Source organism: Phyllobates terribilis, unplaced genomic scaffold (assembly GCF_046119375.1).
Source record: "Phyllobates terribilis strain yellow unplaced genomic scaffold, ASM4611937v1 Scaffold_1__5_contigs__length_1240528914, whole genome shotgun sequence".
In the NCBI taxonomy this organism is placed as follows: domain Eukaryota; kingdom Metazoa; phylum Chordata; class Amphibia; order Anura; family Dendrobatidae; genus Phyllobates; species Phyllobates terribilis.
The window spans coordinates 740,526,457-740,598,545 of NW_027362761.1; the positions used below are offsets into that span (position 1 = coordinate 740,526,457).

General features: G+C 43.7%; 2 protein-coding genes across 2 annotated transcripts; one reads left to right on the top strand and one right to left on the bottom strand.

Moving 5' to 3' along the window:
- Positions 1-9,989: 9,989 nt before the first annotated feature.
- Positions 9,990-20,520, bottom strand: PLEKHJ1 (pleckstrin homology domain containing J1). Its single transcript, XM_073686396.1, has 6 exons — positions 20,299-20,520; positions 17,410-17,477; positions 15,278-15,344; positions 14,949-15,039; positions 11,113-11,176; positions 9,990-11,036 (listed from the first exon to the last, which is right to left on the bottom strand). Exons 1-6 carry the CDS (start codon positions 20,390-20,392, stop codon positions 10,971-10,973), a joined length of 450 nt encoding a protein of 149 aa, XP_073542497.1. The 5' UTR covers positions 20,393-20,520; the 3' UTR covers positions 9,990-10,970.
- Positions 20,508-36,255, top strand: SF3A2 (splicing factor 3a subunit 2). The gene is made up of 9 exons (XM_073686395.1): positions 20,508-20,585; positions 26,057-26,217; positions 27,206-27,277; positions 27,654-27,700; positions 27,798-27,907; positions 27,996-28,045; positions 30,931-31,071; positions 33,407-33,475; positions 35,606-36,255. The coding sequence occupies exons 2-9, from the start codon at positions 26,092-26,094 to the stop codon at positions 36,158-36,160; spliced, it is 1,170 nt and encodes a 389-aa protein (XP_073542496.1). The 5' UTR covers positions 20,508-20,585; positions 26,057-26,091; the 3' UTR covers positions 36,161-36,255.
- Positions 36,256-72,089: the final 35,834 nt, after the last annotated feature.

The following is a 72,089-nucleotide window of genomic DNA, read 5'->3' on the forward strand; positions in this document are numbered from 1 at the left end:
ATCCATATGTTTAACCCCTTCTGCTCTGATCTGCTTTCCTCCTGGTATTCTGATCTACGTAACGTTACCTGGCTACGCCTTTGACTTCGGACTCCTTGACTATCCCATCTCAAGGCCTGGCTGTGAAAAGTGACTCGGCGTCACAATTCCTATACGGATTTATTGGCCAAAAGGTAATTGAGTATGGAATAGCCTATTGGACTTCTTTCATAAATATAATTTCCATAGAAATGTTTCTTACACGATCCAATCTATTAAACAGATACCGTATTAGCTCGTGTAAGATAGCGCCTTCCAATGGCATTCATCTCAGCCATCCATTGCAGTGGGCTTTCATAATAGAATGTTACAACGGAGGCCATTGTGGCCTATGGGTGACAGATACAGAACATCTGTCACCCATCAATTATAATGGCCTCTGTTTAACAGATACAAAATGTGGCTGGTAAACGGATCCTATATTTTGTCTATAGTTGACAGATGCCACAGTTTAAAGGATAGCTTATAATGCAACAAGCTTCTTCTAGGGCAGACATTCTCAATGTGATTAACTTGCACAGCTTGTTCCCAGAGAAAAATGGAAAATCACTATGTAGGACATGGTCAGTGTTCATTTAACTACGTCAAGTGAAAAACTAGCTGTATTGCTTGGTATATGTGTAGACACATCAGCTGATTGTCAAGGGCTGGGCAATTGTTGCATTTAGTGCATTTATGAAAGGCCTTTGCAGATAATCATGGAACTGCTTTATCTATAATGTCTAATATAGAGGGAAGGGAAACCACCTCTCACTCATAAGAAGCATCTGAAGCAACGGATACTGGAAGCCTGTGCTAGCATTTCTTCTGCGGTGTTGCTATCAGTGTGTCAAGAGTGGGAGAAGAGGGTTGCATTGACAATCCAACACAATAGGCAGCACTTTGAACACATTTTATAAGTGGTCATAAACTTGTAAAAAAAACTCATGAAAGAATAAACATACGTAAAACCAAGCACACCATTGTTTTTCTTATGAAATTCTCAATAAGTTTAATGTGTCACATGACCCTCTTCCCATTGAAAAAAATAAAGTTGAATCCAAAATGGCCAATTTCAAAATGGCCACCATGGTCACCACCCATCTGGAAAAGTTTTCCCCCTCCCATATACTAATGTGCCACAAAAAGGAAGTTGATATTGCCAACCATTCCCATTTAATTTAGGTGTATCCATATAAATGGCCCACCCTGTATTAATAAACATTGTGTGAACCTGAACCACCAGGTAATGAATTGACAGCCATGCTATAACTGCCAATGAAACACCCCAGATAATTAAGCATCAAACTTGATTCCAGAGCCATCTTACCAGACTTTCATACAAAGAAACGACCAGTGTAACATAGTCAATGTAAACTACGGCAAGTTGCAGGTTGCTTTTAAACCACAGAATGTACTAATGTATCTCTAAGATACAGTAGATACTGTAAACTGGCCAGAAGTCAGGTAACTGTCACAAGCTTCTCTCCAGACAGGAATAAGCCTATCACTGATATATCAGGTGTTTAACCCTTTCAAGGCCTGCCAGTATTCCACTTTTGTTTATTTTAAGAGCCATAACTTTATTTTTATTCCCACTGACATAGCCATATGTTTGCTTGTTTTTTTTGTGGGGGACAAGATGAAGTCTTAAATGACACCATTAATTTTACTATAAAATGTGCTGAAATACAGGGGAAAAAAATATCAAATATTTTTTTTTTTTTTTAAACTAACAACCTTTTTGCAATAAAAATGACCTGGCAATATGATGCTCCAGATCAGTATAATCACAGCGGTAGAAGAACAATTTAAGATGTATCTTAGTTGTTAAAAAAATAATAATTTGGGAACCATGTAAAAGATCCTAGTTACTTATCGGTAGCGGGATTTTACAGAGCCCATGACAGCACCACCTGAGAGAGGGTATCCGCCCACCAAGGGCAGGAACATACTGAATAAAAAAGGCGGTACTTCTCTTCCGCATCAGTTTTTGTTTCAGAGAATGAGCGGGCCTCTGAAAAATAGGTTAGTACATAACTACCACCAAAACATTTCTTTATAAAACACCCTTATAAGTGCACACCATTAAAGTGATAGAGGGGAGGGAATGAATAGGGTGCTGTCATGGGCTCTGTAAAATCCTGTTACCGGTAAGTAACTAGGATCTTTTCCCCTTCTCTCATGACAGCACCACCGGAGAGTTTTAGAGAGATCAGACACCAGAGGGAGGGATCACCGCTTGCAACACCTTTCTCCCAAAGGACAGATCAGTAGAAGAGGAAAGGTCAAGACGGTAATGCTTGTAGAATATAGAGGGGGATGACCAAGTTGCCGCCTTACATATGATGTCAATGGGCACATCCGCCTTCTCAGCCCAGGAAGCAGCTACACCCCCACTGTTGGAGTGGACCTTCAGGTTCTCTGGAACTGGCAGATTGCTAGAGGAGTACGCTAAACCAATGGAGTCCCTGACCCACCTAGCTATGGTCCCCCTCATAACCTTAAGCCCTTTCCTAGCCCCCTGAACCGAGATGAATAAGGCGTCACTTTTCCTCCAGGCCTTCGTCACCTCCAAATACCAGACTAATACCCTCTTTACATCTAAAGTGTGAAGCCTTTGTTCCTCGGAATTTCTAGGATCCAGATAGAAGGAAGGGAGAGTAATTACTTGTGTCCTATGGAATTTGGAGGCTACTTTTGGAAGATAGGCCGGGTCTGGTCTTAAGGTTACTCTATCCATAGACACGAGTGAACGGATGGTTTACTGTCAGCGCGTGCAGATAACTAACCCTATGAGCTGACCTTAGTGCTACCAGCATGACTGTTTTTAAGGTGAGAACTTTCTCCGAAACCTTCTCTAAGGGCTCAAAGGGAGGCTTTTTTAGCGCCTCCAGAACCAGATTAAGGTTCCAAGGAGGCATCCTTGGAGTAGGGATGGGTCTAGATCTACTGCAAGCTTTAATGAATCTGATGATCCACCTATTTGCTGCCAAGTCGCAATTATATAGTGCCCCCAGAGCTGGATACTTGTACCTTAAGGGTACTGGTGGCTAACCCCATGATTAAGCCCTTTTGAAGGAACTCCAGGATGGCCCCAATAGGAACCCTCTCTTTGGCGGACTGACCCGAGGTAGACAGAAATTTAGCCCAGGTTCTGCCATAGATTCTAGTAGTGACCGGCTTCCTACTTGCCAGTAGAGTAGTGACTAGACCTGGAGAAAACTCCTCCTGTGTTAGAAGTGACCTTTCAAAATCCAGGCCGTCAAATGCAGGCCCGATCTCTGGGGATGGAAGACCTGGGCCCTGCCTGAGGAGGAGATCTGGGGTGTCCGGAAGGACCCATGGATCCGCTTGGGACATTCTCTTCATCCAAGTGAACCATGGTCTCTTGGGCCAAAAAGGGGCGAATAATATAACCCTCACCTGTTCTTCTCGGATCTTCCTCAGGATAGTAGGAATCAGCATTAGAGGGGGAATTGCATAGGGTAAAGTTCCAAGGAATTCGCAGCGCGTCCACAGCAAAAGGCTTCTCCTTTGGATTTAGAGAGCAAAAGATTTTGGTTTTCCGATTGCATTTGTTTGCAAACAGATCTATCTGAGGTTGCCCCCATGGGCCGACAATCTGCTGGAATATCGCTGGATTCAATTCCCATTCTCCTTGTTTCAAAATGTGCCGACTTAGAAAATCGGCTCTTACGTTCTCTTCTCCTCTTATATGCAGCGCCGAGAGCGTAAATAGATGATTCTCCGCAAAATGAAGGATCTGTTCTGTCACCACCTGACGATTGAACGTTGTTCGGTTGTCCGACATTATCCGGATGTGTTGACCCTGAAGTTGAGAACTGAACTCTACTACCGCGTTTCTGACTGCCAACAGCTCCCTCATGTTGGAGGAGAGACCCGTCTTGCTGTCTGGCCAGAGGCCCTGTATTGAATGATCTCTCAGGTGAGCTCCCCAGCCTTCTGCGCTTGCGTCTGTTGTAATCGTATCTAACACCTGGAATGACCAAGGAACCCTAGAGACGGATTGGTGGATGAATCCGGTAAATCTAGGGAGTTGATTACCGAACTTGAAAGGAATATTCTTCCATCCAGGTGACCTCTGAGCTGTCTGTCTGCTGTCAGGATCTCCTGCTGTAGACGTCTGGAATGAAACTGGGCCCACTGTACTGCTGGGATACAAGATGTCATCGTACCCAATAGAGACATTGCATTTCTCAGGGTCATGGATGGATTGTTGATTACGTGTGAGATGAGGGAATTGATCCTCAATTTCTTGTCCTCTGGCAGAAGACAAGTCTAGTTCTCTGAGTCTAAAATGAGACCCAAAAAGGACTGAACCTTTTTTGGTTCTAGTCTCGATTTTTCTAAATTTAAAATCCATCCCAAACCATTTAGACTTAGCCATGACTTCCGCCAGAGCCAGTGCAGAGAGTTGTTTTGATCTGCCCACCACCAAAAAATCGTCCAGGTAAGGGATGACTAGGATATCCTTCTCCCTTAGATGTGCCGTGACATCCGGGATAATCTTTGTGAAAACCCTTCGAGCCATGGAAATACCAAAGGGAAGAGCTGCAAACTGAAAATGCTTTATGTGCTTGCTGAAATGTACAGCTACCCTCAGATACTGTTGTTGTGCAGGAAAGATTGAGACGTAGTAGTAAGCGTCCTTCAAATCGAGGACGCACATGTAACACTCTGGAAACAACATCTTTATGGCCGATTTTATTGACTCCATCTTGAATGGCCTGTAAATTAAATGGTCGTTCAGCTTCTTCAAGTTGACAATGGTTCTGAAGGAGCCATCCGGTTTCTTTATTAGGAAGAGAGTTGAGTAAAACACTCTCCCTTGCTCGGGTACCGGTGTTTCTACTAGAACCCCCCTCACAACCAGAGTGAGTACTTCCTGCTGCAGGGCCATCTGTTCTCTTAGGCCTCTGGGGGCTGAAATTCTGACGGTGTCTCTAGGAATGGTTTTGAATTCCAACTTCAGCCCCTTCCCGATTATCCCTAAAATCCAGGCGCTGGATGAGATCTTTTCCCAGGCGGGAAGGAAGTGGGACAACCTTCCTCCTACCTGGGGAGGCCCATCACTTAGGGGCTTTTTTACTCTCGGAGGATGGACCCCCGAACACGAAGCCTCTGTTATTCGGCTTCCTGTCTCTTCAACCACTTTGGTCTCGGAAAAATTTGCTCCGATTATATTTCCTTTTCCGAAAGGAGGTCTTATACCGGGGAACAGATACAGTAGGAAACTCGTGTTTCTTGTCCGCGGCCTTATCCAGGATGTCATCTAAGGCCTTTCCGAAAAGAAAGTCTCCTTCACATGGGATTGAGCAGAGTTTTGATTTTGACTGCACATCTCCTGGCCAGCTCTTGAGCCATAATGCCCTATGGGCTGCATTGGAAAGGTTTGGTGACCTGCCAGGCAGCCAGCCTAACTGAATCTGCCGATGCATCCGCAAGGAATGCAGCCGCCCCCTGAGGAAGACCCGACAGAATTTTATCCCTAGGGACATTCCCTTTGATCTGGTCCTCCAACTGCTGTAGCCAGATCATCATAGACCTGGCAATGCAGGTGGCCGCCACTGCCGGTGTCAGAGCCCCTGCTGAGGACTCCCAGGCCTGTTTTAGAAAAGACTCCGCTTTTTTATCGAGCAGATTTTTGAGGGCCCCCAATCCTCAAAAGGCAGTGTGGATCTTTTTGAGGATTTCAAGATGGCCACATCAATTTTAGGGGTTTTGTCCCACTTAGCTGCGTCCTCCTCTTCAAAAGGGTACCTCCGCTTAGAAGAAGGCAGCTGGCCCTTCCTCTGTTTTTTTCCACTCCTTATCTATAAGAGTCTTGATCCTCTCATTAACTGGGAATGTGAGTCTCTTCTTCTGATCTAAGCCACCCGAACATGACATCCTGAACTGTTCTGGGAGCCTTGGCATCGGTAATACCCATGGTTACTCTAATAGCCTTAACTTAATAGGTGTAATACTGAAAGATTAGTTATCTCTTGACCAGAATATAGTACCAAAAGGGAGAGATTTGTATCCAGAATATTAACTGTATTCGTAGTTAGCACAAATATCCAAAAGAGTAGTCACAGAAAAATCTCTTCTAGAATAATAAACGTATATTTTTCATTAAGTAGAACAACCGTAAAAAATTACATTACATTAATGGTGTCTAGTGTGAGAAGAACGACCAGGTTAGGCAGATGAAAAGACCAAGTGAAGGAGACCATGTCCCCCATGGAAAAAACACTGCAATATTCGCAAATAAATATATATAACACCAGTATATATCTAAAAAAAGATTACAAGGAGAGTGATAATCAAATATTATCAGACTATCTCATTCATATCAATTTGACCATATACTATAGTATGGTCAGGATATATCATCATTTATACAGGGTGAACCTAAGTTTATAGCAGAGCCTGCAAGTAAGCAGGCATATATATTCTGCTGATCAAATGTCTGCAACTAGGTCCCTTTCTATAGCCAGGATGGAAACCATTCAAAACGAGCAATCAGTGAAAAGTTATTATGTGGTGCATGTTCAATGCATGTGCTAAAACCACATAACTCTAGTGCTGTTCATAAATATGACAATAACATTTTACCTTGTGACATGTTGTATGCAGTGTGCAGGCTCTGCCAGGAGGGAGCTGATGGCGCGCCTCAATCTTTCAGTATTGTCAACCAAAAAACATGGCCTACCCCCTCCACCATAATCATCCGAAGACTCTGATGAAGACGATGACAAGAGGTCAGAGGAAGGAGATTCCTTCGCGATAAGGGACTCTACTGATTTCTTCAGAGTCTGAGGTAACCCGTTTCTGCTTTCTCTTGTTACATGAGGTCAAGTTCTTTAACCCCTTTCCAACCCATGACGTCTTAGTACGCACATTTGCGTACCACCGGTTCAGTGAGGGCTGCTGCGCTGAGCCCTCACTGAACGGAGCACGTCAGCTGATTCTTACAACTGACATGTGCCCGCAACAGCCGCGGGTGGAATCGCGATCCACCCGCGGCTGTTAACATGTTAAATGCCGCTGTCAATCTGCGACAGCGGCATTTAACGCGCGCTTCCGGGTTGCGCGTCATAAGCCCCGCCCATCGGCGACCCCGTCATGTGATCGCGGGTCACCGATGGGTGGGCATGACAACCCAGGGTCTGCAGCAGACGCCTGTGGTTGTCATGATCTCGTCGCTATGAGCGCCACCTAGTGGTCGGCGCTCATAGCACAGGACCATTTCTGCTATATGCAGGGGATCTGCTGATCATCTGTATGTAGCAGAACCGATCAGACAACTGCTGCTTCTAGTCTCCTATGGAGACTATTGAAGCATGCAGCAAGTGAAAAAAAAATGTTTTTAAAAATATAAAAAAAAAAATATAAAAGTTTAAATCACCCCCCTTTTTGTCCCATTCAAAATAAAATATAAAAAAAAACAAAACCCACATACACATATTTGGTATCGCCGCGTTCAGAATCGCCCCATCTATCAATATAAAAAAAGAATTAATCCGATCGGTAAACGGTGTAACGTGAAAAAAATTCTAAACGCCAGAATTACGTTTTTTGGTCGTCGCAAAATTGCAATAAAATGCAATAACGGGCGATCAAAACATCGGATCTACCCCAAAATGTTATCAATAAAAATGTCAACCCGGCGCGCAAAAAATAAGCCCTCACCCAGCCCCAGATCCCGAAAAATGGAGATGCTACAGGTCTCGGAAAATGGCGCTATTTTTTTTTTCGTTTTTTTTTTACCAAATTTTGGAATTTTTTTTCACCACTTAAATATAAAATAACCTATACATATTTGGTGTCTAGGAACTCGTAATGACCTGGAGAATAAGAATGGCAGGTCAGTTTTAGCATTCAGTGAACGTGGTAAAATAAATAAATAAAAAACAACTGTGGTATTGCACTTTCTTTGCAATTTTACCGCGCTTGGAATTTTTTTCCCGTTTTCCCATACACTATATTTTTAAAACTAGTAATGGCATTGAAAAGTACAACTTGTCCCGCAAAAAATAAGCCCTCACACGGCCATATTGCCCAAAAAATAAAGACGCTATGGCTCTGGGAACAAGGGGAGCAAAAAACGAAAAAGCAAAAACGACAAAACCCAAGGTTGCGAAGGGGTTGGAATCCCTGACCTCCATCTGGATTAAGGTTTTTAAATCCATAGAAAAGCTAGAGGACTCCTCAGCTATGGTTTTCTGGATACAGTCAGAGCACAAGTTCTTAGCGTAGGAGCTGGGAAGGCTAACTTTACATAATGCACATTCTTTACTCTTAGAACTACTCTTTTTTTAGGTTCCTACCAACCAGAAAGAAACAAAAAGAGAAAAAACAGAGAAGAGCACATTACTAAGGTAAACTTCAACGATGATCACTCACCACACTGCCATTCAGACTAGGGTACCGGAGGCGGTGGTTGCCGTTCACATGAACGCGCCCATCTGCCAGAGGTGGACTCTCGAGATGATTTCTTCTGACCGATACTCGTACGGCCCCCACTGCTGTGGCTCTGATGATGGGAAAACTCCCGTTGCTCCGGTTGTCTTACATTCTGCTTGAGCTGTTTACACTGGTTAGGCGGCTGTGGCTGCTGCTGTTCCTCCTGCAGCGGCAGTGACAGCTGCTGACCAGGTGACTGGGGCTCCTCCCTCATGATGAAGAGGATGCAGACACCACCATCTTGTCCGCTTCCCATCTCTATAAAGCATATGGGGGCTTCACCTCCTTTGGGCCCCTCCCCTTCCAGCAGCAGCATGCTCTCTCCCTCTTTTTTGTGTATGGAAAAAAAAGTGGTCTGTGGAGCGCTAGAGTTATCACTCTAGCGCACCACAGACCGCTTTTTTCCATACTCAGCTTTCCTTTCCCTCTTTGAGGGTTAGAGGCAGGAGCAGCTTTGTGGATCAAGTGCTTAGCTATCCTTGCAATTCCTTCCCCACTCGTCAATCGAGGACCTGCGGTGACGCGCATCAGGTCCTGAGTCACGTGGTCCACAACCAGGAATCTGGAAATGGAGGACACAGCCAGCGGTCCGTAGCACACAGCACGTGGCAATCCCATCGACCTGCACCACGCAGTGAGACTCATCCTCTCCCCACCCAGTGGCAGTCACCGGGGTTCTGCAGAGGTGCACAACTCCAGCAGGTGAGTGGCCTCGTTTCTAAATCATACTGGTCCTTCACACAGCGCGCTTTTTCTCCCCTCTTTTTCTTCTTTTTTTATTATTATACATACACACATATACACACACACACACACACACACACACACACACACACACACACACACTCCCGGAGCGCTTGCGAATGGGAATGCGTCATGTTGAATCGCACCCCGTGCATGCACAGACCCGGGCTTCCAGCGCACTACGTGATCCTGCCGGCGCGCTCAGAAACGGACCTCCGTGCGTGAGCAGCCCCAGCCGCAGGACCCGGCGCACGTGGAAGAGGACCGTGGAAGGCCCCCCCACCCCCAGGTACCAGCAAGATGGAGCTGAGAAGAGAGGTCCCATCTGCTGCGTCTTCCCGGCCTCCAGGCCGCATCGATCCCGGGATCCACGTTCCAGACACCACGATCAGGTGTGCGAGGCACCACATAGAGAGGCTCCCATCAAGGACTGGAACCAAAACTGATGCGGAAGACAGGTACCGCTTTTTTATTCAGTAGGTTCCTGTCCTTGGTGGGCGGATACCCTCTCTCAGGTGGTGCTGTCATGGGAGAAGTGGAAAATATAATTTTTGTTTGTATTGCCAATTTGTGATCCGTAACACTTATTTTTCTGGTGATGTAGCTGTATGAATGCTGTTTTTTTGGCATGTTGAGCTGCATTTTTTTTTTTTTAATACCATTTTGGTGTATGTGAAGATTTCATTGCTTCAGGTTAAGTTCCTACAATGAGTTTTGGACGTTGCATATTTTCGTTGACCAAAAAAAAAGCGTCGTACAGTTCCAGCACAGTAGACTTACAGAAATCTCATGCCCACTGTGCTTTTTATTTTACTCAGCATGAACTGACTTACAGCATATTTCAAATCCACAACATTTTATCTTGTGGATACACAGAGTTGTGGGTGAATTTCCCCATAGAATTGTATAAGAAGCAGAAAATCCACAGCTAAAATAAAAAATGCATGTAGTTCACATGATTGTATCAAAAGTTTTGTCACAGGAAGATCAACAAAGCAGTCTTAGAGGCCTTAAGCAGGTCCCTGGCTGCCACGTTACCCCATGAGCACCCCATAATCTCGAGACAAGCAGGCCATTTGAATTCTGTCAGTATTTGACATCATCATTTAGATGCTGGCTGTAAAACACAGCCGTTGCCTGCAGTGTGGCGTGGGCTCAGCTCTCGCTCTATACACTCCGCACACAGCCTGTGAAACAAATGTGTATTACAGGCTATTAAGGGTTTCTATTCAAAATGACTAATCCTGCCCTCTCCCAGCATGAGCAGTTTTGGAGAGAGTCACACCGCCTCATACACCGCAGATAGACGATATTGGCAGTTTCAGCTGACTTAAGTTATTTGTGTGGGCTATAGAAAGAATTCACATTATTCACTTTTTAGTTCCATCATTATACAATACAACCAAATGTAGCGGACAGTAGTGGAAATGCCAGTGCCAAAACCTGTAGAAATGAAGTGTACATGCACCTTTAAATTAAGACTTTCATACAAAAATTAAAAACTACATTCAACCATCGTAGAGGCAAAAAAAGGGATGAAACCAACTGAAAGTTCTCCCATCTAATATGCACTGATGTGGTCAGTCCTTCATTCTGGAATATTGAGTTTCTGCATCACTAAGCGTGGGCTAGTGATCATCCAGTTTGAAGCATGATGACATATAGTCCATTACAGATTTTTCATCCTGAAGCAAACAGAGAGTGGAGTAGCTTGAATACAGGAAAAATAGACGACATCAGATGCTTGAGGGCTCCAGCTGAAACCGTGATTCCTCAGATATCCCATACTGCTCCAAAGGGTCCTGCACGGATAAGCCATGTAAGTATCTCATCAAACAGAAGCCCCAAGGAATGGTCAAATCAACCCCCACTACTCACCTTCCCACTAATCTTCAGAATTTCGTTCCTATAAAACAGGAGACTTTTCCTCATGAACTCGTAGCTGAAACACAACCAAAAATAAAAGACCTGCTCGTGACATTTGTTTTTAATTTGCAGCTTTCCGTTGTAATGGGCATTGATAGGAGCATTGGCTGCAGGTGATTACAGCTCCTTGGTGAAGCTGATCTGAGCTCTATGGAGGGCACCTGGGGATCACAGGGTCCAATAAAGAAAGTGGCATTGCACTTGCCTCTAGTCACTGCATGCTACTTATTAACTACCATATGGCTTTCAAATAGAAAGATAGAAGCTTAGATTATAAACCACATACAGGTGCATCTCACTAAATTAAATTAACTTTTTGATGATATTCTATTTCAGTTCTTCAATACAAGAAGTGAAACTCATATTATATAGAGTCATTACACACAGAGTGATCTATTTCAAGTGTTTATTTCTGTTAATATTGATGATTATGACTTACAGCCAATGAAAACACAAGTCATTATCTCAGTAAATTAGAATACATTTTTCAAGCTGTTATAAAGTCCGAAATGTACAGTACAGACCAAAAGTTTGGACACATCTTCTCATTTAAAGATTTTTCTGTATTTTCATGACTATGAAAATTGTACATTCACACTGAAGGCATCAAAACTATGAATTAACACATGTGGAATTATATACTTAACAAAAAAGTGTGAAACAACTGAAAATATGTCTTATATTCTAGGTTCTTCAAAGTAGCCACCTTTTGCTTTGATGACTGCTTTGCACTCTCTTGGCATTCTCTTGATGAGCTTCAAGAGGTAGTCACCGGAAATGGTTTTCACTTCACAGTTGTGCCCTGTCAGGTTTAATAAGTGGGATTTCTTGCCTTATAAATGGGGTTGGGACCATCAGTTGTGTTGTGCAGAAGTCTGGTGGATACACAGCTGATAGTCCTACTGAATAGACTGTTAGAATTTGTATTATGGCAAGAAAAAAGCAGCTAAGTAAAGAAAAACGAGTGGCCATCATTACTTTAAGAAATGAAGGTCAGTCAGTCCGAAAAATTGGGAAAACTTTGAAAGTGTCCCCAAGTGCAGTTGCAAAAACCATCAAGCGCTACAAAGAAACTTGCTCACATGAGGACCGTCCCAGAAAAGGAAGACCAAGAGTCACCTCTCCTTCTGAGGATAAGTTTATCCGAGTCACCAGCCTCAGAAATCGCAGGTTAACAGCAGCTCAGATTAGAGACCAGGTCAATGCCACACAGAGTTCTAGCAGCAGACACATCTCTTCAACAACTGTTAAGAGGAGACTTTGTTCAGCAGGCCTTCATGGTAAAATAGTTGCTAGGAAACCACTGCTAAGGACAGGCAACAAGTAGAAGAGACTTGTTTGGACTAAAGAACACAAGGAATGGACATTAGATCAGTGGAAATCTGTGCTTTGGTCTGATGAGTCCAAATTTGAGATATTTGGTTCCAACCACCGTGTCTTTGTGCGACGCAGAAAAGGTGAACGGATGGACTCTACATGCCTGGTTCCCACCGTGAAGCATGGACGAGGAGGTGTGATGGTGTGGGGGTGCTTTGCTGGTGACACTGTTGGGGATTTATTCAAAATTGAAGGCATACTGAACCAGCATGGCTACCACAGCATCTTGCAGCGGCATGCTATTCCATCCGGTTTGCGTTTAGTTGGACCATCCTTTATTTTTCAAAAGGACAATGACCCCAAACACACCTCCAGGCTGTGTAAGGGCTATCTGACCAAGAAGGAGAGTGATGGGGTGCTAAGCCAGATGACCTGGCCTCCACAGTCACCAGACCTGAACAAAATCGAGATGGTTTGGGGTGAGCTGGACCGCAGAGTGAAGGCAAAAGGGCCAACAAGTGCTAAGCATCTCTGGGAACTCCTTCAAGATTGTTGGGAGACCATTTCCAGTGACTACCTCTTGAAGCTCATCAAGAGAATTGCCAAGAGTGTGCAAAGCAGTCATCAAAGCAAAAGGTGGCTACTTTGAAGAACCTAGAATATAAGACATATTTTCAGTTGTTTCACACTTTTTTGTTAAGTATATAATTCCACATGTGTTAATTCATAGTTTTGATGCCTTCAGTGTGAATGTACAATTTTCATAGTCATGAAAATACAGAAAAATCTTTAAATGAGAAGATGTGTCCAAACTTTTGGTCTGTACTGTATGTCCAGTAAATGCACTCAATACTTGGTCGGGGCTCTTTTTGAATCAATTACTGCATCAATGTGGCGTGGCATGGAGGCGATCAGCCTGTGGCACTGCTGAGGTGTTATGGAAGCCCAGGTTGCTTTGATACCAGCCTTCACCTCATCTGCATTGTTGGGTCTGGCGTCTCATCTTCCTCTTGACAAAATCCCATATTCTCTATGGGGTTAAGGTCAGGCGAGTTTGCTGGCCAATTAAGTACAGTGATACTGTTGTGTGTAAACCAGGTATTGGTACTTTTGGCAGTGTGGACAGGTGCCAAGTCCTGCTGGAGAATGAAATTTCCATCTCCAAAAAGCTTGTCGGCAGAGGGAAGCATGAAGTGCTCTAAAATTTCCTGGTAGACGGCTGCGCTGACTTTGGTCTTGATAAAACACAGTGGACCTACACCAGCAGATGACATGGCTCCCCAAACCATCACCGATTGTGGAAACTTCATACTAGACCTCAAGCAGCTTGGATTGTGTGCCTCTCCACTCTTCCTCCAGACTCAGGGACCTTGATTTACAAATGAAGATTGGAACCCTGGGACCTTGTGGAGTGTGTCAATGACTGCCTTCTGGACATTATTCAGGTCAGCAGTCTTCCCCATGATTGTGGAGCCTACTGAAACAGACTAAGGGACCTTTTTAAATGCTTAGGAAGCCTTTGCATGTGTTTTTTGTTAATTATTTTACATTTACTGAGATAATGATTTGTGTTTTTATTGGCTGTAAGTCATAACCATCAACATTAACAGAAATAAACACTTGAAATAGATCACTCTGTTTGTAATGACTCTATATAATGAGTTTCACTGTTTGTATTGAAGAACTGAAAGAAATTAACTTTTTGATGATATTCTAGTTTAGAGAGATGCACCTGTATCTTCTCCCCAATCTGCCGCTGCAAACTTGCTGAAGCAATGCAAAAATTGCTGCAGATTTGGGACCTGTAATATCTGCTGTCAGGAGACTGCGGGTGGTCCTTAAAAGCATTTATCACCATTGATGTCCCAACAATCACCAGAACAGTGATCCCAGGCCTTTGTTCTAGAGGAGTATGAGTGGAGCTGTGCTCATGCATGTGGACTATGCTCCATTCACTCTCTGAGGCACAGAGAGATAACGGAGTGCAGTACCCTACCCTCTCTATCAGTCCCATAAACACGGACAGTGAGCGAGAGGCACCCCCAGCAATAATATATCACCTAATGTGAATAAGAAATTACTATTTTGGAATAGATAACACCTTCAAATCTGGTATTCCATAATCCAGAAAATCCAACAATCTAGCAAAATAATCTGGATGTTAAGCAGAAGAGAAATCAAAAATGACCTTTTTTGTACGACTTTCAAACTTTTTACAGTTCTGCCTAAACCCTCCACAGAAGCTCTAGGGTAGTCAATAGTAAAGACAAAAAACACTTGTTTTCTAAATGTTAATTAGAAATTGGGAGTCAGTCTGAGGCTACTAGGAGTTCCATCGTAAGCAACATGTTCTATTCAAAATTGCTTGCAGGAAATAGAGGTAGCAATTTATGATAGTTCCTAATACTTAAGTTACTATTTTAAATATAGCCAAGAGGTTTTCCTAATTCATCCACCTATTCAGTTCTCACCTGGCATTGGTCAGTGCTTCTACCCATTCGTCACGCTGTTCCTGACTGATGCATTCAAACGTGTACCTTCTGTCCGGCTCATCGATGAAGGCTAGAGAGCAAGACAAATGTAAGAACTAAGAAGCTGAAGATGGTTACGGACAGAAGATTGATAGCCGATCATGCTGACAGTCTGAGCCCTAACATCTGCTACATAGGTGTAGGAACAGGGATGGATCATTTATAACCTGTCAGATCATTGTGGTGTTCTATGGATATAATGCACCCATTCATATGTCGAATGTCTATGGTCAGCTGCAATCAGTCGATGACGACAATGTATTACTCACATATTAAGAAGATTTTCTCCTCTTCCTTCTTCACTATACAATGTTCTAAAAGCAGTGCTCCAATGGGCTGTAGTAATAGAAGAAACATTTCTGCTCCGTAAGGATGAGGTTACAATTTATAAGCATACTCTAAGCATGATCTACACCCTGGGCTTGGAGTATAGCACAGAAAGCAGAAGGACTCAATGACCGACTCCCTTCGTCACCCACCCCCCAGGCCCTTCAATCAGCGTTCTATAGTGTATCAGCAGTGCTCAGGGTGTTCCTTCAGAGTGTTGCTAGAAACACTAAAGGTGCCGATTCATCAAAGCGATTAGGCCAGAATACTGCTGTACATAGTATAGAAAAGTCTCTACATATTCACGCACTGCAGAGTTACTTAAAAATTTTAGACTTAAAAAGAAAAAGCTCAAAATTAGGGGGGGCGGGGGCTATTTTATGAAGAATATATTTAGAAAAAAACAAACTTAAGGCAACTTTCTAAAAAAAAAATATAATAATTAAATGCTCAGTGATGTTTTCCATACATCATAAAATATAACACGCCGTATCATCTCCCGCCTCGATTACTGCAACCTCCTGCTCTGTGGCCTCCCTTCCAATCTATCCAAAACTCTGCTGCCCAACTAATCCACCTGTCCTCCCGCTATTCCCCAGCTTCTCCCCTCTGTCAATCCCTTCACTGGCTCCCCACTGGCCAGAGACTCCAGTTCAAAACCCTAACCATGACATACAAAGCCATCCACAACCTCTCTCCTCCATACATCTGTGACCTAGTCTCCCGATAGTTACCTACACGCAACCTCCGATCCTCACAAGATCTCCTTCTCTACTCCCCTCAATCGCATACAAGATTTCTCCCGTGCATCCCCCCTACTCTGGAACACTTTACCCCAACATATCAGACTCTCGCCTACCGTGGAAACCTTCAAAAGGCACCTGAAGACCCACCTCTTCAGACAAGCCTACAACCTGCAGTAATCCTCGCTCCACCGTACCGCTGCACGACTAGCTGTACCCTTACCTTATGTATCCTCACCCATCCCTTGTAAACTGTGAGCCCTCTCAGGAAGGGTCCTCTCTCCTCCTGTACCAGTCGCTGTCACGTTTTGTTCAAGATTGTAATTGTTTTTGTAATTATATCCCTTTTTCACATGTAAAGCGCCATGGAATAAATGGTGCTATAATAACGTGTAAAGGAATATTGGGAGTGAAAAATTGGTGTACAGTCAAGAGGTATTTATACACCTAAATGGGCTGAAGAAATGACGATACACAGATAACACCAGCACAGCCACAAGATTAATGGAAGTATAGCTAAACAGGAGGTTGTCACCCTGAAGTGTACGACAACGGCATCCCATCTCAACCAGGTTTTTAGGGATTTTTTTTTCTCCTAATTCTGTTCTTCGTAACATTTTTTTAGATTTCTAGTATTTTCCCACCAAGATGGGTGGATCTGGGGTAGGACAGGGACGTGAAGCCACAGCTTGTCTAATTCGTGATGAGTAGTGTTGAGCGAGTATGTTCTGTTCCGAGTATGCTCGGGCCGAGCTCCGAGTATTTACAGCTGCTCGGTGATATGTTTGAATCACTCCCGTGTGCATGATTTGCAACTGTTTGACAGCTTTATTACATGTGAGGAATGTGTAAGAAATAGACATTCCTCACATGTATTAAAACTGTCAAACAGTCGCAAATCATGCACACGGGAGCGATTCAAACATATCACCGAGCAGCTATAAATACTCGGAGCTCGGCTCGAGCATACTCGGAACAGAACATACTCGCTCAACCCTAGTGATGAGCTGTGTGTTCCTTACACCACAAATCCTACTCCAGTCACCGACTGGATTAAGATTTGTGGTGAGGTGCACACAAGAGACATACATCACTTTTCAGGCACACCGTATTCAATAAGGTGCACCGTGCACCTCTTAAAGTCAGACACCTCTGACTGAATCATAATGGCCAGTGTGAAGAACACCGATCTTGATTAATTGAGGCTTAAGAATCTCAGAAAATGAACATGTAGCAATCATAGAAATGCTCCACCAACTCAGACTTCAAAGGGATGTACACAAATACAAAAGACACAAAATAGGAGAAAGCAGTTGACTCCATTTACCCACCTCCTCTTCATCTGCCCGGAAGTAAAACAGAAAATTCACCACCAATTTCACCAGACGCTTCTTCAGTACTGAATAAAGAAAAACTTTGTTTAAACAAAACAAGTAAAAAATATTATATTATAATATATATATATATATATATATATATATATATATATATATATATATATATATATATATATATATATATATATATATATACACATACATACAGGGTGGTCCAAAAGTAGGTGGACAGAAAGTGTAATAAGGTTATGAAGGGGGAGATTTATCAAACATGGTGTAAAGTGAAAGTGGCTCAGTTGCCCTTTTGCCCTTAGCAACCAATCAGATTCCACTTTTCATTCTTCACAGACTCTTTGGAAAATGAAAGGTGGAATCTTGATTGGTTGCTAAGGGCAACTGAGCCAGTTTCACAGATCTAGTTTTCACAGATAGATCTCACCCAAATCTGTTTTCTTTTCAGATAATTCAGATAACACATAATGGCAAATAATTTAAATACAGATCAAAGAAAATGGATTTTAACAGAGTATTGGAAATCTCAAAATGCTGAAATCGGTAGAGCAAATTGGGTTGAAACATTTGGTACTCAAGCCCCAAAGAGAAACTATTTACCGCATTCGTGACAAATTCAATGCCACTGGCTCAATCCTTAATGCTCCAAAAACTGGTCGACCCAAAACAGTCTGTACAGAAGATAATGAACAACTTGTTGTTGAAACATTTGTTCAAAGTCCAAAAAAGTCCACAGAAGAGCCTCTTTGGAATTGGGAATTTCACGAGCTTCTATCATGCGAATCCTGAAATCTATTGGGTGGAAAGCTTATCGGCCACGTCTAATTCATGGTTTATTGGAGGATGATCCAGACAGGCGGCTGCAATTTAGTGTTTGATAAATCTCCCCCTCCATAACCTTATTACACTTTCTGTCCACCTACTTTTGGACCACCGCGTATATATATATATATATATATATATATATATATATATATATATATATATATATATATATATATATATATATATATATATTTTACACACACAGTACAAGTTTGGACACACCTCATTTAAAAAAATTTCTGTATTTTCATGACTATGAAAATTTTACATTCACACTGAAGGCATCAAAACTATGAATTAACACATGTGGAATTATATACTTAACAAAAAAGTGTAAAACAACTGAAAATATGTCTTGAAGCTCATCAAGAGAATGCCAAGAGTGTGCAAAGCAGTCATCAAAGCAAAAGGTGGCTACTTTGAAGAACCTAGAATATAAGACATATTTTCAGTTCTATCCCAGTATATAGTAGGTATAATATTAGCAAATCCCTCCAAAATGTGCCTCAATAATAGAACAAGGCTACATTATCTTATAAGCCAGTGTTATGGAATTCCGGTTATTCCCCCTAGAAATGTATAAATGGACCACTGTGTGTCTTGCCCCCACAAACTGACCATGTCCAATCAGTGACAACCCTGCAGGGACACACCCTGGAAACACTGCAGTTGGCAACACATTTAAAACAGCTCCAGGTGGAATAACAGAGGAACTTCTCTACAGTCTTCAAGGAGATGATTATCCATAATGTTTTTAATAAAAAACAAACATTAGAACTGGCAAATACTCTGAAATTAGGGAATCTGTCAGTAGAATCAATGCTGCTAGTAAGTCTACATAGACATGCAGGTCATAAGAAGCTGAACACAATGATACCTCAATATCTGCGAGCCGATGTCTTATTGCAGAGACTTGGGCAACCCCTTAATCACTATGTTCCCCCTTATCAAATAATAACAGCATAACATTGCACCCTTTAGTGCCTTGCATGTGGAGCTTATTGTACAGCTTTGTATGAAGCTAATAAATAAAAAAAAAAAACTACATGGGGTTCCCTCCAGTTTTTGTAACAAGCAAAGGTAAAGCAGCGAGCTGATATTATTAGTCTTGTAAGGTCCATGGTTATTGTGGCCTTCCCAGCCTAAAACATACCAGCCCTTAGCCACACAGAAGTGGTGAATCACATGAGATGTTCCAATTCTGGTGCTGTTCTCGACTCTTCCCGTTTATCCTAGTGGGTGGCCCTGACGATTGGGGTTGATGTCAGCTGTGAAGTGTCAAAAAACCCAGCTGACATCAAGCCCTGGTGCTGGAAATGGAGTTGTCCATCATTACTAATCCAGTAAGAATGTATGTAAAGCGCAGTGGAATATGTTGGCATTGTATAAAAATAAAGATTATAAATAAAAAAAATACTTTGAAAAACACTCCCCGAAACTTTCCCTCATTCACCAATTAATTAACAAAAAAACCTCCCAAACGGGTCCAACGTAGTTGATCGAATCCAAAGTACAAAGCCTATGGAGCATCAGAACAAGGCTCCATAGGCTTTGTACACAGGATTCGGTGAACTACATTGGACCTGCTTGGGAATTTTTGGGTTAATAAATTGGTGAATGAGGGAAAGTGTCAGGGAGGGCTTATCTCAATTATGTGTTGTTTTTTTTGGTTTTCTATGGGTCAGTGATGGGAGTGTCCAATAGACGCCTCTCCATTACTAGCACCAGGGTTTGATGTCAGCTGTGAATTGTCCAAAACCACAGCTGACATCAACCCCAACTACCATTACCCTGATTGCCAACGCACCGGGAAGAGCCAAGAATGTGAAGCGCCACTTCTGGGGTGGCTGAGGCCTGGTATTATCAGGCTGGGAAGTGCCCAATAATCAGAGACCTTCCCAGCCTGATAATAACAGCCCACTGCTGGCTGCTTTACATCTGCTGGTTGTTTCCATTACTTATCAGTTTCATACAGAGCTGTGCAATAAGCTCTTAGCTGGGAACTATCGCAAGCAGCGTCTCCTGGTGGCCCCTCCCGGTACTCACCGCTGCCTTTCTTAGGGCCCCTCATATTCAGCTCTGCCGCCTGCTCCGCTCTCTGCCTGGAGAGGGACAGCAGCTCCTTCTCATTGTATCGCATCCTGAGACCATGGCCCGGAGCCGTCCAGACACCGAGCACAGCACACCGAGCTTCACCTGCCGCCCATATTTACATTACACGCCGGGCAGAGCCTGGAGCCGGAAGTGTACGTTCTGTTATGTGAAGGTGACGTCATATCCGGTAGCTGAGCCACACTTCCGGGGGAGAGCGAGGGAGCCACGAAAGTGGGGAGGTAAGAGAGTGATCCAGGCTGTATTACACTCTGTACGTGTAGTGCCCAGTCCTGTGTGTGCCGTGTACTACAGAGGTGCCAGCATACATAGGGGCAGCCATGGGGTGAAGTGCTCGCCCCTGTAGTGCCCAGTCCTGTGTGTGCCGTGTACTACAGAGGTGGCAGCATACATAGGGGCAGCCATGGGGTGAAGTGCTCGCCCCTGTAGTGCCCAGTCCTGTGTGTGCCGTGTACTACAGAGGTGGCAGCATACATAGGGGCAGCCATGGGGTGAAGTGCTCGCCCCTGTAGTGCCCAGTCCTGTGTGTGCCGTGTACTACAGAGGTGCCAGCATACATAGGGGCAGCCATGGGGTGAAGTGCTCGCCCCTGTAGTGCCCAGTCCTGTGTGTGCCGTGTACTACAGAGGTGGCAGCATACATAGGGGCAGCCATGGGGTGAAGTGCTCGCCCCTGTAGTGCCCAGTCCTGTGTGTGCCGTGTACTACAGAGGTGCCAGCATACATAGGGGCAGCCATGGGGTGAAGTGCTCGCCCCTGTAGTGCCCAGTCCTGTGTGTGCCGTGTACTACAGAGGTGGCAGCATACATAGGGGCAGCCATGGGGTGAAGTGCTCGCCCCTGTAGTGCCCAGTCCTGTGTGTGCCGTGTACTACAGAGGTGGCAGCATACATAGGGGCAGCCATGGAGGTGAGACGCTCGCCCCTGTAGTGCCCAGTCCTGTGTGTGCCGTGTACTACAGAGGTGCCAGCATACATAGGGGTAGCCATGGGGTGAAGTGCTCGCCCCTGTAGTGCCCAGTCCTGTGTGTGCCCTGTATTACAGAGGTGCCAGCATACATAGGGGCAGCCATGGAGGTGAGACGCTCGCCCCTGTAGTGCCCAGTCCTGTGTGTGCCCTGTATTACAGAGGTGCCAGCATGCATAGAGGCAGCCATGGAGGTGAGACGGTCGTCCCTGTAGTGCCTAGTCCTGTGTGTGCCCTGTATTACAGAGGTGCCAGCATACATAGGGGCAGCCATGGAGGTGAGACGCTCGCCCCTGTAGTGCCCAGTCCTGTGTGTGCCCTGTATTACAGAGGTGCCAGCATACATAGGGGCAGCCATGGAGGTGAGATGCTCGCCCCTGTAGTGCCCAGTCCTGTGTGTGCCGTGTACTACAGAGGTGCCAGCATACATAGGGGTAGCCATGGGGTGAAGTGCTCGCCCCTGTAGTGCCCAGTCCTGTGTGTGCCCTGTACCATAGAGGTGCCAGCATACATAGGGGCAGCCATGGAGGTATGACGCTCGCCCCGGTAGTGCCCAGTCCTGTGTGTGCCCTGTACTACAGAGGTGCCAGCATACATAGGGGTAGCCATGGGATGAAGTGCTCACCCCTGTAGTGCTCAGTCCTGTGTGTGCCCTGCACTATAGAGGTGCCAGCATACATAGGGGCAGCCATGGGGTGAGACGCTCGTCCCTGTAGTGCTCAGTCCTATGTGTGTCCTGTACTACAGAGGTGCCAGCATACATAGGGGCTGCCATGGGGTGAGACGCTTGCCCCTGTAGGGCCCCTAATCCTTGTGCTGTGGTCACTTGACTGCATATTGCAGCAGGTTTTTCCGGTGTCTGTGGAGCTGGTGGAAAGGGATTGAGCAGCTCCGTTTATGGCCCTATTGTTTATATAGGTGATTCTGCCCATAACCTTCTCTGGCATAGACCCTGGTTACCTGTTAGGTGTGAGTCATCAGAATAAAGCCCTCCATGCACAGTAGATGTCCACTGAGCCATGGTTCGTCCAGCAGCTCTCGTTCCACACTTCCCCATAAGTAGTAATGCTCAACTTGGCTGAGCGCGCCTTTGTTCTCTCAGAGATGTGCCAGACTCCCCTGATGGTGGTTTATCTTCCCCGCCATCTGCCAGGAAAGAGTCTGGAGGCCCCCATACACATTATACTGTTAGCCGATATCGGCAGGCTCAGACACTGTCAGACGAGTCCAATGGCAGCTTACTCCACTCTCTCCGTACAAGGCACATGAATTTTTGGCCAGACTGAACATGAATATATGCATATTGGTGTGTAAATTCAAGCTGCTAATTTACAAATAAAATATGAGCACCTTTTAGAAGGTGAGCTTGAAGGGTTACCCTGGCATATGAAATTGATGTCCTCTCTTTAGAATGATGATGGCCAACATGTATCGCACCCACCAATCAGCTGTTATTGGCTTCACCGGCAGCCGGATGTCAAGAGTGTACTGTAGATCATCTCTTATTTTTTTAAATAGCATCTCATCTGCAGTACCTGGCAGTGGCCACGTCATTGCTGGAGATAATCACAGCTAATTTGTGAGGTTGCCTGGTCAGTGGGAGATATGGATGCGATTCCTACCGTGTGTGGGAGAGTGTGGATGGATGTCAGGAAACACTTGGTCAGACCTTGCAGCCCTCTGACGCCCCCTTATCCTGCTGGTCAAACACGGTATTGACCGAGGATAAGTCACAGGGCGCAGCTGCTCTCATTTATGTCGACTGTTGTGGCACGTGAGGTGACAGGACGTATATATACCACCAGTTCCTTCCAGGAACGTATATATACCTCAATCCAGCCACCCTCAACCACAATATCACATAAATACACAGTATGCTGCCACCACCGATCTCTTAACAGGTGGATCGGGTACCCGTTAGGTAACGTGAAATTAGCGGGTGAGGAACGTGTTTGCTTGACATAGGACAAGAAGAACGAAGCTGGTAAATAATAAGAATTTACTCCCGAAAGTTGGCAGTGTTTACAAAAGATATACAAGATATTATAAAAGAGACAATTTACATATATGCATAAAACAGTTATTAAAATAAAAGGGATAAGTAATAGCAAAACCTGCTCCACGAGGTGATGGTCTCAGATTCTGTGGGGGGGGGGGGCTCCCCGGAAATTAGGTGTGATTCCTCCACGCAGCGAGGAGTGCTTGCGTCTGACGTCCCTGGTTGGAATGAGCCAAGATGGACGTTTTGGTTTTCAGTAAGGAGGCAAAACACTAGGACACACCATGTTGTTTACCTCACACGGGGGCTCGGTTTTGTGAACCCACCCAGCTGCACAAGACATAAAAATCCTTCATCTTCCATATCTTGGTATGGGGGGGGGGGGCCGCATCCAAGATGGATACATCATGTTTGCCGTCACCAATATTCATGGAGATTGATATCAAATATGATATTTCTATGACGTTCAGAAGCTCAGAACCCATTTCCTAGATTTCTGGTTGTTTCCCAGTTATGAAAGATACACCATCATAACTGGAAAAAGGTGAACATCCCAAAAATGTGGTCCACATGTTTGTGACAGTCATCGGCATTATTAAACTCGACATTAAAAGTTTGTTCAGTTACACAATAGGGCTTTGGAGGGAAAATCCAGGGTAGACCAGTATGCTTGCTGACGTTTTATGGCGGTTATAAAAATTCCTTGTTTGAGGGGAAGCAAGAGTAGTTTCTATGGAGGTCTCTTCCAAACGAACAGGGGGCGGAGATTTAAGACATCTCTGGCTGCCCTTTCAACATTTTTAAAACTAGGACAAAAATACATTTTGCCTGACAATGGACTTTTGCAGTGGGTGCGGGGGAGAGGCGTGGGTGGACTTTTGTAGTGGGCGCGCGGGAAGGGCGCGGGTGGACTTTTGCAGTGGGGGAGGGGCGCGGGTGGACTTTTGCAGTGGGCGTGGGGGAGGGGCGCGGGTGGACTTTTGCAGTGGGCGTGGGGGAGGGGCGCGGGTGGACTTTTGCAGTGGGCGTGGGGGAGGGGCGCGGGTGGACTTTTGCAGTGGGCGTGGGGGAGGGGCGCGAGTGGACTTTTGCAGTGGGCGTGGGGGAGGGGCGCGGGTGGACTTTTGCAGCGGGGGAGGGGCGCGGGTGGACTTTTGCAGCGGGGGAGGGGCGCGGGTGGACTTTTGCAGCGGGGGAGGGGCGCGGGTGGACTTTTGCAGCGGGGGAGGGGCGCAGGTGGACTTTTGCAGCGGGGGAGGGGCGCGGGTGGACTTTTGGTGCGGGGGAGGGGCGCGGGTAGACTTTTGGTGCGGGGGAGGGGTGCGGGTAGACTTTTGCAGCGGGGGAGAGGCGCGGGTGGACCGTGTCAGGGCTTGTGGAGTGTGGATGCGTGTTTGTTTTTTTTTGTTTGTTTTTTTACAGCGTGGGGGCAGTGTGGATGCGAATTTTACCGCATGTGAGGGGGGTGTGTGGATGCGATTTTTACCGTGGGGGGAAGCAACTTTTACTCTGTTTGTGTGGGGATTGGGGTGTTTGAGATTTTTCCCATGTGAGGTGTGGATACCATTTTTACCGTGGCTGGGGGGGGGGGGGGAGGTGTGGATGCTACTGCACCATGGGACTGGGGGAGTGTGGGTGCGAATATACCGTGTGAGGGTGGAGGGAGACTATAGGTGCGACTATACCTTTTAGAGGACAGTATAATGTGATTATAATGGATTATACTGTAGGGACGGAGAATATGAGCGTGACTATGCTATGGGGGGACCTCTGCATGTGATTATATGGGGTGAAGAAAGGGTGCTATCATGTGTTAGCTAGGTCTTGGCACTGTGTATATTACACTAGGGGCACAGTCTCTCTGGATGTGTATTGACCAGGGTTGAGAGTAAGATCAGTGTAGACTTTTCTAGGTGATACTCTGGCTGTGTATCTTTAATTTATAATCTGCGACGATGACTGTAGTGGGCAGTATTGTAATACTTATTAAGAGTTGGCCACTTTCTCTTGTTACTGCAGCCTTCCTCACACCTGACCAGCACGTCTGTCCATACAATGGCTGCTGGTGGAGGGGCAGTGACCAGACCTGTCCATCAGTCTCCTCCAATAGAAGAGCAGCTTTCCCATGTGATATGTATTACAATGGAAGAGGCTGATGGGCAGGTCTGGGCCCCTCTAACAGCAGCCATTGTATGGACAGAAGTCTTGATCAATCCAAGATTTTTTAGTAAAAATGATCATTAAAATACTTGATGCTAACTTTATAAATCTGCCATCGCTGTTATTGTCAGTTGCATACGGTTCTAACTAACCTCTTGTAACCACTGCTAACACTCACTGTCCTTAACAGTAATGATAGCACATGATGCCCTAGGCCGGTAACTGGCGGCAGGAGGTATCAGTGGCTATTCTGAACATTACCACCAAAGACCAGAAGAGTCATTGGACGTGTGGAAGATTTACCTCTTGTATTCTTTATTATTTCAATACATTTCCTCCACTTTTTTTTTGGAACTGGTGAATTTCTGGGTTTAAAAGTCGAGGAATTCAAAGACCGCTCATATTACAAAGTGAATGTTTTCTTCTAGAACTGAACAGTTATATTTGTGTTGTTATATTACGAGAAATCGACGCCTATTGGCTACAGCATCAATTTGATATTCAATGGTGAATATTTGATTAGTGAAAACATTTACAAGATTTTTTTTTTTTTTTTTTTGTCTTTTTAGTTTTTTTTTAGTGTGTCCCCCAAGAACTCTCAACCATGGATTTCCAACACAGAGCTGGTGGGAAAACTGGGAGCGGAGGAGTCGCCTCGGCATCTGAGAGCAACAGGGATAGAAGGGAACGTCTCAGGCAGCTGGCATTGGAGACAATAGATATCAACAAGGTGCGGACATGATGGGCACAGTATGGGAAGCAGTCCTCCTCCTATGTTAGCAAATGTTTCAACTGAGGAATACATTGTTTTACTAGATAATAAGACCTCTGTGGCGGTCCATGTAATCTGTCTGCTTTAGATTTTTATTAGTGTAACATTATATTTGACACCTTGTGCACATTTTATAGTTCTGCCCGAGTTATATGCGCAGTAAATACAGTTGTGAGGATAGAGGTTGTAAATTGCTGAATTCTTAATGTTACAATTTAAAGAAGGTATCCATTTAAAATACGTTATCACCTTTCCACAGAATATTAAAATATAAATAAAAACTAAACCAATAATCGTTTTTTTTTTTTATATATTTGTGCCACAAAAAAAATGCTAAATCTATCCCAAAACAGCACTAAATAATAATAAAATATGTCCCGCGTAAAACGGAGTATCATACAGGTCCCTTAGTGGAAAAAAAAGATATCTGCGGAGGCCAAAACTAATAAAAAATTGGTTGGTCATTAAGGAGTTAGTGAAGATGTTTTGTGACAATCTAAAAAAGCAACAATGAGAGCCAAAAAATAAAGACAATGGGCACATTTGTCGTTACTATTTAAACCACTGATATGCAGTAAGTTAATGGAGGCGACACCTGCTATCTGGTAGAGTTGCTGCACCATCCTTAGACATGTTATGTTCTGTCCTTACACCTCCTGACTGGCGCATTTTATATTAACATTTTTTGGTACTAAATTTAAAGCCACACTCTCTTTTCTAGACATAGTTTAACACTGTCTAGTTTTAGTCTCACGAAGTGTCTAAAACACAAGACAAAAACTGGCACAAAACATATGTCTGTTTTTTTTACAAATTGAGGCAAATTTCCTAATTTTTCTTTTTTTCTTGGAGCAAGATAAAACAAGTGGAATTAGTATAAGAATTTGCACTGTGTCTGTACAATATCTGTGGTGGTGTCTTATTGTTCTCTTCTCATGTCTTATAGGATCCCTATTTTATGAAGAATCACCTTGGATCATATGAGTGCAAGTTGTGTCTTACCCTGCACAATAATGAGGTAAGGTAAACCATACGTAACATTGATAACATCCCACAGGGCCTCTGTACTGTAAGCCTATCTTCTTGCACTGACATCTCCATCTGCACTACAACCATGGCTTGTGAATGTCTCCAGGAAGAGCGGCACTTCCCAATATAAATTAGAGAACGAAAGGCCATTTTTAACAATTGTGTAAAACCCCCAAATATTGTACTTTCCATATTTTCAATCCATTTGGCTACTTGGATTATGTGTGGGAAACATGCATAAGTGCCAAAGCACAATTTAGGAACTATTGATGCCAACTCCTCTTCTTAGGGTTCCCATTCATCCCAATGGAAAGAGCAGGGAGTCACATCTAAATAGTTTATTTATGGTTTTTCTTTCTACTTAGGGCAGTTATCTGGCACATACACAAGGAAAAAAGCATCAGACCAATTTGTAAGTTGCTCTTATTTTTTGGCAGAGGTGACATTTGGTGACCTCTGGATATTATGAGTATTATTATGGGAAATTTGGCTCACTTTCTTATATTTAGGGCTCGGCGTGCAGCAAAAGAAGCTAAAGAGGCCCCTGCACAACCAGCCCCTGAAAAAGTTAAGGTTGAAGTAAAAAAGTTTGTGAAGATTGGTCGCCCTGGCTATAAAGGTAGATGAAGGCTTTGAGGTTCTGATATTGTTTGATCATCTGAATTCATTACATGTTTAAATTCCTAATTTCGTGCATTTTCACTTAGTGACAAAGCAAAGGGACCCTGAAAGTGGCCAGCAGTCTCTGCTATTCCAGGTAACAGTCTTTACATTGTGTTTTTCTTCTTTGCAACCTTAGCACACTTTATTTTTTGCAGGCCTGGCATCGAATAATGTATTTATGTGCTTTGTTTTTTTTGGCTGTTTTATCTAGTTATCTGTATTAAGAGGTTTTTGGATACCAGTCCATAAATGTCTACATCATTTCTTGAGTGTTATAGTACTAGATGACCCTAAATAATGCTTGTTGTTTATCAATACAAAAAGTAATTGCTAAAGTGGATTCACACTTGTAAATATAACACTTCCCTCACCCCCTCCCTTGATAAAGTGTATTTATACTATTTAAAGAGGACTTTGTCATTTGTTCAAAAAAGTGAGTTAAATAACTTGTAAAAGTCCCTTAACTTGCCTACCTCTGCTGCTTTTTTTCTATTTTGCATTGTGTCACTCCATTTCAGATAGATTCATATTCGTTGCTTTTGGAGCGCAGTATGTGAAATCTCTGCTTGCAGACCAGCTAATAGTCTTTTCACAATCTATTCTGGGGGCATGCACTTTCACCCCTCCCTCCCAGCAGCTGCCAATCACAGCTTGGCAGCTGATCTAGCAGTCCTTGATAAGCTGTGATTGGCAACATCTGGGACAGAGGGTTGAAGCCGTACACTTGAACGGAGAAGATTCTGAGGAAACTTCCAGCTGCACTATAAGCAGAAATTTCACATAGTGCGCTTAAAGAGCAACAAATGTGAATATCTCTGTGACGCAGTGGATAATGGAAATGAATCGGCAAAACTCAGGGATGTTTACAAGGTATTTCATTCATATTTTTTTTTTTTTTTTAGTACAAGTGACAAGTCCTCTTTTTAAGGTTTATATAATTACGGTACAGTACAGACCAAAAGTTTGGACACGCCTTCTCATTTAAAGATTTTTCTGTATTTTCATGACTATGAAAATTGTACATTCACACTGAAGGCATCAAAACTATGAATTTACACATGTGGAATTATATACTTCACAAAAAAGTGTGAAATAACTGAAAATATGTCTTATATTCTAGGTTCTTCAAAGTAGCCACCTTTTGCTTTGATGACTGCTTTGCACACTCTGGGCATTCTCTTGATGAGCTTCAAGAGGTAGTCACCGGAAATGGTCTTCCAACAATCTTGAAGGAGTTCCCAGAGATGCTTAGCACTTGTTGGCCCTTTTGCCTTCACTCTGCGGTCCAGCTCACCCCAAACCATCTGGATTGGGTTCAGGCCTGGTGACTGTGGAGGCCAGTTCATCTGGCGTAGCACCCCATCACTCTCCTTCTTGGTCAAATAGCCCTTACACAGCCTGGAGGTGTGTTTGGGGTCATTGTCCTGTTGAAAAATAAATGATGGTCCAGCTAAACGCAAACCGGATGGAATAGCATGCCGCTGCAGGATGCTGTGGTAGCCATGCTGGTTCAGTATGCCTTCAATTTTGAATAAATCCCCCAACAGTGTCACCAGCAAAGCACCCCCACACCATCACACCTCATCCTCCATGCTTCACGGTGGGAACCAGGCATGTAGAGTCCATCCGTTAACCTTTTCTGCGTCGCACAAAGACACGTTGCTTGGATCTCCAATTTGGACTCATCAGACCAAAACACAGATTTCCACTGGTCTAATGTCCATTCCTTGTGTTCTTTAGCCCAAACAAGTCTCTTCTGCTTGTTGCCTGTCCTTAGCAGTGGTGTCCTAGCAGCTATTTTTCCATGAAGGCCAGCTGCACAAAGTCTCCTCTTAACAGTTGTTGAAGAGATGTGTCTGCTGCTAGAACTCTGTGTGGCATTGACCTGGTCTCTAATCTGAGCTGCTGTTAACCTGCGATTTCTGAGGCTGGCGACTCGGATAAACTTATCCTCAGAAGCAGAGGTGACTCTTGGTCTTCCTTTCCTGGGGCGGTCCTCATGTGAGCCAGTTTCTTTGTAGCGCTTGATGGTTTTTGCAACTGCACTTGGGGACACGTTCAAAGTTTGCCCAATTTTTCGGACTGACTGACCTTCATTTCTTAAAGTAATGATGGCCACTCGTTTTTCTTTACTTAGCTGCTTTTTTCTTGCCATAATACAAATTCTAACAGTCTATTCAGTAGGACTATCAGCTGAGTATCCACCAGACTTCTGCACAACACAACTGATGGTCCCAACCCCATTTATAAGGCAAGAAATCCCACTTATTAAACCTGACAGGGCACACCTGTGAAGTGAAAACCATTTCCGGTGACTACCTCTTGAAGCTCATCAAGAGAATGCCAAGAGTGTGCAAAGCAGTCATCAAAGCAAAAGGTGGCTACTTTGAAGAACCTAGAATATAAGACATATTTTCAGTTGTTTCACACTTTTTTGTTAAGTATATAATTCCACATGTGTTAATTCATAGTTTTGATGCCTTCAGTGTGAATGTACAATTTTCATAGTCATGAAAATACAGAAAAATCTTTAAATGAGAAGGTGTGTCCAAACTTTTGGTCTGTACTGTATATTTCCCTTATTCCAGGTGCCTTCCCCCCACTCCCCTCAGTGCCCAAACTTATTCTGTCTAATTGTTTCAATATTAAACTAAATTCACATTTCTTCCTCCTTTCTTTTATGAATTTGCGATCTTTCTAAAGATTTGGTTGCATTGTGTGTAAGAGATAACATGGGCATAACATACTCTGACTAGTCTGTAGTTTGTCTTTTTTGTTTCAGCACAAGTGTTACATGTATCAACTCCCATCTTATCTTTTTTTCTGTTTTAGATACTTTATTCTGCTTTCTATTTTTTAACACATTTGTATTATGGGAATTTTTACTTCTTTTTGTAGTAGATATGTGCAAACCTTAATATCCTCAGGATACTGCAATGATACTCTACATGTGAGTAGTAATGACTACTTTTTTTTCAGATTGACTATCCAGAGATATCAGAAAGCATCATGCCTAGACACCGATTTATGTCCGCTTATGAGCAGAGAATTGAACCCCCAGACAGACGTTGGCAATACCTTTTAATGGCAGCAGAGCCCTATGAAACTATTGCTTTTAAGGTTTGTAGTCTCCCGCACTGAACAAGCTGTGCATAAATATTATAGATAAGGTATGTTGTCATATATTAGATGGCACAAAATAATATAAGGCAGGGGTCCCCACATGTGGCTTGCGGACTCGTGATGTGTGGCTCACGGCTGTCTGCCCTCAGTCTAACAAACGGCTATGAAGAGCAGGTCTCCAGAAGGTGACTTTTGTGAGTAGCCCCTGTAGTGCGGCGGTGTTTACACTGTGCTGTAATGAGGCCGTGACCCAGTAAAGCTCAACTCGAATGTCTTTATTTTCCAAAAACTCACAAAGAAAAGGCAAATGGTATCCTCCGGATCGCAGCCGGGGCGTCAAACAGTCCGTCTCCCAAACCCGTTGCTGTGGACGACTGCACTGCCGGGTCGCCCTGAGGTGCACCAGGAGTTTTGCTTTCCTTGGCTCTGTGGTGGCTTCACACAGGCCTGTGTTGCAGAACCACCTGCTCTGCAGCTTGCCGACAAAACACTGACACACCCAAACCTTTGCTGCAGGTTTTTAAATGAAATCTGTGGCCATGAGCCACGTGCAAGACCCGGGCTAGAGGGAGTGAACCGCCCCACTGCCACCTGTAGTTCACTCCCAAAATAAAAGCCTGTGCCGAGTTTTCTTAAATATAACTTGGCCAAATAGTTTGACCAAGTCCAAACTTTACTTTTAATGTGCACTGCAGCCACAGCTGTTTCTGTGATTGCAATGCACTCCAGCGGGTTCAATATACCTCTATGCACATCCTGGGGGATACATACCATCCCTCGCTTATGATCCCCCTCACTGCCTCACACCCCACACTGAATGGGGGTAGGGTAGGAACCCCTCTAGTAGATCTGAATGGGGATATGGTAGGAACCCCTGAAGCTTGGCACACTGCCTCAGATTAATTTCTGTGGAAAAGCTTTGGCTGTTATTATACCGCTAATAGGGGGCTCTGGGTGTCACTAGTGTGAGGGGGCCGGGAGCTGGATGTGGCTCACAAGGTCAGAAAGGTTGGGGACCAGTGACTTCCGGTGTATGCACATAACATGATGCAGTCTTCATCACATACTTTTATTTTTAGCATGATAGGACAATGACATCAAGGAGAAATGCATCAGAACTAGAAAGAGTCCGCTCACCCACTCTGTGATCCAAAGCACAGAATTAGCAGTACAGCAGGAATACCAATCGAAAACAGAAAAAATCTCCCTTCCGGGCCCAACTATAGACCCCTTAGGGGTAGTGACTTCTATGCTGTCATATCCATCTTTGAATTTTTAATCGTCTATAATAGATTTTTTGATCTTAGAAGATCTTGGAAGCTGGATTTTTTTCCGTTTTCAATGCATCAGAACTGGTGGAATTGCCCAGCAAGTCACATGAAATCTCACAGATTCACTTTTGCCCAGGAATTTACTAAGTTAGTAAGTGGTGACCTATACATTAGCTTAGAGGAAAAAATACTGCATTCATTTTTTTATTTTTTTGCTGTAATATGGCTGTAAAATTGCTGCCGCATAAATATGATGACCCTTGCATCCTGTACAATTTAATTTAACATGTAGTGTTACTGTAGAAAATTTAAGAAAATGTTTATTTTTATGAGCACTATAAACATTAAAAATAAAAACCCATACACAAAGGAGAGAGGAAAAAAAATAAATGAACTTCATTATCCCAGAAACTCCTTTCTTTGCGCTCCAGAAAATTTGGGATCGTGTTGCCCTATTTTAAATTTGTTGGTCCTTTTTATGCAGATTAAAGAAGTTGTCCACTAATAGGGCTTCAGTCTATAAGTCGTGGACATCCACTTTAATAAATAGCTTGTGTGTCTGTCTTTTCCATTGAGAAATTGTACAAGGTTTATTTGAGAGCCACTTAACTATCATTAATCTTGCTAAAACAATCTGATGGGAAGTGAAAATTGTAGTCTCTCAATTACCCACATATGTACCATCAAGTGCATAAACTACTGTATCCATGCCCAGATTTATTGTGCAAATCCTTTGTATATCTTCTAAACAGCAGCAGATCAGCATCACACAATCATCTTGGACCTTTCAAGTTTACATTATATTTATTTATTTCATTTTTTTTTCAAAAGTTCAGGCACCTATGGTTAATCATAAATTGATTAAATCTATCAAAGTAATAAAACAAGTCAATACTCCAATTTATACTTGTCCATTGGTTTGGCTAAGATTTGCCTAAATGTTCCACCCATATTTGTACTACTTGGTATAGAATTGTATATATCAGCAATAAGGCATTTTTCTTGATAAAAGTATAATTTAAGCACCCTTTTAATCTTGTGATTTTGGTTTTTTGTTTTAGGTTCCAAGTCGGGAGATTGACAAAGTGGAAGGAAAATTCTGGACACATTGGAATAGAGAAACTAAACAGGTAGCCAGATTTATTTAGTATCTGTAGCTGCTAACCTCATCATATAGCATAGTTGTGTTCAGGTACTTTGTGTTTTAGGTACTTTGTTCACCTAAAATGTGTTTGTAGAAAACCCTAAGCAGGTTACGTGAGAAAATGGCTGGACTTCTCACATATAAGGAGTAATAAATGTTCCGCTCGTCTCCTATGGCATCTCGGGCTCCTAATCTCTTCTGGCTGATGGGGCAGGAGCAAACCCCGGGCCGGTATTGAGTTGTAGCGATGTAGTTTCACTCAGACACACATTGTTCACCACTCCTCTTCAAAAAATTCAGCATGGTGGCTCAGTGCTTAGCACTGCAGCCTTGCAGCGCAGGGGTCCTGGGTTCAAATCCCATCAATGACAATGGACAAGGAGTTTGTATGTTCTCCCCGTGTTTGCCTGGGTTTCCCCCAGGTTCTCCAGTTTCCTCCCACATTCCAAAGAAATGCTGATAGGGAATGTAGATTGTGAGCCCCAATGGGGACCGTGCCCATAATGTCTGTAAATTGTATGAATTGTAAAGCGCTGTGGAATATGTTGGCGCTATATAAATAAAAAGATTATTATTATTAAAATGGTAATTCTTTATTGTTCCATTTTAAAGTGTTATTCCATCTAATTGAAAACATGGAGAAAAATATATTAATAGCCTCCAACAAATGTCTGTAACTATATAAAGTAGGCAGGATGCACATCAAAATAATGTGATAGTTAACTAAACATTTATATATATGTCTAAAGGTGCAGTAATCCATTTCTGACAGCCACCACATTAAAGGGGTTGTCCAGTATAGTGTCAGCAGCCGGATGTAATCAGTTGCGGCACTGCACAGCTCTGCCTACTGTAACAGTGGCCACAGCGGAGCGCTGCATTCACTGTAAAAACAGATACGTGATGAGGATTCTGGAATGAAGTTCACTACGTGCTATAACTAAGATTATCTTAAAACTGCTGTTATTATATATAAAAAAAAAACCTTTTATATACACACAAAGAATTGGCTGTGATTTTGAAATAGGGGTGTAAATGTGTTGCCAAAATGGCATAAACCATATGCAATAAATTATCCCCAGGAGGCAGAGCCACACGTATGTGGTTGCAGACTAAGGCATTTTTTAGGTGTGGGACAATAAAATGTGGCCTATTGCAAACATGTGAAAAAATACATGTTTCCAATAGGCCACATTATACGGCGTGGGGCACCATGTGGGGCCCATTATACTGTATGGAGGACTATGTGCTGCCCATTAGGGTGTATGGAGCACCATGTGGGGCCCATTATACTGTATGGAGGACTATGTGGGGATTACAGTTGGAAAATCCTACTGTGATGAGGTCACCATTCTTTGTTGGGAGGATTGAGGGAGAGGGGTACAGTATGGTCATTATACTGTGGGGCTATCATTCTGTGTTTGGGGACAGTTTTGTTTGCATCCTACTTTATTATCTGTATTATTCAAGGTTTTGTTATTACATATTTAAATTGGGCCATGTGCTTTTTACTGCTTTTACATAACATATTATAATATTGTCCAATAATTCCAAAAGTTAATTGTTTTATTTGATATGGAAAAACTTCCTCAATTGTATACATTTTTTTTTTTTTTTAACAAACATCAAGGATGGCCAGTGACTTTGTCCAAGCTTTTAACTTTGGCCCTCTGTGTATTTGAGTTTGACATTGCTGGCTTAAAGGGTTATTCTCATCATGATAGTTACAATTGCAAAGAAACAACTTTCAATTTTACTTTTGATTAAAAATCCTCTGCAATCGGTGGCTAGTATCTTAGGCTTGGAGTGCAGCGCTTACAAGCTCTGTAGAAAAGAGCCTGTAAGTGCTGTGCTCCTTGTAGACATGGATGGAAACTTAGCCAGTGAGCAGTAAACAAAGAAAAATCTCCATGTTTTTGTAAACGGAAAGGATTTTTAATAAGCAGTCATTTGCAAAATTGTTTGTTTTTAAAAGCAATTTGCAATTTTCATCATTTATGATTGAGAATAGCTCTTTTAAGTATGACTTCTGTTTGCATTTCTTCTTACAATATTATAGTCAGTGCTTTTAATACTTGTCTTGCTACCACATAATTACCTTATTTTGTATTTTTAGTTCTTCTTACAATTTCACTTCAAGATGGAGAAACCGCCAACTATACCCAGCATAGCCCCTGCCCCTCCTGGTGTTAAACGGCCTCCACCACCTCTGCTGAATGGAATGCCACCTCGACCACCCCTTCCAGAAAACATGCCTCCTCCACCTCCAGGTGGAATGCCATTACCTCCCATACCTCCTGGAGCACCAGCTCCCCCAGTGCCCCCTCCTCAACTTCCTCCTGCTCCTGGAGTGCCACCTCCTGGTGTACCACCTTCTGTACCTCCTCCAGCTTTGCCACCTCCAGGTGTTCCACCTCCCGGTGTACCACCCCCACCACCTAATCCTGCTGTGCCGCCTCCTGGAGTTCCGCCTCCTGGAATTCCTCCTCCTGGAATTCCTCCACCAGGGGTACCTCCACCACCAACCCCTGGAGTTCCTCCACCTCCTGCTCCAGGCGTCCCTCCACCAGCACCTGGGGTTCTCCCTCCTGGACCCATGCCGCCAATGATGAGGCCTCCTTTACCAAGTGAAGGACCAACAAATATACCCCCACCACCACCAACAAATTGAGTCCTTGTTTGCTCTTTGCGATGGGCATAATTTCACTTTTTTTTTTGTAGGATGTTCTGACTGTTGATCATTTAATAAATGGATGATTTAAAGAACATGGACTCCTTTTTTCAACATAAGTTTTGAGAAACATCAAGCTATATAGTGTTTTCCTTGCAGTGTAATCGGACCTTATTGGTGGTGAGCGAACGTACTCGCCCGAGCATCACTGTGCTCGACATGCTCGGCGAGTATTTCCAAGTTGTTCGGGCGGGAGCTCGGGTCCCCGCCCTGCATGTTTGACGCTCTTTAGAGAGCCAATCAACATGCAGGGATTGCTTGACACACACTGTATTGCCGTAGCCATGTTGGTTGTGGCATTACAGTGATTGGCTGGTCTCATAGTGTCATCGTGTCTATTTAAGACCCGGTGAAGCTAGACTCGTCAGTCTAATCCGGAAACAGGCAGAGTAGGGAAAGCTGCTGCTGAGTGAGGGAGAGATTTGTTTGTTTATTAGTTAGTGTAGGTATTCCACAGCATATCTATTTATCCATCTGAACTAACAGTCCTTCTGAGGACTAATCCAGCTGCATATATTCAGTGGTGATAGCAGGAGTTAGGCAGGCAGAAAAATTTGTGAACACTATACAGCACAATAGTGTCCATTGCGCGTGTTCTGTCTGGTCCTGCTGATACAAATATCCGTAGACATAGCCCCAGATATCAGGAGCCAGAGCTAATTTTTTTTATCTTAATCCTGATTATTTGCTTAAAAAGCAATCCAGAGTACATCATTTTTCTGCTCCATTTGCTTGTTAGCACTACAGAATACAGCCAGATTTTTTCCATATTACAGCGATAAAAATCCAGAAATTTGTAGTGAACGTGGAAAATATTGACCTCCATTTGCAGTTTGTTGCAATGTGTCAGTGAAGCTATTCACACATGGTCGCTGTGAAGAATAGTAAACTACAAGCCCGCTGTTTAGAACTGTGGCTGTCCCTCAGACGTATCACATATAACCGGTTGAAATCTAGTCATTTGTAGTGAACGTGAAAAATATCCTCATTTAAAATGGGCAAGGGACGGGAAAGTGGACATGATGGTGCATGCCGAGGCCGTGGCAAGCTGAAGTCCTGCCACAACAAACATCCACATCTTGTCCTTCCTGTCCCAATTGCTAGGGGACCGCAGCACACAACTATTGAACCCAGGGCAGTGTCAAAAGGTTGCTGGTTGGATAGAAGATAATGTTTCCATTCACTTTGCCACCACCACCACCCTGTCTTCCACACGGTCAAGTCTCAGTAGCTGTGAGTCTGGACCGCATATTCCTCACCCTTATCCTCCTTCTTCCCACCATGCCAAGTGCCCAGAGACAACTGATCCCATACTTGGACACTCCGAAGAGCTGTTCACCTTTCCATTTATAGATTCGGGCCTCTCGCCCGGCCTGCTTCAAGCGGGGCAAGAGGAGAACGCGTGTAGCGATGCCCAAATATTTGAGCAGCCACGGTCACACGAAGGCAACGGTGGGAAAGTGCAGTTACTGTCGCAAGAGGTGGATGATGATGAGAGACAACTGCCAGAAAGTCAGGAGGACCACCAGGGTGCGGAAGTGGAAGATGAGGTGGTGGACGATATAGACACTGACCCAACCTGGCTGGGGGACATGCAGAGCGAGGACAGCATCACACAGGGGGAGGGAGGCGTAGAACCACAACAGGCGTGAAGAAGCAGTGTGGTGGCCACAGACACAAGGCGCGAAAGCATTCCTCATAACGCCAACATGACGTAAGTTGCCAGTACAACTGTTATGTCTTCCCGAGTGTCGTTTTTTTTTTTCTTTTTAAAGACACTGCAGATAACCCCAAAAGGGCCAGTTGCACCATCTTCCAGGCCAGCATCAGCAAGGGTAGCAAAACTAGCAGCCTGACCACCACCAGCATGATCAGACACATGACAGCAAAGCACCCGACTGGGTGGGCTGAACTCCAGGGTTCAGAAACAAGTGTCTGTGGGTGACACCACTGCTTGTTCCGCTGTTGTGCGTGCACGCCAATCCCCTGTCCATGGCGCATGCGAAGATGCCTCCCGCCCTGCACCTGTCGTTGCACACTCTCAACTAGCACCATCAGCAACCACATCCGCGTCCTTGTCCCAGCGCAGCGTTCAGTTGTCCCTACCCCTGTCCTTGGAGCGCAAGCGCAAATACGAAGCCAATGCCCCACAGGCCACACTACTAAATTCACACATTTCGTGAATGCTTGCGCTCGAAATGTTGCCTTTTAGGATCGTGGAGACCAGAGGGGTTTATAGGGTGAGAAAATTATGCAAATAATATTTTCTCAGATTTTCCCAAATTACCTATATGAATTGCAGTCATTGTAATTTTCCAGTCAAATAGCTATTAGAGTACAATTGAAAGGTTTTTGTACCAACTGCCTATGATAACAGTATATTTTTAAAAAAATAAAACACTCAAACTGCACTCAAAATGCATGTTCCAAATTATTATGCACAGCAGAGTTTTCAACCTTTTCATTTTAATAAAGAACAAAAAAATGGTCATTTTTGAAATTCTAAGCATTAGCAGGTTATTACAAACTGAAATCAAACAGTTTTCAACTCAAAACTTTATTCTAGGTGATGTTACATTTGCACATAGGACCCCTTGTTCGAAAGGAGCTTCTGAACTCTCTCGTCCATTGAATTTGTCAGGTTTTGGATGGTTTCTGCTTTAATTGTTTTGCATGAGGACAGAATACCCTCCCAGAGCTGTTGCTTAGATGTGAACTGCCTCCCGCCATCATAGACACTCCTTTTGATGATGCTCCTGAGGTTCTCAATGGGGTTGAGGTCAGGGGAGCATGGGGGTCACACCATAAGTTTGTCCCCTTTTATGCCCATATCAGCCAGAGATGCAGATGTGTTATGTGCAGCATGAGACGGGTCATTATCATGCATGAAAATGATCTTGCTGCGGAATGCATGGTTCTTCTTCTTGAACCATGGAAGAAAGTGCTGTTTGAGAAACTCAACATACATAATGGAGTTCATCTTTACCCCTTCAGGGATCCTAAAAGGGCCGACAATCTCTCCCCATGATTCCAGCCCAAAACATTACTCCACCTCCTCCTTGTTAGCGCCGTAGCCGTGTTTGCATGGGGTGTCCATCAACCAGCCATCCTCCACTCCATCCATCTGGACCATCGAGATCATTTCATGCATGATAATGCCCCGTCTCATGCTGCACATAACACATCTGCATCTCTGGCTGCTATGGGCATAAAAGGAGACAAACTTATGGTGTGGCCCCCATGCTCCCCTGACCTCAACCCCATTGAGAACCTCTGGAGCATCATCAAAAGGAGTGTCTATGATGGCGGGAGGCAGTTCACATCTAAGCAACAGCTCTGGGAGGGTATTCTGTCCTCGTGCAAAACAATTAAAGCAGAAACCATCCAAAACCTGACAAATTCAATGGACGAGAGAGTTCAGAAGCTCCTTTCGAACAAGGGGTCCTATGTGCAAATGTAACATCACCTAGAATAAAGTTTTGAGTTGAAAACTGTTTGATTTCAGTTTGTAATAACCTGCTAATGCTTAGAATCTCAAAAATGAACATTTTTTTGTTCTTTATTAAAATGAAAAGGTTGAAAACTCTGCTGTGCATAATAATTTGGAACATGCATTTTGAGTGCAGTTTGAGTTTTTTATTTTTTTAAAAATATACTGTTATCAAAGGCAGTTGGTACAAAAACCTTTCAATTGTACTCTAATAGTTATTTGACTGGAAAATTACAATGACTGCAATTCATATAGGTAATTTGGGAAAATCTGAGAAAATATTATTTGCATAATAATTTGGAACACAGTGTATATCTATGAATGGAATATCAAAAAATTATATTTGGTATTTGGAAATGGCTATAATATGAAAAAAAAAGTTTTTTAAATTTTGCCATAATGTATGTTTGTAGGATTTTATATTTTTGTATGAAATCACACTTTTAGCATGTTTAATAACATTTAAAAAAAATTATATTTAGTATAATTATGTTTATAGTGTTTTTAGAAAAGAAAAACTGAAAATTTTTTTTGAAAAAAATTTTGAGAGAAAGAAAGGGAAGGGAAGAAAACGCGGAAAAAAAAGGGCTAAAAAAAACTGCATAAAAGTCATTTAGTATATGGGTTTTGTTAGATTTCTCAGAGTGCAAAATCCTGCATATCTGAAAAACAGATCTTTCAGTCCCCACCCAAAATGACAAGCAGGGATATCTGCTATAAAATGTGTTTAGATAGATCTGTTTATATGCATGATATTAGACCTGAGGAAGGCTCAAAGAAGTCGAAACCGGTTGTATTTTAGTTTGAAATAAAAATTATCTTCGAATCCGGGTATTGAGTTCCATCATCATCCTTCAGGAGCGCATATTGCTGGGAAAAATATTTACAAAGAGGTTCGTGGAGATGGAAGATTTCCGCAACCTAATGGCGGCCGTCCCTTGGTACTCGGTCCCCAGCCGCCACTATTTCTCCCAGTGTGCTGTCCCCGCATTACACAAGCATGTGTCCCATAACATTAGCCGTGCCCTCAACGCAGTTACTGGGAAAGTCCACCTAACCACGGACACTTGGACAAGTGCTTGTGGGCAGGGACGGTACATCTCGCTCCTGGCACACTGGGTTAGTATAGTGGAAGCCAGGACCCAGTCGGACCTTGGGACGGAACACGTCCTCCCAAAGCCGAGGATTGTGGGCTCTGGGTCAGTCAGGGTTGCCTCCACATTCTACAGCTCCTGTACCACCTCCTCTTCAGTCTCTACCTCCAAAATGGCCACATTAGTCACAAGCTGGAAGCACTGCCTTGGCCTAGTGGCAACAGGCTCTGCTGAAGCTAATATGCTTAGGTGATAAACCGCACACCGCTGAAGAGTTGTGGGCAGTTCTGAAAGAGCAGGCAGATCTGTGGCCGACACCGCGGAACCTACAGGCAGGTATGGTCGTGTGTGTAGGAACCTGGTGGCGGCTCTGAAGTGAGGCGAGCTCACACACGTACCATGCCTGGCCCATGTGCTTAACCTCGTGGTTCAGCGGTTTCTCAAAACCTACCCGGATCGGCTTGTTAAAGTACGCCACGTGTGTGCCCATTTTATAGAGTCAACTACAGCTTCCTCCGCCCTTGCCGTGCTTCAGTAGCGTTTGCAGCTTCCAGCTCACCGACTGGTGTGTGACGTACCCACGCACTGAAACTCAAAGTTGCAGATGTTGGGAAGTTTTTGTGAGCAGCAGAGAGCACTTGTTGACTACCAGCATCAACACGGCCGTGGGTATTCAGGTTAGCCTCCACACATAAGACCTCAGGAGTGGGCATGGATGTGAGCAGCAATGACGCCATAATTAGCGTCACTATCCCGCTTCTCGGTCTTCTGAAACACTCGCTGCTCACAATTAAAGAGGAGGCATTGCAGGCAGAGCACGATGAGATGGAGCAAGGAACCATACAGGGTGATTCCATACAGCCCAGCCTCCTCTCATCCCAATGTGGATTGGGTGACAATGAGGAAGAGGAGGAGGAAGAACAGGAGCTAGTTTCCTGCACTATAGATGGTACTACCCGCGCAACTGTCATACCATATGTACAGCGTGGATGGCCTGAGGAGAGGAATGAGGAGGCGAGCTGGTCAGTTGTCCTCTTGGTGAGGACATGGAAGTCTTGCCTATTAGTAGTCTGGCACACATGGCTGAGTTTATGCTATGCTGCCTTTCCCGTGACCCTCGCGTTCTCCAAATTTTGGGTGACAGTCATTAGTGGCTGGTGACACTTCTAGTGCCACGCTACAAGGAGAACTTTCTATCTCTTATTCCCGCGGCGGACAGGCCTGCTAAAATGGGGCAGTACCAGAAGGCCCTCGTTGCGGAATAAATAAAAAAATTCCCATCTGAAAATGCTGGCGGCAGAGGTCACAGTTCGTTGGACAACCAAGGAATACAGGCAAGGGATACACAACTCCAATCTAGCAGAGGCTGGGGAACACTGTAAAAGTTCTGGGACAGTTTTCTCAGACCCTACCATCGCACAAGCCTTGATGCGCAGGGTAGTCTCACAAGAAGGGAAAAGTTTGGGAAGATGCTGAAGGAGTACCTTTCCGACTGTACCAACGTCCTCAGTGATACCTCTGTGCCTTATAATTATTGGGTATCCAAGCTGGACATGTGGCATGAACTGGCTATCTACGCCTTGGAAGTCCCGGCCTGCCCTGCCGCTAGTGTTTTGTCAGAGCGGGTTTTTAGTGCCACCGGGGGAATTATAACTGATAGGTGCATCCGCCTGTCAACTGAAAATGCTGATAGGCTGACTCTTATAAAAATGAACAAGGGCTGGATTGGGCCAGACTTCTCAACACCACCGAATGATAGCAGCGTAACATAAACTCAAATATAGTGTATTTTTTTTTTGGGAGGTCTAACTCTATTCCCATGCACCTCTGTCTTCACACCCAGACATGGGTATACACTTCCTGATTTTGTCTATTTTCTCTTGTCCTCCTCCTTCTCTTCATCCTCCACCACCATATCTATATCTCTTGCAAGGGGCATTGGAGTGCCTCCAAATTTTTGGCAGCCATTGCATTCACTGCATAGGCAAACAGTATGGGAGATCCACTTCCTAATAATGGGAACATTTTTTTCATGAGGCTCTCCTCTACGTCTCTTGCAAGGGGCTATGTGATGCTCCTGTCGTTCTGGATCATCTTCTGTGGGAAACATATGATGGACCAGTCTGAAAGGAATCGCATCTCTGTCTACTGGAAGCAAGTCGTCCCCATCGCTTTTGGCTCCTGCTGTCTCTTCATATTTGATATGTGTGAAAGGGGGGAGCAGCTGAAGAATCCATTTTACAGCATATGGACCACAGATGTTGGTGCAGAACTTGCTATGGCTTTCATTATAGTGGCTGGGATCTGTGCCGGTCTCTACTTCTTGTTCCTGTGTTTCATGGTTTCTAAATTTTTGGCTGCCGTTGCATTCACTGCATAGGCATACAGTAATAATAATAATCTTTATTTTTATATAGCGCCAACATATTTCGCAGCGCTTTACATACATTATCATTGCTGTCCCCATTGGGGCTCACAATCTAAATTCCCTATCGGTATGTCTTTGGAGTGTGGGAGGAAACCGGAGAACCCGGAAGAAACCCATGCAAACACGGGGAGAACACTTGCAGATCCAGTATGGGAGACCCACTTCCTAATAATGGGAACATTTTTTTTTCATGAGGCCATCCTGTACGTCTCTTGCAAGGGCCATTGGAGTGCCTCCAAATTTTTGGCCGCCGTTGCAGTCACTGCATACGCAAGAACAGTTTGGGAGACCCGCTCCTTTCTAATGGGAACATGTCGTTACTGAGGCCCACCTCTATGTGTCTTTAAATTGGTATTGGGGTTTTTCCCAAATTTTGGCAGCCGTTGTACTCACTGCATACCCTATAACTGTATACCAGAATCGCTCCTTTCTAATGGGAACACGTCGTTACCGAGGCCCACCTCTATGTGTCTTTAAATTGGTATTGGGGTTTATCCTAAATTTTGGCAGCCATTATACTCACTGCATGCCCTACAACTGTATAGCAGAATCGCTCCTTTCTAATAGGAACATGTCGTTACTGAGGCCCACCTCTTTGTGTCTTTAAATTGGTATTGAGGTATTTCCCAAATTTAGGCAGCCCTTGCAGTCACTGCATGGGCATTACCACTATAGGAGACCCACTCCTTTATAATGGGAAAATTTTTTTTATGGAGGCCCTCCTCTATGTCTCTTCAAAGGGGTATTGGGGTGCGTCCAAATTTTTGGCAGCCCTTGCAGTCACTGCATACACAATAACAGTATAGGAGACCCACTCGTTTATAATGGGAAAAACAAAGCATAGCCGGCTGATGGCCCTCTAACAATAGCGAAGGCCGACTGCTGGCCCTTTAAGAATAGTAAGGGTCGCCTGATGGCCCTATAAAAATAGGCTTTGTGACTCTCAGAGTCCCTCCTTCATAAATGAAACAGGATGTGTCTGATCATGTCTCACACACCACATGGCCAGGTAGGGTAGTAAAATGTTAAAATGACATTTCCTGGTGAATGTATTTTTCACCATTGAAAGCAATGCAAAAGTGCAAAACCGCATAAATAACACTACGTGTGAATAAAGCCCAAGGTGTGGAGGAGCATTTTTGTTTTTCTGTTATTTATTTTGCCTTATATACAAGTCATTACCCTGGAAAGGATGTTCCTTAACATTTTTCCCAGGAAAATCCATTTTGGTTTCGTTTTTGTATGTTTCATTGTGAGTCCGTAAAAGTGGCGTAATACCTCTGACAGCATTGTTGACAGCAGTGACCTGGGAGTCAGAGACTCTTCCAGGGATCTTCCCCATGCTGTTCCCATGTAATTTGAGCACATTCCCATCGATTTCGGCAAGTTTCAGGCTCTCTGCAGACCTCCGGTGGGAGCCGCCGGAAAAATGTTCGAGTTTCCCATAGACTTTGGGCTCGTTACTCGGACCGAGCACTCGAGCATTCCAATTTGCTCGACTCTAAACAATGAGTACCCAAGCATTTTAGTGCTCGCTCATCACTAGACCTTATCAGTCTTTGTGACAGCTAGGCATGACTACAGGTTGTTTTTTTTATTGTGAAATACGGTATCATTTTAATAGGAATGTACACTATACAGTGGGGAAAAAAAGTATATAGTCAGCCACCAATTATGCAAGTTCTCCCACTTAAAAAGGTGAGAGGGGCCTGTAATTGACATCATAGGTAGACCTCAACTATGAGAGATAAAATGAGAAACCAAATCCTGAAAATCACATTGTCTGATTTGGAAAGATTTTTTTTTCAAATTTTGGTGGAAAAAAAGTATTTGGTCAATTACAAACAAGCAAGATTTCTGGCTCTCACAGACCTGTAACTTCTTCTTTAACCCCTTAACAACATTTGACGTACTAATACGCGTCTGTGCCCTGGGACTTAAGAGCCAGACCCGTATTAGTACGTCATGGCGATTGCGCGCGCACATAGGCTGTGCGGGCGCGATCACCGCCGGGTGTCAGCTGATTGTCACAGCTGACACCCGATATGTGCAGGGAGCGGTCCTGCACCGCTCCCAGCAAATTAACCCCCGCGATGCTGCGATCGAAGTCGATCGAAGTCGATCGCAGCATTGCGGGGGCAAGGGGAGGTGATCGCAGATACTCACCTCCTCTTCCGGCTTCCAGCGCTGTCTGTAAAGGCTTCCCGGGTGTTGCCATGACGACCCGATGTCGTCATGACAACATCCGGGTCACCAGACAGCAGGAAGATTGTTTGGACATGCGCAGTGCATCTCCAAACAATCTTCTCCCTGTCCAGCGCTGACAGCCTGCATAGCACAGGGATGGTGCTGCATTCCTGTGCCATGCAGGCGATCAGAGAAAAAAAAGTGAAAGTCCCAGAGTGGGACAAAGTAATAAAGTATATAAACTTTCAGAAAGTGAAAAAAAAAAAAAAAATAGCAAAAATATAAAAAAAAAATAAAAAAAATAATCCACCAAAAATAAAAATATAATGTACCCATCAATAAATATTAATTATAAAAAAAAAACAAACAAACAATAAAAGTACACATATTTGGTATCGCCGCGTCCGGAACAACCTGACCTATAAAACTGTCCCACTAGTTAACCCCTTCAGTGAACACGGTGAAAAAAAACGAAGCAAAAAACAATGCTTTATCATCATACCGCCAAACAAAAAATGGAATAACACGCGATCAAAAAGACAAATATAAATAAAAATGGTACCGCTGAAAATGTCATCTCGTCCCGCAAAAAACAAGCCGCCATACAGCTCCATCAGCCGAAAAATAAAAAAGTTATAGCTCTCAGAATAAAGCTATGCTAAAAAATAATTTTTTCTATAAAATTGCTTTTATTATGTAAAAGTGCAAAACATAGAAAAACTATATAAATGTGGTACCGCTGTAAACGCACTGACCCGAAGAATAAAGCTACCTTATCAATTTTACCACACGCGGAACAGAATAAAAAAAAAAAAAAAAAAAACAATTCCTGAATTGTTGGTTTTTGTTTATTCTGCCTCCCAAAAATCGGAATAGAAAGCGATCAAAAAATGTCACGTGCCTGAAAATGGCACCAATAACAACGTCAACTCAAAGTTTGGTCACACAGGGGCTCTCCAAACGCAACATGGTGTCCGCTAACAATTTGAGCCGATTTTCCATTCAATTTGTTAGCGGATACCATGTTGCATTTGGAGAGTCCCTGTGTGCCCAAACATTGGAGCTCCCCCACAAGTGACCCCATTTTGGAAACTAGACCCCCCAAGGCACCTATCTAGATGCATAGTGAGCACTTGGAACCCCTAGGTGCTTCACAAATTGATTCGTAAAAATGAAAAAATGAAAAAAAAAACACTTTTTCATTTTTACGAATCAATTTGTGAAGCACCTAGGGGGTTCCAAGTGCTCACTATGCATCTAGATAGGTGCCTTGGGGGGTCTAGTTTCCAAAATGGGGTTACTTGTGGGGGAGCTCCAATGTTTGGGCACACGGGCTCTCCAAACGCAACATGGTGTCCACTAACAATTTGAGCCGACAATTTGTTAGCGGATACCATGTTGCATTTGGAGAGTCCCTGTGTGTCCATACATTGGAGCTCCCCCACAAGTGACCCCATTTTGGAAACTAGACCCCCCAAGGCACCTATCTAGATGCATAGTGAGCACTTGGAACCCCCAGGTGCTTCATAAATTGATTCATAAAAATGAAAAAGTGTTTTTTTTTTTAACTTTTTCATTTTTACAAATCAATTTGTGAAGCACCTGGGGGTTCCAAGTGCTCACTATGCATCTAGATAGGTGCCTTGGGGGGTCTAGTTTCCAAAATGGGGTCACTTGTGGGGGAGCTCCAAAGTTTTGGCACACAGGGGCTCTCCAAACGCAACATGGTGTCCGCTAACAATTTGAGCCGATTTTCCATTCAATTTGTTAGCGGATACCATGTTGCATTTGGAGAGTCCCTGTGTGCCCAAACATTGGAGCTCCCCCATACGTGACCCCATTTTGGAAACTAGACCCCCCAAGGCACCTATCTAGATGCATAGTGAGCACTTGGAACCCCCAGGTGCTTCATAAATTGATTCATAAAAATGAAAAAGTGTTTTTTTTTTACTTTTTCATTTTTACAAATCAATTTGTGAAGCACCTGGGGGTTCCAAGTGCTCACTATGCATCTAGATAGGTGCCTTGGGGGGTCTAGTTTCCAAAATGGGGTCACTTGTGGGGGAGCTCCAAAGTTTGGGCACACAGGGGCTCTCCAAACGCAACATGGTGTCCGCTAACAATTTGAGCCGATTTTCCATTCAATTTGTTAGCGGATACCATGTTGCATTTGGAGAGTCCCTGTGTGCCCAAACATTGGAGCTCCCCCACAAGTGACCCCATTTTGGAAACTAGACCCCCCAAGGCACCTATCTAGATGCATAGTGAGCACTTGGAACCCCTAGGTGCTTCACAAATTGATTCGTAAAAATGAAAAAATGAAAAAAAAAACACTTTTTCATTTTTACGAATCAATTTGTGAAGCACCTAGGAGGTTCCAAGTGCTCACTATGCATCTAGATAGGTGCCTTGGGGGGTCTTGTTTCCAAAATGGGGTTACTTGTGGGGGAGCTCCAATGTTTGGGCACACGGGCTCTCCAAACGCAACATGGTGTCCACTAACAATTTGAGCCGACAATTTGTTAGCGGATACCATGTTGCATTTGGAGAGTCCCTGTGTGTCCATACATTGGAGCTCCCCCACAAGTGACCCCATTTTGGAAACTAGACCCCCCAAGGCACCTATCTAGATGCATAGTGAGCACTTGGAACCCCCAGGTGCTTCATAAATTGATTCATAAAAATGAAAAAGTGTTGTTTTTTTTAACTTTTTCATTTTTACGAATCAATTTGTGAAGCACCTAGGGGGTTCCAAGTGCTCACTATGCATCTAGATAGGTGCCTTGGGGGGTCTAGTTTCCAAAATGGGGTCACTTGTGGGGGAGCTCCAATGTTTGGGCACACAGGGGCTCTCCAAACGCAACATGACGTCCGCTAATTATTCAAGCAAATTTTACAATCAAAAAGTCAAATGGCGCTCCGTCCCTTCCGAGCCCTGCCGTGCGCCCAAACAGTGTTTTTTCCCCACATATTGGGTATCTGCGTGCCCAGGGGAAATTGCACAACAAATTTTGGGGTCCATTTTTTCTTGTTACCCCTGTGAAAATAAATAAAATTGGGTCTAAAGTAACATTTTTGTGAAAAAAGTTAAATGTTCATTTTTTTCTTCCACATTCCAAAAATTCCTGTGAAGCACCTGAAGGGTTAATAAAGTTCTTGAATGTGGTTTTGAGCACCTTGAGGGGTGCAGTTTTTATAATGGTGTCACTTTTGGGTATTTTCTGTCATAAAGACCTCTCAAAGTGACTTCAAATGTGATGTGGTCCCTAAAAAAATGGTTTTGTAAATTCTGTTGGAAAAATGAGAAATCGCTGGTCAACTTTTAACCCTTATAGCTCCCTACCGAAAAAAAATTTTGGTTCCAAAATTGTGCTGATGTAAAGTAGACATGTGGGAAATGTTATTTATTAACTCTTTTGTGCGACATATCTCTCTGATTTAAGGGCATAAAAATTCAAATTTTGAAAATTGCAAAATTTTCAACATTTTCGCCAAATTTCCATTTTTTTCACAAATAAATGCAAGTGATATCGAAGAAATTTTACCACAATCATGAAGTACAATATGTCACGAAAAAACAGTCTCAGAATCAGGGGGATCCGTTGAAGCGTTCCAGAGTAATTACCTCATAAAATGACAGTGGTCAGAATTGTAAAAATTGGCCTGGTCATTTACGTGCAAACCACCCTCGGGGCTTAAGGGGTTAAGAGGCTCCTCTGTCCTTCACTAATTACCTGTAGTACTGGCACCTGTTTGAACTTATCAGTATAAAAGACACCTGTCCGCAACCTCAAACAGTCACACTCCAAACTCCATGGTGAAGACCAAAGAGCTGTCGAAGGACACCAGAAACAAAATTGTAGCCCTGTACCAGGCTGAGAAGACTGAATCTGCATTAGGCAAGCAGCTTGATGTGAAGAAATCAATTGGGGGAGCAATAATTAGAAAATGGAAGACTTACAAGACCACTGATAATCTCCCTCGATCTGGGGCTCCACACAAGATCTCACCCAGTGGGGTTAAAATGATCTCAAGAACGGTTAGCAAAAATCCCAGAACCACACAGAGGGGCCTAGTGAATGACCTGCGGAGAGCTGGGACAACGTTACACAGGCTACCATCAGTAACACACTACGCCGCCAGGGACTCAGATCCTGCAATGCCAGACGTGTCCCCCTACTTAAGCCATTACATGTCCGGGCCCGTCTGAAGTTTGCTAGAGAGCATTTGGATGATCCAGAAGAGTATTGGGATAATGTCATATGGTCAGATGAAACCAAAGTAGAACTGTTTGGTAGAAACACAACTCGTCAAGTTTGGAGGAGAAAGAATGCTGAGTTGCATCCAAAGAACACCATGCCTACTGTGAAGCATGGGGATGGCAATATCATGCTTTGGGGCTGTTTCTCTGCCAAGGGACCAGGGCGACTGATCCGTGTACATGAAAGAATGAATGGGGCCATGTATCGTGAGATTTTGAGTGCAAACCTCCTGACTAAAACATAACACCTGAGCACGCCGAAGATACTTGGAAAACACCCGAGCATGTTCATAAATCTCGAGTAACTAGCATGCTCGCTCATCACTACAGGGAGGTTGTTCCAAACATCTTGTAGAAGTAATCACAGATCTCTGGATGTAGGCTTAAGCAAATCCTTTTTGTTTCTTCATGTAATCCCAGACAGACTCGATTATGCTGTGATTAGGGTCCTGTGGGGATCATATGATCACTTCCAAGACTCTTTGCTCTTTACGAATTGAATGTGCTCATGAGCGCAATGGGGCGTTCGGCGGCATCATGCACGATTTTCAATCCGGTGACTTTTGAGGACACATCGATGTAACTTGCATTGGTGTGCCACAGGCAAAGATCTTGATGAACAAATTCTTGGTTTATTTCCAGTGCAACAAACTGTTTTTTTGTGTTGGACGACAGTGATAAAGCTTCTTGTGTGACATAAGGTCTTTAGCAAGCTGCACGCGAGTTGAGCAGACATCGTTGCTTTCCTTCTGCAGGGCCAGTACCATCTTAACCTTTTCTGCGGTTGGAACCTCATTTAAAAAAAAAAACAATCTCACTGAGGTACCGCAGGTGTCTGTTGAAAGTTTTTATTGCTGCCTCAGCAACAGGCGTGTTGACTCCTTTCTATGCTACAAGTTCTTGCAGTAATATCAAGTCATGTCGCAGTGATGTGACTGGGATCTTACAGAGGTACCAAGCCTTCAAGTACAAGCGGATAGTGCAAAATTGACAGAGATTTTTTAACTCTGTCAAAGTTAAGCGAAGTTGGTGACAAAACATGAACATCTTCAGAGCGTATATCACTTTGGCCAACCATCGGGCCCGATGGTAGGCACCTGGAGTGTTGATGTGTACGTCTGGGTTTGCCGACGAACCAAGGAACAGAAGTGCCAGTGTAAACAATTCCTTGTAATCATCTCTTGGATGGCATTGTGCAAGCTGGTTGGTGCAAAATTCAACTAGACACTCCTTAAATGGACCTAGCTCAGGTGAACTATGTCATCTTCCATTCCAGCCGAAAACTTGGCTTTATTCAGTTGATTCCAGGAAGCCAAAAATCTCTCGAACAACTTTACATTTGAACCTGTTGATGCCGGCCACAAACACGCTTGTAATAATTAGCCCATGAATGTGGTTCCTACACGGCAAACTCAGTAGTTCTTTCAGCAATTTCTGTTGCAGGAGGATGCACGCGTCGGCCTTTGTACCAGTGTTACTACTGGTCGTATCCAATGACATATACTTCACTTTACCCTAGTTGCTGAAAATCGCCCTAATATCACTCATCAACACTTGCAAATTACTATTATAAATTAAAGTAAGTGAATTTCAGGCAAAAATTTAATAAGACAGTAAAAGACACATGGGAGTAGTGTAGACTGCTACGTAAATATTTCGAGATCAGATTTACCTAAAACAGTGAATAATACTGAATGTTGTCTGTAATCTGGCAAGTTTACTTTGAAACAGAAAATATAAACTAATATTAATAATATTAAATATTCTTTACAAATTACAAATAAGCAAATTGGAGAGAGTTTCAAGGTGGGGCCCTTATTGCTGCTCTATATTAAAACTATCCAAATCTTATTGTAACGGCTATTAAGTGTTCAAGGGCTGACATTGAAGTCATTGCGCCACCTTTTAAACTCAACCAAAAGAAACTATTTTTTAAAGGATATTACTGATCATTATGTGTAACAATTATAGGGGGTGAGACTTTGAATAAAACAATTTTTTATTTTTTTCTATAGAACGCATTGTCACCCTAATACATATATATATGTACACATCGGTACGGATTTAAAGGTAATTTGCAACACTGCAAGCTCTTGGAAATTATGAGACTTCTTTTAGATTTGCAATCATATCTATAACAATGTATAAGAAATCATGCAGTTTTGAAGGCAAAAGGTGGTCACACCATGGAATAAATACAAACATGGGGAAAGGGAGTCCGGCGAGATAGCAGTTTGCCAAACTAATGCTTGGTGGACTATTATCTCACAAAAATGGTAATTCTTTGGGTCTACAGAATGCACATACTGCAGAATCAATTCTATTTGGATGGAACCGTCTGTCATTCGCAAAAATTTGTGCAACTAATCTGCCACTTTTAATGCATGCTTATACAATGGTGCCTGAAAGTTTCTTAACCCTTCAGAATTTTCTATATTTCTGCATAAATTTGAAAATAGGAAAAAAATTGTAAGCAAAAAATGTGGTCATGATGCCCTGCTATAGGGCAGGGGGTCTGCTGCTGACACTGGTATTGGGGTAATGTCCCCCAATTCTGTTAATATCCACCATCCTGGTATGTATGGCCCCTCCTTGCCTTCCTGGTATACGTGGCCCCCATCCAATCCTGGTATACCTGACCCTCATCCCCATCCTGGTATGCATGGTACCCCTTGATCCCCCTTCCTGTTATGCATGGAACCCCTTGATTCTCCTTCCTGGTATGCATAGTAACCCCTGATCCCCATTCTAGTATTCATGGCACTCCTTGATCCCCATCCTAGTATTCAAGGCATCCCTTGGTTTCCCATCCTGGTATGCATGGCACCCCTTTATACCGCATCATGGTATGCATGGCACCCCTTGATCCCCCATCCTGGTATGCATGGCACCCTCTGAGCCCCCATCCTGGTATGCATGGCACCCCTTGATGCCCCATCCTGGTATGCATGGCATCCCTTGAGCCCCCATCCTGTCCTGGTATGCATGGCACCCCTTGATACCCTGAGGCTCCCCCCTTCCCTGCGTTCCCATTCACTTTGCGGTGAGTACATACTGTTTCTTACTTGGCAAGTGGAGTTTTCCCACATTCATTTGGGCCACTACTGCAGTGGTGAATGTGGCTTGAAATTCTGATGGCCGCAACTTCCTCAGCATTTGGGATGGGATGCAGTGAACTTTTGGGAACCTTGATTTAGGCACTTTGCACTTTTTTTCCCCCTTCTCCTACATTTATGATATTTAAAATGAAATTTTGTACTGTATATTTATCTATTAATAAACAATCTTCTTTTGTAAGCCATTTATACTCCTAGTCTCTGTTTGGTTTTATATATGCTGTGAGTAGGCTGTCTGGGTAAGGCCCGGTTATCCGGGATTCTAACCCGTTTTTTTTGGTTATTTGACATGTTGGCTGCTGTTTATAAACTAGTGTGAGACGCTGTGCTGGAATAGTCACTGCTCCCCACGCCGGGTCTCTGTGCGTGGGGAGCAGTGACCATTCAGTCTGTTCAATAGCCGTCACACTGTACCGCAGCGCAGCTCCTGCTGCCGCTCTGTGGTCCGCTATTAAAGACCATGGAAATTCACTACAACCCATGGGAGTGAGTTGTAGGGAATATTCCTGAGCTTTAATAGCGGGCACGCAGAGCGGCAGCAGGATCCGTGCTGTGGTACAGTGTGCCAGCTATTAAGGAAAATGAATATTCATTGCTCTCCACGCCCATGGGCGTGGGGAGCAGGGAATAATCATTTTCTTTAGTAGCGGGCACAGAGTAGGGTGCAGCAGGCGTCTGCAGCTTCCTGTGCCACGCTGATCCCCCGCTGCCGCTCCCCCACACCCACCGCCACGCACAGCCATGTATATAGTATTCGGACTATAAGACGCACCCCCCACTTTCCTCCAAAATTTTGGAGAAATTAAGTGCGTCTTATAGTCCGAAAAATACGGTACATAAGTAAAAGTAGATAGAGAACCTAATCAAGCAAAAATATTAGACTTTGTCTTTTTTTATTTAAGAACATGATGTCACATGTCTGTGAGTGACAAAGTATGTGAACCTTCAAGATTAGCAGATAATTTGAAGGTGAAATTAGAACTTGGTATTTTCAATAGGATGATGATCAGCTGTGAGTGGGTAATCTGTTTTATTTAAAGAACATGGATCATTCAAAGTATGATATTCACTAAACAAGTGGAAGTGTTTCATGGCATGAACAAAGGAGATTTCTGAGGACTTCGGAAGAGTTGTAGATGCTCATTAGGCTGGAAAAGGATACAAAACTGTTTCTAAAGAGTTTGGACTCTACCAATCCACAGTCTGATACATTTTGGACAAATAGATGAAATTCAAGACCATTATTACCCTTCCCAGGAGTGGTTGACCAACAAAGATTACTCAAAGAGAAAGGCGTATAATAGTCTATATGGGCCCAAAAAAAATAATTGCAATGTTCTAGTCAATGACATAGCTGACACTAGTTGTCACCTGACTGCAAGTATCACTGTGCTGAAACCACCAGAACTGATTCCTAACGGATACAGCTTGCAACAAGTAAAAGTCCCATAGTGGGACGAAGTAAAAAAGTGGAAAAAATTCTTAAAAATATTTAAAAAAAAATCAAATATATATATATATATATATATATATATATATATATATATATATATATATATATTGTACCCTTTAATAAATATTTTTATTAAAAAAAAAATAAAAAAAAAAATACACATATTTGGTATCGCCGCATCCGAAACGACCCGACCTATAGAACTGTCCCACTAGTTAACCCCTTTAGTGAACACTGTAAAAAAAATAAATGAAAAATGAGAAAAAAATGTTGCTTTATCATCATACCGCCAAACAAAAAGTGCAATAAAACGCGATAAAAAGGGGGTGTGGCTTGCGGGTCACTGGGTGCTGACGTGCTTCGGTGTTGCCCCGTGACTGCGCCCTATCTAGCTCTTTATCTGCCTTGGACTGACAGGCTTCAGGTCTTACCCGGTGTCTGAGGACTCTGCGGTTCCCCGGGGATTGTGGTGCGGCTCCCTGAAGCATCCGGACGCTGGCCGGAAGCGGTGAGAGAAATCGGCTGGGAGTCCAGGAGGGAAGGAAGGCGCCATCATGAGAAGAAGCGCCCTTTGCCATCCCGTCCCGGGTGACCACTGCAGCTTCTGCAGAGGCAGTGCCGTGGTCCGGTGGGAGTTCGGGAGCGGACGCCTTACCTGGGCTATCGGCGGTGGTTTCGCGAGGACCGCCCGTGGATTGGAGGAGCAGAAGACGACGGGGAGCTGATCGGCAGAGGGATCCAGGGCCAGCAGGCGCGGCCATCTTTCCCTTAAACAAAAGCTACAGCAGAGAGGACGCAGTGAGTGATTATATTGGGCCTGGAAGTTGAGGTCACTGCTCACATCTCCCCTCCTCTAGACGCTCACCCTCTTAGACTAACTTCTATTAGCCCTTTATCAGCTCCTCAGTAGCCCTAACCAATCAAAGCCCCTCATAAGGACATCAGTCACAAGCAGGGGTGGATTAAGAGTAGCAAGGGCCCTGGGCAGTTTAGAAGACGCGGGCCCCCCCCCCCCCCACACACACACCTGATTTATCACGTGACATGTCACATGATCCCCTGTGATAGATCATGTGATAGTTCACGTGAAATTAATTTGGCACAAAATTAATTATAATATTTTTTTTTAGGCTGTGTGCCCGCTATGCGTTTTTTTAAGCGTTTCCGCAGCAGCAATTCCGCTACAGAAACGCTTAAAAAACGCTTGGTAGAAGGTCTGCCATGTTCCCCAATGATAATCTGCATGTGCTGTGTACATGCTGCGGAAATTTCCGCTGTGGATTATCATTGCGGAAAAATCTGCAGCATTACCAATTATTTTGCGGAAGCGCAGCGTTTTCGCCGCCACTGACTTGCATTAGAACGCATGGAATCCGCATCCCTGCATCTGTAGATGCGGAATCCATGCGTTTCAATGTGCGGATGGTACCCGGGTGTGGAGGACAGGAGACTCTCCTCCGGACCCGGGTACCATAGAACCTGTAAAAAAAGAATAAAATAAAAAATAAATATTATACTTACCTTCTGATGGCCCCCGGTGTCTTTATCCGATGCGTCCTGGCTTGCCGGCAGCTCGCGATGGTCTGAAAAGGACCTGCCGTGACGTCATTTAGCCATGTGACGGGTCACGCAACCGCTGACGTCGGCAGGCCATCAGAAGGTAAGTATATATTTTTTATTTTTTACCATTCTTTTACGGTCACACTATATAAATCCATGCTGGTTGCATGGATTTATATAGTGTAACCAAGTTGTCAAGCACTTTCCAAGTGATGCTAAAATTGCTTGGAAAGCGCTTGTCAAGCCGCATGCGGAAATACAAGTGAAGAACGCTTCACATCCGCATGTCCCTGGCAGGAAAACGCATGTACAATCCGCATGTAAAATCCGCATGTACAATCCGCATGCGTTTTTTCTGCCAGGGAGATGCAGAAACGCTTCAAAAAAATCCGGAACATTTCTGTATCGTGGGCACATAGCCTTACATTAATTGTATGACTCAATATTGAGCACACGTAGCCATCTATACACAGCGGGAGGCTACACGGTGCCATCTATACACAGCGGGAGGCTGCACGTAGCCATCTATACACAACGGGAGGCCACACGTAGCCATCTATACACAGCGGGAGGCCGCACAGCGCCATCTATACACAGCAGGAGGCCGCACGGCGCCATCTATACACAGCGGGAGGCCGCACGGCGCCCCCGCCAGAGACAGCAGGAGGCCGCACGGCGCCATCTATACTCATCAGGAGGCCACACGTAGCCATCTATACACAGCAGGAGGCCGCACGGCGCTATCTATACACAGCAGGAGGCCGCATGGTGCCATCTATACACAGCAGGGGGCCGCACGGCGCCATCTATACACAGCAGGGGGCCGCACGGCACCATCTATACACAGCAGGAGGCCGCACGGCGCCATCTATACACAGAAGGGGGCCACACGGCGCCATCTATAATCTATACACAGCAGAGGGCCGCACGGCGCCATCTATACACAGCAGGGAGCCGCACGGCGCCATCTATGCACAGCGGGAGGCCGCACGGCACCATCTATAGATAGTGGGAGGCCGCACGGCGCCCCCCCCCCAGAGACAGCAGGAGGCCGCACGGCGCCAACTATACTCAGCAGGAGGCCGCACGCAGTCACGCATGCAGTCACGCATGCAGTCACGCACACACACAAACATATACAGACATATACATACACGCATAAACACATTTGAAACACAAAATACATATAAACAGACATCACACAATGATATCTGCCTGCACACACACACACACATACACATACACACACAGACTCACCATCCCCCGGCTCCATTCCTCCTGCCTGCTCTGACTTCTCCGTTGCAGCAGTGCAGGCCGGGCGCGCACTGCGTGACGTCACAGCTAGGAGACACGGTCTCCTAGCAGTGACATGGCCGGGCCAGCACAGGGAAGTTAACTGCTGCCGTGCTGGCCCGGCCGATGAAGAAGTAGCGGCCGTGCGCCGCTGCTGGGGGAGCGGTCCGGGGCCCCCCCTCCCGCCACTGCTACCGGTATGTGGCGCGGCGGCCCGCACATATAATGAGGGCAATCCGGTATTAGACACCCCGCCCGGAGCCGCGGGCCCCCTGCAGGCTCGGGGCCCCGGGCGGTAGCCCGGATTGCCCTCATTGTAATCCGCCTATGGTCACAAGGAGTCCCTAGGACTATTTTAATTATATAGAGGGCTAGATCGTCATACCTGAAAAGAGGAAGGCATACAGGGCCTATCTTTTAACATCATGCGATACATAATATAACCAGCGCAAAGGACATAAAGGGTATAAGAGAAGAGCTGGCCACGTCCCTAATAGGAACCAGAAGCAAACATACAATCAGGAGAGGGCTGATGGCAGATTAAGACAGATGGGGTAGCCACCCTGTTCCCCATGCTCCCCTATAATAACCACCTATAAGCTAACATTAGCCACAGGTACTTATGGGCAATACCAGGCGGGCCACTGAACAAAATACTAATTCGGAGGGTACTTCTAAAGGAATGAAACGTTACCTCAGCTCAAATCCTCAAGCCAGAAATACAAGATCCACAATGGCGCAAACAGCGCCCCGTTATAGCTCTTCATGTCGGGAGTCTTTGATTTCCCGTGGCTCTCCCCCAAAACCAACAGATGAATATGAAGGGGACAGCGAGACTGCAGAGGACATGAATTTGTCTGAATTAAGTAAATTTATTAAAGCACTACCTACTAAAAAAGATCTAGAGGGGTTTGCGTGCAGAATAGAAAATTCTTACAAAAAAGAACTCCACAAGCTAAAAATTGAATTCACCTCACGAATGGAAGATGTGGAGAAATCCCAAGAAGATATTCGCCAAGAAATACAAGCTCACAGGGACATTATAACCAGTCATACCCTCAAATTGGAGGACATTTGATCCAGGTTAGATGATCTAGAAAACCGTAATAGACGGAACAATATTCGTATACGTGGCCTACCGGAATCTATCAACATGTCAGAGCTCGATTCCACAGTTCAAAAACATTTTCTGGATGTACTAGATGATAACGAAACCAATTCAATAGAGTTTGATCGTATCCATAGGTCCCTAGGCCCTAAACCAGTGATGGCGAACCTTTTAGAGACCGAGTGCCCAAACTGCAATCCAAATCCACTTATTTATCGCCAAGTGCCAACACAGCAATTTAACCTAAATATTGAGGTTTTAGTTTAGAAAAAACAACTGATACAAAGAGCAGGTGAGCGCAGTATAGAGCAGCCACAGGAAGGAGCAGGGGTCTGAGACTGCAGAAATAAAGAATGTGCTCATCCCCATCTTGGTATATGCCCCCATCCTTGTATATATGCTGCCCACCCCCCATCCTTGTATATATGCTGCCTGCCCCCCATCCTTGTATATATGCTGCCCGCCCCCCATCCTTGTATATATGCTGCCCGCCCCCCATCCTTGTATATATGCTGCCCGTCCCCCATCCTTGCATATATGCTGCCTGCCCCCATTCTTGTATATATACTGCCCGCCCCCATCCTTGTATATATGCTGCCCGCCCCCCATCCTTGTATATATGCTGCCCGCCCCATCCTTGTATATATGCTGCCCCCCCATCCTTGTATATATGCTGCCCTCCCCTCATTCTTGTATATATGCCCCCCCAATCCATGTATATATGCTCCCCCCTTAGTCCATGAATATATGCTCCCCCCCAGTCCATGAATATATGCTCCCCCCCAGTCCATGCATATATGCTCCCTCCCCCAGTCCATGCATATATGTTTCTTCCCCCAGTCCATGCATATATGCTCCCTCCCCCAGTCCATGCATATATGCTCCCTTCCCCAGTCCATGCATATATGTTTCTTCCCCCAGTCCATGCATATATGCTCCCTCCCCCAGTCCATGCATATATGCTCCCCCCAGTCCATGTACATATACCCCCCCTTAGTCCATGTATATATTCTCCCTCCCCCCAGTCCATGTATATATTCTCCCTCCCCCAGTCCATGTATGTATTCTCCCTCCCCCAGTCCATGTATATATGGTCCCTCCCCCAGTCCATGTATATATGGTCCCTCCCCCAGTCCATGTATATATGGTCCCTCCCCCAGTCCATGTATATATTCTCCCTCCCCCAGTCCATGTATATATGGTCCCTCCCCCAGTCCATGTATATATGGTCCCTCCCCCAGTCCATGTATATATGGTCCCTCCACCAGTCCATGCATATATGCTCCCCTCAGCCTGCTAGTGCCCCTGTTCGTCTCATATGAAAAAAAAACATATAATAAACACTTCTACTCACCTTCCTTCTTCTCCCGCGCAGCGTCCTCTCCTGTAGCCAGCAGCTGACTCCAGCGTCCTAGCGACGGGGGCGGATGACGTCACTGCCATGTGCCTAGTCGCGTGTACACTGATGTCAGCTGCTAGCTGCTGGCCTCTGATTAGCCAGCAGTGTGTATTGCGGCCCACGGGCCTGGCAAGTTCGTACGCTGCAATACACTTCAGCTAGATGTGCGTCCGAGAACGCACATCTAGCTGAAGTAGCGGTGCTAGTGTCGGCACTCGGCGGGCTCAGAGTTAGCACCCGCCGGGCCCGATCCAGTAGCTCAAGTGCTGCGGCGATGGCGCGCGTGCCCACCGGGAGGGCTCTGCGTGCCCCCTCTGGCACGCGTACCATAGGTTCGCCAGCACTGCCCTAAACCATCAACAGAAATCCGCCATAGAGACATTATTTGCAGCGTTCACTATTACAAGGTCAAAGAAGCTATCATGACAACATCCAGACGAAAAGGGAACATTAACTACGCTGGTCACCAAATTTTATTGCCCTCAGACTTATCCAGACGCACTCTACAACTGCGAAGAGCCCTAAAAGAAAGCTTATTTTGTCCCTTTGACGCATTACGCTCCTTTTGCTTCCATCCCCCTTTGACATACTTCTACCCCAAAAAGGGGACCACACAGAGCCCAGTGAGCTCGCTTGGACTTTTTGATTGCCTATGTGTTACTAAGTGATTTTGATGAGTTTCAGTTATAGTTTAGTTTACCATATACCTATGGTGTGGAGGCGATACTTTTCACCTTTGTTTCCAGCCATAGCTTCAACCCTAAATTTAAATTTATACTCACCCCCTACACGATGGGTTAAGTTAATAGTTTTAACATATTCCTGAGTCTTACATGGTGGAAGGGGGAGTATGACGAGAACGTTGATTCGTCCTCGGCATCCTTCCTCCATTTTTTTGGTGCACAGGTAGAACCTACTACCTATACATGCACAAATGGCGCTTGACACCCGATGCTCAAGCTCTTACATCACCTACTCTAATCTCTTATTTTATCTTTTCTATCTTTTCTTCCTTCCCTCCTACCGACTAAGGGCCCCGTCACACTAAGCGATGCAGCAGCGATCCCGACAACGATACGACCTGTCAAGGATCGTTGCTGCATCGCTAATACATCGCTGGTGAGCTGTCAAACAGGCAGGCTCACCAGTGATCAGGGGAGCAGCGATATCGTGGAAAGAATCGTTCCACGATGTCCTGCTCCCGTTACCAGCCTGCTGCAAGCAGGAGCAGGCTGGTAACTATGGTAAACATCGGGTTACTAAGTGCGCGTGTGCCCCTAGTAACCCGCTGTTTACCATAGTTACCAGCCAGATCGTTGGTCCCGCTGGTCACACACAGCGATGTGTGCTGGCCAGCGGGAGGCCAACGACCAAAAAATGGTCCAGGACACTTTGCAACGATCAGCGACCTCACAGCAGGGGCCTGATCGTTTCAAAGTGTCACACACAGCGACATCGCTGGTGAGGTCGCTGGTGAGTCACTAAAACCGTGACTCAGCAGCGATATCGCTAGCGATATCGCTATGTGAGACGGGGGCTTTACTCCCTTACTTAAGAGGTAGAGGTTGGGTCGATACTATGGTCGGACCACGCTCCCATATTCTTTACGATCTTATTAAACACATTCTATAGATTGGGCTTATCTTGGCGCCTGAACGAAAATTTACTTCAAGATTATATATGCAAGTCAGAAATAATAAATTTTATGGTCGACCATGGTGGAGACCCTTCGTCTCCATGTATTAAATGGGAGGCGCTGAAGAGTGTCCTAAGGGGCTTGTTTATATCTAAGGGGCCACGCCTAAAAAAGAGCGAGTAGCCAAGATAACTAAATTATCTGCTCGATTTCTTACACTTGAAACCCAACATTAACAAGACTTATCTGAAAACACATTTTCACATCTTTCTACAGCCAGGCAAAAATTACTTGCCATAATAGACCAGAAAAGCTGATGCTTTAGAGAGAGAATCAGAAGGCGCTTAGACCACATGGGGAACAAAAGTGGTACACTGTTGGCCAGAGCTATCCATCCACGCAATCCAAACACATACATTCCATTCATTAAAAATTCAAAGGGAAAGAAAGTCCATAGTACTAGCGATATACTTGAAAGTTTTAGTGATTACTATAAATCCTTATACAACATACCTGGACAATTCAAAGATCTCCCAGTGAAATCACTTTGCGATAAAATCAAATCATATTTGCAACAGAATAAATTACCTACAGTCCCTGAGGAAACTCTATCAGATTTAAAAAGGGATTTCTCACTTGAAGAAGTCACCTCAATTATGAAAGAAGTAAAGCTGGGGAAGAGCCCTGATCCAGATGGATATTCCGCCCGTTTCTATAAACAATTATCTGAGCTAGTAAGCCCTTTATTCCTGTTGGTTTGCAACTCCATATCTTCAGGGGGCTCATTTCCAGTTCAGGCCTTGTCCGCTCATATTACAGTTCTCCCCAAACCAGGAAAAGATTTATCAACATGCAGTAGCTTCCACCCCATCTCCCTGATTAACCTAGATATCAAAATGTATGCAAAAATGATCGCAAAAAGATTATGTCCGCTCCTTTCAGGTTTAATAAATCAAGACCAGGTGGAGTTTGTCCCGGGGCGTGAGGCAAGGGACAATACCATAAAGAGTATCTCGCTAATAAGCGGAGCGGGTAGGGGGGGGACCCCATGTGTATCCTGTCGATTGACGCTGAAAAGGCATTTGACAGGGTACACTGGGAGTTCATATTCCAAACTTTAGAAGGAATTGGTCTGCGTGAGAATATGCTTCTTAGAATTTCAGCATTATACACTTCCCCCACTGCTCAAGTAAAAATTAATGGCTTCCTATCAAACTCGTTTCCAATACAAAACGGAACAAAGGCAGGGTTACCCCCTTTCGTCCCTCCTATATATACTAACCATGGAACACCTTGCAGCCGCAATACGTAACAACCCCTCAATTACAGGAGTGAAGCTCCAATCAGAGGAACATAAACTAGCCTTATTCGCGGACGACATTCTCTTATATATGACGTCCCCTATAACAAGTATACCAAACATCATTTCGGAATTACTTAAATTTGAATCCTTAAATAACTTCAAAATAAATTCTCACAAATCCTAGCTAATGAACATAACATTACAACCATCATTGGCGACCCAACTAGCAGCCTCCTTTCCTTTCAAGTGGCGCTCTGATTCAATTACCTACTTAGTAATCAAATTGACTGCCAAAACGTCCCAGCTGTTTAAAGCCAATTTTAAGAAGGCTCTACACAAAGCTGAACTTGACTTAGAGAAATGGCATAAACTACAGCTATCCTGGTTTGGTAGGGTCAATGCAATAAAGATGGACCTTCTACCACGCTTCTTATATTTCTTCTAAACGATCCCATTATTTCTACCTGCTTCCTTTTTCTCTAGACTTAAGAAAGCGAGCATTAGATTCATTTGGTCCCATAATCGATCATGTCTATCTTTTTTACTACAGTTATATGAAAAAGTTTGGGCACTCCTATTAATCTTAAGTTTAATGCTTTATAAAAATTGGTGTTTTTGCAACAGCTATTTCAGTTTGATATATGTAATAACTGTTGGACACAGTAATGTTTCTGCCTTGAAATGAGGTTTATTGTACTAACAGAAAATGTGCAATCTGCATTCAAACAAAATTTGACAGGTGCATAAGTATGAGCACCCTTATCATTTTCTTGTTTTAAATACTCCTACCTACTTTTTACTGACTTACTAAAGCACTTTTTTTGGTTTTGTAACCTCATTGAGCTTTGAACTTCATAGCCAGGTGTATGCAATCATGATAAAAGCTACTTAAAGTGGCCACTTGCAAGTTGTTCTCCTGTTTGAATCTCCTCTGAAGAGTGGCATCATGGGCTCCTCAAAACGACTGTCAAATGATCTGAAAACAAAGATTATTCAAGATAGTTGTTCAGGGGAAGGATACAAAAAGCTGTCTCAGAGATTTAACCTGTCAGTTTCCACTGTGAGGAACATAGTAAGGAAATGGAAGAACACAGGAACAGTTCTTGTTAAGGCCAGAAGTGGCAGGCCAAGATAAACATCAGAAAGGCAGAGAAGAAGAATGGTGAGATCAGTCAAGGACAATCCTCAGACCACCTCCAGAGAGCTGCAGCATCAACTTGCTGCAGATGGTGTCACCGTGCATCGGTCAACTATACAACGCACTTTGCACAAGGAGAAGCTGTATGGGAGAGTGATGCGAAAGAAGCCGTTTCTGCAAGCACGCCACAAACAGTCGGCTGAGGTATGCAAAAGCACATTTGGAGAAGCCAATTTCTTTTTGGAAGAAGGTCCTGTGGACTGATGAAACCAAGATTGAGTTGTTTGGTCATACAAAAAGGCGTTATGCATGGCGGCAAAAAAACACAGCATTCCAAGAAAAACACTTGCTACCCACAGTAAAATTTGGTGGAGGTTCCATCATGCTTTGGGGCTGTGTGGCCAATGCCGGCACCGGGAATCTTGTTAAAGTTGAGGGATGCATGGATTCCACTCAGTATTAGCAGATTCTTGACAATAATGTTCAAGAATCAGTGATAAAGTTGAAGTTACGCAGGGGATGGATCTTTCAGCAAGACAATGATCCAAAACACCGCTCCAAATCTACTCAGGCATTCATGCAGAGGAACAATTACAATGTTCTGGATTGGCCATCCCAGTCCCCAGACCTGAATATCATTGAACATCTGTGGGATCATTTGAAGAGGGCTGTCCATGCTCAGCGACCATCAAACTTAACTGAACTGGAATTGTTTTGTAAAGAGGAATGGTCAAAAATACCTTCATCCAGGATCCAGGAACTCATTAAAAGCTACAGGAAGCGACTAGAGGCTGTTATTTTTGCAAAAGGAGGATCTACTAAATATTAATGTCACTTTTCTGGTGAGGTTATGCACCTGTCAAATTTTGTTTGAATGCAGATTGCACATTTTCTGTTAGTACAATAAACCTCATTTCAAGGCAGAAACATTACTGTGTCCAACAGTTATTACATATATCAAACTGAAATAGCTGTTGCAAAAACACCAATTTTTATAAAACATTAAGCTTAAGATTAATAGGGGTGCCCAAACTTTTTCATATAACTGTATTAAGCATATCTAAACAAGCCGGCGAATTGGCCTCCCAGACTTCACTTTATATAGTTATGCATCATTAGGAAGATGTATACTAGATCTATTCCACAATGGGAATAATAAAAAATGGGTTAATTTCGAAAAAGATTTCTTCTGTCCCGACCCACGGGCGGTCCTATGGTCTACAAAAGCGGAGGAAGGAAAGGCATTAATAGAACATACTTTTTAAACAAACATAAAAATACACAACCTATCCTATATGATTACATAAACCAAACTGGAATAAGAACACTTCAAGAAATCTTTCTTGGTGAGGAACCTCCCGCAGGTTCCTGGCTCTTTTATGACCAACTTAAAAGCTGTATTAACGCAATGGCCAAGCAAACTAAAATTTTTAGACCACTCACATCTTTCTAAACTCTATGTTTGTCCACAAACCCTCCAGATCATACCATCATAGAGTTATATAAACTCTACCAAGAGGGGCAAGTAGTCCCTCATAATTTCCCTTTGTTCTTCTCTAAATGGGAGAGTAGTTTGGGAAGACCCTTATCACCCGATGACCGATCAAGGATTCTTCTGTTTACATTCAGGTCCTCGTTGTGCTCGGTATCACAGGAGAGGAGTTATAAGGTCTTATCAAGATGGTATAGATGCCCCTCCGCCATCCACTCTATGTTCCCAACTACTCCAGACACTTCCTGGAGATGTCTAGAAGAAAAAGGTTCTTATGCTCACATCTGGTGGGCATGCACACCCATCAAAAAATTGTGGATGGTAATTTTCGAATTGTATAACAAACTCTCTTTATATAAGGTCCAACCCTCAATGGAACTAGCTTTATTATCTCTAAGTGACATCTTGATCTCAAAATACAAGAAGGGTCTCCTTAGACACTTTCTCACTGTGGCTAGGAACCTGATTCCTCGGTATTGGAAACAAGAAAAATCGCCATCACGTTCAGAATTTGTATCAGAACTTAATAATATTTACAGAATGGAGAAATTGATAGGTCAAGTCAAAGATAGATAAGATTTATAACACCTGGGCCCCTTGGATCGCGTTCAGGGAAACACCAAACATGGATTCTTGGGTGAATGGGTCTCAATCTGCACTCCAAGGTAGATTGTTCAATATTTTATCCCTGATTTTTTGAGAATCACAAGTTGACTATGGTCTAGACTATTGACCCTGCTCATCCGTTGCTTTGCAACTCGGCCCTTCCGGAGGACCCAACCCTTTCCCTTCCACCCCCCTCCTCTTTTTGCTTTCCCCTCTCTACTCAACCCACCCCTCTCTTTCTATCTACCTCTCTTACATGTTTTTTTTTTTTATTATTTTATTCACATATCTCAACAATCCTGATAGCTGTTATTAACATTTAAAAAGTTTAATTATACACATTGTCATTTGTTACTTAATCATAACTAACATTTCTTTCAATAAGTAAAATTTGTAATTTTTTACTGTGTCATTTTCAACTTTCAATAAACTTGATTTACCGAAAAAAAACGAGATCAAAAAGATGAATGTAAATAAAAATGTTACCGCTGAAAATATCATCTTGTCACGCAAAAAAACACGCCACCATACAGCTCCATCAGCGGAAAAACAAAAAAGTTATAGCTCTCAGAATAAAGCGATGCAAAAATAATTATTTTTTTCTATAAAATAGTTATTGTGTAAAAGCGCAAAAAAACATAAAAAAAAAGATATAAATGTGGTGTCACTGTAATCATACTGACCCGAAGAATAACACTGCCTTATCAATTTTACCACATGCAGAAACAAAAAAAACAAAAAACAAAAAAAAACAATTCCTGAATTTCTCGGTTTTTGTTCATTCTGCCTATCAAAAATCAGAATAGAAAGTAATCAAAAAATGTCATGTTCCCGAAAATAGTACCAATAAAAACGTCAACTCGTCGGCCGAAATATGGAAAAATGATAGCTCTCAAAATATGGCAATGCAAAAACTAGTTTTTTTTTTTTTGTTTTTTTTTAAAAAAAAGCTTCTTTTAGTGTGTGACAGCTGTCAAACATAAAAAATTAAGGACACACCTAATTCACACATCGAATCTCGCTTAAAAGATTAAAGTTGAAAATCTTTACTGATATAAATTGTGTAATTTGTAATGATGTATCAAGTTCAACAAAAATCAAAATCAAAAATCAATTTACGGTCAAATTACAAATTTGGCAGAAAATCAAAAAGAAAACAAAAATTAAATCCCAGGCTGAATTTGTGTGACTTTCATCATTGTAATTCATAATGTGACTTAGTAATGTGTATAACCACCATGTATCTGTATGTACTCTCAAAAACGTCTAATGAGATGGTGTCCTGGGGATCCCCTACCAGACCTGGATCTGGGCATCACTGAGCTCCTGGACAATCTGTGGCACTGCTTGGCAGTGTCAGATGCAATCATACATAATTTCCCAGAGGTTCTCAATTGGCCTTAGGTCAGGGGAATGTGAACACCAGTAATTGGCATAATATCATTCATAATCCAGGAACTGCCTTCACTATGGCAACATGAGACGGGCCATTGTCCTACACCAGAAAGAACCCAGGGCCCACTGCACCAGTGTAAGGTCTGACCAGGGTGGGACAGGGTATTTTGGTGCCCTAGGCAGATGAAGCTGATGGTTCACACCCCCTCAGCCACCAAGCAAAGGAATGGGTTAGAAACTAAGGTAACAGGACCACTAACACACCCCCACTTTCTCCTTCGATGGGTCAGGTAACAAGCTCTGAAGACCACTTTCACCAGAATTGTATGCAAATTGCCTCTTCAGAGAAAAAGAGGACTTGAACTCTACAGCGCCACCTATTGGAAGCAGCAATCCTACAAGTCACAATCGACCCGTTAACGAGTCGTGCAATATGACTTAGTTTAATAACCAAATCAGAATCTCAATTTGCAGACATGGTGTTTTGGGCTGTTTGCCCTCGTCGGTGCAAATTATGAGAACTGATTTGGCTAGGTGATAGGCTTTGGACTGAATTTTACCAGAATTGTAAAATTTTTCAACAAAATATACCAACAAAAGTAAAAAAAAGTGGTGTACTTTAGGGATGAGGCTCAACAGGCAATGCAATTTCAAAGTTAGATATAGAATAATTAATTGTTTGTGGGCTATTTACACAATACAAGAAAGAAATAGCAATATTCATCACTGATATCCTGCATTATCAATGTCAGACCCAAGGATAGCCATGGAAACTAATATAGCTTAACTATAATGGGGGCCATTTGGTTTCATTTAAGCTGTCCAGCGTTTGGCGGATACCCTGATGGAAACTAAACAGACACCATTATGGATAAAAGGCTATGTATGATGATTTTTGAATCCGTCATGCGTCAAATACAGTTTGCAACAAAACTGATGGTGGTTCTGGTGCCATATTCCTATACGGATAGTGGTTCTGGTGACTTATTCATGTACTGATGGTAGTTCTGGTGATGTATTTATGTAGTGAAGATGGTTCTGTTTCTGTACTCATCACCAGAACCATCATCAGTACTTGAATACGAAACAAAATTATCATCAGTACATAAGTAGAATACCAGAGCCATCAATAGTACATAAAAATGGCAGCAGAACCATCATCAGTAAATAAATATGTCACTATAACCACCATCAGTATACGAATACATCACCAGAACCACCATCAGTACATTAATACATTACCAGAAACACCATTAGTATATTAATGCATCATCAGAACCATCATCAGTATATGAATACATCACCAGAAAAATAGTCAGTATATGAATTCATCACGAGAACCACCATCAGTAAATAAATAAACCACCAGTACTATCATCAGTATATTTATACGTCACCAGAACCAACATCAGTATATGAATACATCACCAGAAACACTATCAGTATATGACTGCATCACCAAGCTCAGCCCCATATACATTTGTATCGCATGAACCTACAACTCCCAGTTTGTCCTTAGCATTGGTAAGTAGATGCTGGGGAGTTGATGTTATCAGTCATTATCTGACTGCAGACCATACAGGGACCATAGTACAGGGTGGGCCATTTATATGGATACACCTAAATTAAATGGGAATGGTTGGTGATATCAACTTCCTGTTTGTGGCACATTAGTATATGGGAGGGGGAAAACTTTTCCAGATGGGTGGTGACCATGGTGGCCATTTTGAAGTCGGATATTTTGGATCCAATTTTATTTTTTTCAATGGGAAAAGGGTCATGTGACACATCAAACTTATTCAGAATTTCATAAGAAAAAAAAAAATGTTTAGGTTTTTAATTTTTTCAAAGTGCGCCCCCCTCAGGAAAGCAAAAGATAGCACCCTAGGCAGGTGCCTACCCTGCCTGCACCTTGTCCCAGCCCTGGGCCTAATAATGGCTCTAAAGATTTCATTCTAGTACCTGCAGTATTCTGCATATTAAACCCCACTCCCTTGCGCTTGAGATGATCCATCATGTACGTATTTATTTTCTATCTCTCAACAAAAAATTCTTTCCCAAATAGTCTCTTATTTTTTTCTTTCTTACTAATGGGTCATGTGCCCATTATTAACATACAGTGAGGAAAAAAAGTATTTAGTCAGCCACCAATTGTGCAAGTTCTTCCACTTAAAAAGATGAGAGGACTGTAATTGACATCATAGGTAGACCTCAACTATGAGAGACAAAATGAGAAAACAAATCCTGAAAATCATATTGTCTGATTTGGAAAGAAATTTTTTTCAAATTTTGGTGGAAAATAAGTATTTGGTCAATTACAAAAGTTAATCTCAATACTTTGTTATACAGTGCTGGCCAAAAGTATTGGCACCCCTGTAATTCTGTCAGATAATACTCAGTTTCTTCCTGAAAATGATTGCAATCACAAATTCTTTGGTATTATTCTCTTCATTTAATTTGTCTTCAATGAAAAAAACACAAAAAGAATTGTCCTAAAGCCAAATTGGATATAATTCCACACCAAACCTAAAAAAGGGGGTGGACAAAAGTATTGGCACCCTTTGAAAAATCATGTGATGCTTCTGTAATTCGTGTAATTAACAGCACCTGTAACTTACCTGTGGCACCTAACAGGTGTTGGCAATAACTAAATCACACTTGCAGCCAATTAAAATGGATTAAAGTTGACTCAACCTCTGTCCTGTGTCCTTGTGTGTACCACATTGAGCATGGAGAAAAGAAAGAAGACCAAAGAACTGTCTGAGGACTTGAGAAACCAAATTGTGAGGAAGCATGAGCAATCTCAAGGCCACAAGTCCATCTCCAAAGACCTGAATGTTCCTGTGTCTTCCGTGCGCAGTGTCATCAAGAAGTTTAAAGCCCATGGCACTGTGGCTAACCTCCCTAGATGTGGACGGAAAAGAAAAATTGATGAGAGATTTCAACGCAAGATTGTGCGGATGGTGGATAAAGAAACTCGACTAACATCCAAACAAGTTCAAGCTGCCCTGCAGTCCGAGGGTACAACAGTGTCAACCCGTACTATCCGTCGGCGTCTGAATGAAAAGGGACTGTATGGTAGGATACCCAGGAAGACCCCACTTCTTACCCCGAGACATAAAAAAGCCAGGCTGGAGTTTGCCAAAACTTACCTGAGAAAGCCTAAAATGTTTTGGAAGAATGTTCTCTGGTCAGATGAGACAAAAGTAGAGCTTTTTGGGGAAAAAGCATCAACATAGAGTGTACAGGAAGAAAAAAGAGGCATTCAAAGAAAAGAACACGGTCCCTACAGTCAAACATGGCGGAGGTTCCCTGATGTTTTGGGGTTGCTTTGCTGCCTCTGGCACTGGACTGCTTGACCGTGTGCATGGCATTATGAAGTCTGAAGACTACCAACAAATTTTGCAGCATAATGTAGGGCCCAGTGTGAGAAAGCTGGGTCTCCCTCAGAGGTAATGGGTCTTCCAGCAGGACAATGACCCAAAACACACTTCCAAAAGCACTATAAAATGGTTTTAGAGAAAGCACTGGAGACTTCTAAGGTGGCCAGCAATGAGTCCAGACCTGAATCCCATAGAACACCTGTGGAGAGATCTCAAAATGGCAGTTTGGAGAAGGCACCCTTCAAATATCAGGGACCTGGAGCAGTTTGCCAAAGAAGAATGGTCTACAATTCCAGCAAAGCATTGTAAGAAACTCATTGATGGTTACCAGAAGCGATTGTTCGCAGTTATTTTGGCTAAAGGTTGTGCAGCCAAGTATTAGGCTGAGGGTGCCAATACTTTTGTCCGGCCCTTTTTTGGAGTTTTGTGTGAAATGATCAATGATTTGATTTTTGCTTCATTCTCTTTTGTGTTTTTTCCTTGCAAACAAATTAAATGAAGAGAATAATACCAAAGAATTTGTGATTGCAATCATTTTCAGGAAGAAACTGAGTATTATCTGACAGAATTGCAGGGGTGCCAATACTTTTGGCCAGCACTGTATATCCTTTGTTGGCAATGACAGAGGTCAAACGTTTTCTGAAAGTCTTCACAAGGTTGGCACACACTGTTGCTGGTATGTTGACCCATTCCTCCATGCAGATCTCTTCTAGAACAGTGATTTTTGGGGGCTGTCGCTGGGCAACATGGACTTTCAACTCCCTCCAAAGGTTTTCTATAGGGTTTAGATCTGGAGACTGGCTAGGCCACTCCAGGACCTTGAAATGCTTCTTAAGAAGCCACTCCTTTGTTGCCCTGCCGGTTTCCTTGGGATCATTGTCATGCTGAAAGACCCAGCCACGTTTCATCTTCAATGCCCTTGCTGATGGAAGGAGGTTTGCACTCAAAATCTCACGATACATGGCCCCATTCATTCTTTCATGTACACGGATCAATTGTCCTGGTCCCTTGGCAGAGAAACAGCCCCAAAGCATGATGTTGCCACCCCCATGCTTCACAGTAGGTATGGTGTTCTTTGGATGCAACTCAGCATTCTTTCTCTTCCAAACACGACAAGTTGTGTTTCTATCAAACAGTTCTACTTTGGTTTCATCTGACCATATGATATTCTCCCAGTACTCTTCTGGATCATCCAAATGCTCTCTAGCAAACTTTAGACGGGCCCGGACGTGTAATGGCTTAAGCAGGGGGACACGTCTGGCACTGCAGGATCTGAGTCCCTGGTGGCGTAGTGTGTTACTGATGGTAGCCTGTTTAACGTTGGTCCCAGCTCTCTGCAGGTCATTCACTAGGTTCCCCCGTGTGGTTCTGGGATTTTTGCTCACCATTCTTGAGATCATTTTGACCCCACGGGGTGTGCTCTTGTGTGGAGCCCCAGGTCGAGGGAGATTATCAGTGGTCTTGTATGTCTTCCATTTTCTAATTATTGCTCCCACAGTTGATTTCTTCACACCAAGCTGCTTGCCT

Coding starts and splice junctions, on each gene's coding strand:
- PLEKHJ1 (XM_073686396.1), bottom strand. CDS start 20,392: ATGCGATACAATGAGAAGGAGCTGCTGTCCCTCTCCAGGCAGAGAGCG. Junction 11,177..14,948: donor GAAGCACTGACCAATGCCAG/GTGAGAACTGAA, acceptor GTTGTGTTTCAG/CTACGAGTTCATGAGGAAAA. Junction 11,037..11,112: donor TTCTGAAGATTAGTGGGAAG/GTGAGTAGTGGG, acceptor TTATCCGTGCAG/GACCCTTTGGAGCAGTATGG.
- SF3A2 (XM_073686395.1), top strand. CDS start 26,092: ATGGATTTCCAACACAGAGCTGGTGGGAAAACTGGGAGCGGAGGAGTC. Junction 27,278..27,653: donor TTACCCTGCACAATAATGAG/GTAAGGTAAACC, acceptor CTTTCTACTTAG/GGCAGTTATCTGGCACATAC. Junction 27,908..27,995: donor TGGTCGCCCTGGCTATAAAG/GTAGATGAAGGC, acceptor ATTTTCACTTAG/TGACAAAGCAAAGGGACCCT.